General features: G+C 48.4%; 2 protein-coding genes across 2 annotated transcripts in view; one reads left to right on the top strand and one right to left on the bottom strand.

Annotated features, from left to right (window-relative positions):
- Positions 1–33856: 33856 nt before the first annotated feature.
- Positions 33857–41523, top strand: Lzts1 (leucine zipper tumor suppressor 1). Its single transcript, XM_051169884.1, has 3 exons — positions 33857–34360; positions 36792–37595; positions 40846–41523. Exons 1-3 carry the CDS (start codon positions 34016–34018, stop codon positions 41509–41511), a joined length of 1815 nt encoding a protein of 604 aa, XP_051025841.1. The 5' UTR covers positions 33857–34015; the 3' UTR covers positions 41512–41523.
- Positions 41524–67396: 25873 nt separating this feature from the next.
- The window catches only part of Atp6v1b2 (ATPase H+ transporting V1 subunit B2), a 26785-nt gene continuing 23235 nt past the window's right edge, over positions 67397–70946 (bottom strand). Inside the window, exons 13-14 of the mRNA XM_051169496.1 lie at positions 70003–70132; positions 67397–67935 (exon numbers count right to left, since the gene is read on the bottom strand). Of these exons, the coding sequence (XP_051025453.1) occupies positions 67796–67935; positions 70003–70132 (270 nt within the window). The 3' untranslated portion in view covers positions 67397–67795. The remainder of the gene's footprint in view (positions 67936–70002; positions 70133–70946) is intronic.

Raw genomic sequence — 70946 nt, 5'->3', positions numbered from 1 at the left:
TCTGCCGACTCCCTTTCAAGTGACTCTGACATGGCCTTGAACCCTCAGTGGGAGTCTGCACTCGGTGGTGAGTGAGTGCTCATCAATAGCCCTTCCTCGTCTTGCCAGTGGCTTGGGTCACTGAGCTCTATAGATCTACCCAGTGCACTGTAGGGAGCGGTTGCCAGCCTTCCGGAGAGCACCTAGGGAGCACGGACTCAGTCAGGGCATTAACTAGTGACTAGCATTGCAGAACAAGCCTGGTCACCTGAAGTCTAGTCCATTATTATTCCTGTTCTGCCACCAGGGAAGACAGGATGATGGCGAGTGAGATGGTTTGGTGGGTAAAGCACTTGCCATGAGGACTGGTGACTTGAAGTTGGTCCTGGCAACCCACAGAAAAGTGGAAGGAGACGACATAAAACTGTCCTCTGACTTCTGCACATATGTTGTGGCTTGTGTATACCCACACCTACGCATTGCATGCAGACAGACAATAGCAATGCTTTTATTTCTTTATTTTTATTTTATTTTATTTTTGAGACAGGGCTTCTCTGTGTAGTCTCAGCTGACCTGGACTCACTTAAGAGAGGTTGGGGTGCAAGAGAGATGCTCAGTTGGTGAAGGGCTTGTCGTGCAAGCCTAAAGAACCTGTATTCAATCCCTAACACCTGTGTTTGTAAAAAAGAAAAAGCCTGTCATGGTGATATGTGCACATAATCCAGCACTGGGAGGTAGAGACAGGCGGATGCCAGAGCTTCAGTAACCACCTAGCCTGGCCTAATTGGTGAGATTCTGAAAGAAAAAAAAAAAAAAAAAAACATGTGAGCACACAAACACACACACACACACACACACACACACACACACACACACACACACACACGAGGTTGAGCCCCTCAGATCTCCTGTTCAGTTTACCCTCTCTATCTGCAGGCCCTACATCTGTGAATTTGACCAATACCTTGGATCAAAATCATATAGGGAAGAACAGTGGTGTCTTTACTGAGCCTGTAGGGACTTAAAGAAATAAGCATGATTCCCCATTCACTACAATGTAATGACTATTAACATAGCATTTGCATTGTGGTGAGTGTTACAATTAATGCAGAAATGATTTAAAACACAAGAGAGTTGTGAATAGGTCCCGAGCAAATATACTGCTTTATAGCATGGACTTAAAGCCTTCAGTGGTGGTATATGTCTGTAATCCCAACACTAGAGAGGCTGAGGCGGAAGGATTGTGAGTTCAAGACCAGCCTAGACTTCACAGCAAGTTATCAAAAAACAACAAAAACAAAAACCCCTGAGGATACAGTATAGTGAGTGGTAGAATTCTTGCCTTAAAGAGAAAAAGGAAGAAGAGGGGGAAAAAGGAGAGGGAGGAAGAAAAAAGGGAAAAGATTTGAGTATCCATAAAATTTGCTAGTCCATACAGAGGTCCAAGGATGCAAGTGTTCCGTTGGCTTTGTTCTGGGTGAAGCCGGTGCTGATCTAGAAGGTTCCCAGTGGTTCTAGCTCTTAAGGAAGTTCAACCTCCAGACTCAGTGTGCCCGATGCACACGCAGAGGAGGCCTGGCTCTGGGCAAGTGAGATGGCCACAGCCTCTGAGGCCAGAAGGTGTAATGGGCATTGAGGGCCGGCAGCCTCCCCTCTGTGGCCTGGGCTTGCAGCCTGTAGAGCCTAGATCTTTCCTCTCTTGCCCTAGCCATGCCAGGGACTCTCAGCATCTTCTCCACACTGTTCTTGTATGGACTCTATGTGCCCCCCAAGACAGCAAGGGAAAGAAAGAGAATTGAGACAGAAACAGATTGTCCACTTGAAAATGGCTCCTAGGTTGCTGCAGTCTCCAGGCCTCCAGCACTGTCTTACTTTGTTTGGGCTGCATTAAAAAAAAAAAAAAAAAAAAAAAAAAAAAAAAAAACTGGGCGGTGGTGCACACCTTTAATCCCAGCTCTCGGGAGGCAGAGGCAGGAGGATCTCTGTGAGTTTGAGGCCAGGCTGGTCTACAAAGTTAGTCCAGGACAGCCAAGGCTACACAAAGAAACCCTATCTCAAAAAAAAAAAAAAAAAAAAAAAAAAAAAAAAAAATATATATATATATATATATATATATATATATATATATATATATATATAATATATATATATATGTATGTTAGACTCTATGGCTTCTAAGCAGCAGATACATTTTCTCCCATTTCTAAGGGCTGAGAAGTTGAAGATGCAGGTACTCTCAGATTCTGGGTCTGGTGAGTATCCAATTTCTACTTGATGGAGTGTGCCTTCTTGCACAGTCTCTGTGTAGTGGGAGGGATGAGGCAGCCTCCTGGGGCCTCTTTGTATCGCGATACTAACCCAGTTCCTGAGGGCTCTACCCTTGGGACCTCACTGCTTGCTAAAGGCCCTCATCCCATTGGTGTTTAGGTTTCAGTATATGAGTGAGTTGCTCTAAACATGATCCCAGCTCCCTGGGGGACTGTAATAAAGGGATCACAAATTCAAGTACATGCTGAGCCGCACAGTGAGTCTGAGGTAGCCAACTTATTCAGACCCTCTCAAATAAAAGCCAACCAGTGAAAACGTACTGAGACTATAGCCAGTGCCTGCTTAGCTTGTACTAAATAAATATTAGGTCCAGCACCTCAAAAACCAAGGCAGCAATAACAAAATTCTGGGCCACAGCAAACTACATCCCCCCCCCCCTTTTTCCCTTCACACAGTTCCAAATGCACCGAACACCTGAAGATGTCCACTGTTTGCCACCCTGAGAGTAACGGAGCTACTAGTGATGTCACTTGGCTTGGATTCTCCCACCACCCTCCACCCCCACCCCCTGCCCCTAGGGCCTGTGACACTGGACTCTGGGGACTGTCTGTGGTGAGTGAGCCCAGAAGGGAATAGACTAACATGTGTAGATCATCCCGTGTGTACTGAGTTGCTGTATGAGATACCTACATGTGCTGTCATGTCTTTTGGAAGGGAAAAAAAAAACAAAACAAAAAAAAACCAAAAAACAAAAAACGAGGGCGGCTATATCAATGGTTTTCAACTGAGGAAGATTTTGCTCCCAAGGGATTTGTGGCAATGCCTAGAGACATTTTTAAATGTCACAACTGGGGGTGGGTGAGTACAAATGGCATTTGGGGATGTTTCAGACTTCTTATAGACACACTAGATCCTTCTACAAAGGATTATAGCCAGGTGGGCGTTGTCTGTCTATTAGCAGGGACGCACTCAGGACGTTGGTCTACAGGTGAGTGCAGCACAGAGTGTTTTATAGAAACCTAACGGTAAAGCAGTAAAGGTCAGCCATTCCATATGTCTTCTTGCAATCAGACATGTATATTGTTTACAGTGAACCTGTTTTTTTTCCCCTTCGAGACAGGGTTTCTCTGTGTAATAACCCTGGCTGCCCTAGAATTCTCTTTGTAGTCTAAGCTGCCCTCAAACTCACAGAGATCTGCCTGCCTCTGCTTTCGAGTGCTGGGATTAGTGTGCACCACCATGCCTGAACCATCTCTTTTTTTCTTTTCTCCTCCTCCTCCTCTTCTTCGTCTTCGGTTTTTCAAGACAGTGTTTCTTTGTGTAGCCTTGGCTGTCCTGGACGACTCGCTTTGTAGACCAGGCTGGCCTCGAACTCATAGGGATCCACTTGCCTCTGCTTCCTGAGTGCTGGGATTAAATGCATGTTGCCACCACGTCTGGCAAACTTCTTTTTTTCTTTTCTGTTTCTTTTTTTTTAAAAAGAGGATTTATTTATTTATTATGTATACAATGTTCTTCATGCATTCCAGAAGAGGGCACCAGATCTCATTACAGATGGTTGGGAGCCTCCATGTGGTTGCTGGGAATTGAACTCAGGACCTCTGGAAGAGCAGATGGTGCTCTTAACCTCTGAGCCATCATCTCTCCAGCCCAAATTTCTTTTTTTTTCTAAGAAGAAAACATAGACTCTAAAATGGTGATTAACGGTGTTGTATACAAGCTAGTGTGCTAGTTACTGCTGCCCTCGTGGAGGCACCCGAGGAAGGCATCCTAAGGGAGGACGGCTTTATACTGGCAGGAAAGGCATGGTATAGGAGTGGGGAAAGCTGGCCACAGGCATCAGCGGGCAGGAAACAGAGAGATGAATGCTAGTACTCAGCTAGCTCTCTCTCCTCCTTATTCAGTCTGAGACCCCAGCCCGCTGAGCGGTACCACCCACATTCAAGGTTCTATCTTCCCACCTCACAGATCCTAGGTAATTCTAAGCTTGTCACTCTATCAGTGAAGATGAACCACCATAACAAGTAAAGCAACCATTAGGCACTGTACATAATTGTGTGCGCATATACTTTCATGCACCAGTGTCACCAAAACCACACCAGTAATGTGCCGTACTGCGTCATTACAACATTTTCTAGGTGATAAGGCTTTTTCAGCTCTACTGTAATACTATAAGACTGTCATTGGACACGTGCTTCAGTACTGACCACACATTATTAATATGGAGCATGACGTTATCTAGTCTGCTTTGTCTGCATGCCAAGGCTAAAAAACATAAATGCAAAAGGCAATGTTTGGTTTAAAACAGGTCAGAGGCGTCCCCGAGGCCTCTTGTCAAGGCAAGTCTAGGTTTTTGTTTTTTTGTTTTTTTAAGATTTATTATTTATTATTGTGTATACAGGGCTCTGCCTGCATATACATCTGCAGGCCAGAGGAGGGTATCAGATGACGTTATAGATGGTTGTGAGCCACCATATGGTTGCTGGGAATTGAACTCATGACGTCTGGGTTCTTACCTCCTTCGGTGTGAGACTTTCAGAGACTGGAGTCCGTCTTCTTCTTGCCTAACATTTGAAATCTCTTGAGTCTGTGAAATGATGGCTTTGGCAGTGTTGGTAGGGTATTCCTAAGAAGCCCATTGGTTTCTGGGCCCATGGGTCCCAGTGGCAATCAGGGAACACTCCCCAGTGAAGGTCCCAATTAGAATAGGCCAAGGAGAGTGAAGGCTTGTTCAGGGGACTGGGGGTGGCCAGCAGGCGTCCTCCAGTGGTCAAGCAGCAGATGGTCAGTAACATGGTCCTTCTTTGATTACTTTTCTCTTATTTTCTAATTCATGGCCTTAGCTTTGTTCTGTTTCCTATAGTCCTAATAATCATCTCCAAAAGCGTTACAAAGAGCTGGGGACCCAGCCTGGTGGCAGAGCATTTGTCTGGCATCCACGAGACCCCGAGGTGCAGCACCATCCCACGAAATAAAGAGTTTCAGAGAGCAGACCTGCTGGTTGAAGGAAGCAGGGATCGACGTAGAGAGAAAAGTGGAAGATGAGTCGAGAGAGAGAGAGAGAGGGGGGGGGGGGGGAGGTAGCGCTCGAGCGCGAGCCGTGCATGGCCACATTAAAGGTGGGAAAAGTGTCTCCAGAGTGGGCTGGTTGAGGACTGATGGGGAGCCTGCTGCAATATTTGGGCCCAAGTCCCTAACAGTGTCTTAAAGGAGGTGGCTGCCAGGATTGATCTGCCCCTCCTCTCTCTCGCCTCTCAGCAGCCACTCATTCTCCTGCTGTTTCTTGTAATAACATGGGTACAGCAGACTCCCCATCCATTAGAGTTGGGGGGTGGGGGTGGGGAGCAGTTCCCCATTCAGGCCACACTGCCTTCTGTTTCAAGTATGCTCCCTGCTAATGGGGACGTGGGGTCTCGGACACATGTGCACACGTCCCTGTGCATGTGGCTGCTGGGGGAATTGTCCCCCATGAACGGGAATGAACGGGCAGGGACAATGGACTGCAGTGAATGGGCAGTTGTAAGGGGGTCTTTCATGAGGCCTGAGTGACAAGCAAACTCCTAGGGAGGGAGCCAGCGGGCACGCCAACCACATCCAGAAAACCCGAGAGGACTTCTCTGCCTCACGGAAGCAGGCTGCCAGGGGAACTAGAGTCCCTCCAATTAGCAAGATGACTGAGCAGATGGAAGCAAGAAGAAGCCCACACCCCTATTATTATGGACTGCCCTGAGATCAGGGCCAGTTCTTCCAAAGAAAGAACTGAAAAATGGGAGGGAGGTGTGACCATGTCTTCTCTAGTGAAAGGTGGTGTTAGCTGAGGGGGACAGTGCCTAGGGGAACCAGTCTTTTCACCCCAGGAGAATGTTGTAAGGGCTCCTTCATCTCCCTTCTTAGTGATACTTTTGCTCCTCAGTAGCTAAGTGATGTGTGTGTGTGTGTGTGTGTGTGTGTGTGTATTATTCATTATATATAATATATTCATTATATATATATTTTAGTTTTTCTTAACAACCCACTAACATTGCCTAGACCAACCTCTTTGAGTCTCTCTGACATCTTTCCTGCCTTCCCTCCCTCCACATCCCCAACCCCCAAGTGTGCATAGACAGATTAGCTAGGTATAGGAAGAGAAATACATTAGGGTTAATCTAGAAAACGATCCCAAAGGCTTGTGAAGGGTGAAGGGTGACACGTGGATTTTTTTTTTTTTTAATCATTTTAGAAATAACTGTTTTAATGAGAAAAATCAAACCACGCAGCAAAGTAAATGTAGGAAGGTTTCCCGGGGCAACAGGGTGCTGGGGTGGGGGTGGGGGGTAGGGTGGGGTGGTGGTGGTGGTGGTGTTATTTGACATGGGCCTGGAAGACTAGGCCTTCTGTTGGATAGGGGTGCCGACCCTGAGCCAAGTTGCGGAAGGGACTCTAGGTGAGCCAACAGCTTTAGCCAGGCCGTGAAGGTGGTTTGTGCTGGTAGATGAAGAACTGAGCAAAACTGGAAAGTGTCGGGTGCTAAGATGATACTCTCCGACCAAATGACCTGACAGACCCACCACCTAAATGAAAATTATTTTGGTTTCAGAGGGAATGGTCCATCGTGGCTGGGAGGGCAGGACAGCTACGTGTTCCAAATTTAGTGCCAGCAGCTTGACGTGGCTGTCCCTTACTGTGACGGCTTAGGTGGAGTAGTGGAGTAGAGCTGGAGGCTGATCTAACCCACGGATTCGTGACTCTTCTTGCTGGACAATACGATACCTGCAGATGTAATAAAAACCACCCCTTTAGCAAGGAAACGAAGGCTTACATTGGCTCACAGTTCAGGGGGACAGTTTGCCATGGTGGCAGAGGCTTGATGCAGCCGGGAACCTCACGTCCTCAGTTAGAAGGAGAGGACCGAAACTTCCGGTGCTCAGCTAGCTTTCGCCTTTTTATTACAGTCCTGAATTCCAGTCGCTCAGGGAACTGTACCACCTATGTTCATGACCGATCTTTATTTCTGAGTTAAAAGTTCTCCTGAAAGGGGCTGGCTGGAGAGTTGGCTCAGTGGTTATGAGGACTTGTTGTAGTTGCGAAGGAACGGGGTTCAATTCCCAACACCCCCAGTGGGAGGCTCACCATCTCCTCAGTCACCAGCACATGTGGTGCAGGCACACATGAAGGCAAAACTTCATACACATAAAATAACAAAAATAAGTGTAAAGAGAAAAAAAATTTTTTTTGGAAATACCCTCCACAGACATGCCCGGAGGTTTATCTCCTGGGTGGTTCTAGGTCCTATCAACCAATATTAAACATCAGGACCCCCCAAAGGGCCGCTTGTAATGGCTGACGTCATCAGCCCGGCTTCACACCCCAAATCCCATTATTGCCTTAGAAAGCAGCACGAAGAGTTAGGGAATTGAGTGTTCAAATTCCTGAGCATGGGGCAGCGTAGATTTCAGACCCAAAGCATAACTTCGGTTGTGGAAGGGCCATGGCTGAGTGCTAATTTCTGAAAGGGAAATTAAGGCAGTGACGTCAGAGAAGTTGCCAGGGTTTCCAGCCGGAAGGGACTGGGATTGGCGGTTTACAAATGTTAACTTCTGCTTGCCACAGAGTGGAAGGTTCCATCCATTTGCTCAGTGAGCGGCTGTTGAGCTCCAGCCGTGTGCCAGGCGCCACACTCAATGGTATGGTTCTGAGCGTGGCAGTCGCCAGGACTTACAGTTGGCTACCCTTTCTGCTTTCATCGGTCTCTCTGCTTCCAGAGTTTCCAGACTGCATCAAGTCAGAGTTGGCAGTAGGCGTGGATGGCACCCTGGGATGGTGCCAGGATGCTGACAAACTGCTTCAGGCTCTGGCTCTGTGGTGGCACCAAAAGAAGAGGGTGCTTTGAGGACAGATTGCGCCCTGCGGTGGCTTTATGTTCACGTAGTCTTCATGGTCTTACGCTCAGCTTTGACATCCAGTATGTGAGACGTGTAAAGTAATTAAGCCGTTGCACCTTTTGTTGAGCCAAATAAGACAAATCGAACCTAAGAGTACATTACTTCTTTGTTTGTTTTGCCTTTCCACCGTGAAAGGATTCTCATTTATCAGCCTTAATTTTATTGCTTCATACAAAAGACCCTAACTCTGTGTCTGTCTCTGTCTCTCTCTCTCTGTGTGTGTGTGTGTGTGTGTGTGTAGTTGCTTCATGTCCCTGGTTTAAAAAAAAAAAAACTTTGATAGTACCAGGTGTCATGACAGCACTTGGAGGCAGATGCAGGTGAATCTCTCTGAGTTCACGATCAGCCTGTGTTCTAGGTCAGTCACGCCCAAAGAGTGAGACCCCATCAAAAAATGGTGAATATCATTGCCTTTTAAACCTTCTTTACAATTTTTAAAAAATTAGGCCCTGGTGTGACATGACTTTAATTCCAACAGTCAGAAGGCAGAGTCAGACCTTCTATGAGTGCAAAACTAGGGTGGCCTACCTAGTGGGTTCCAGTCAGAGGTACATAGTGAGGTCCTGATTCTAAAAAACTTTTAAAATTAGTTGCTCTCTTTTGTTTGTTTGTTTGCTTGCTTGTTTGGGTTTTTTTTTTTTTTTTTGATTGATTGTTTGGTTTTTTTTGAGACAGAGTTTCTCTGTGTAGCCTTGGCCGTCCTGAACTCACTTTGTAGACCAGGCTGGCCTCGAACTCACAGAGATCCTCCTGCCTCTGCCTCCCAAGTGCTGGGATTAAAGGCGTGCGCCACCACACCTGGCAAATTAATTATTCTTTAGTTAGTCTTCAAGATGTTTTTTTCCCTTTTATATATATATATATAGTACTTGTTCATAGTTTCCACCCCTTTTCTCTAAATAATTCCCTTAAACTTTAATGCCGTGCATACATTTATACATTTTTTCCAATGTCATATGTTATATCATACATACCTGATTCTAGATTCCACATAGAAGAGAACACATGTTTGTTTTTCAGTTAATATGATGATTTGAAGTTCCATCCCCTTTTCCTGAAAAGTGTCATTTCATTCCTTTTTTTATGGCCAAGTGAAAACGCCATTGTGCCTGTATGACACATTGGTTTATCCACTCCTCTGCAGTCTGGTCTGATGTCCTTGCCTATTGTGAATCCTGCAGCAAGTGTCTCTGTGGTGTGTTGACTCAGGGTCATTCAGAGTAGTATACTTGATGTGTTTTGTTGTTGTTGTTGTTTTATTTTCAAAACTTGTTTTCAGACAGGATCTTGTTGTGTCTCAGACTGGCTTTGAGCTCATAATGTTCCTGCCTTAGCCTTCTGAGTATTGCGAGCATGCACCAGCGGTCTGCGAGCATGCACCAGTGCTCTGCGAGCATGCACCAGCCCTCTGCGAGCATGCACCAGCCCTCTGCAAGCATGCACCAGCACTCTGCGAGCATGCACCAGCCCTCTGCGAGCATGCACCAGCACTCTGGGCTGTCTATTTCTTCCTTCCTCCTCCTCCTCCTCCTCCTCCTCCTGTTCTTCTTCTTCTTCTTCTTCTTCTTCTTCTTCTTCTTCTTCTTCTTCTTCTTCTTCTTCTTCTTCTTCTTCTTCTGGAGTTTTTTCGAGACAGGGTCTCCCTGTGTAGCCTTGCCTGTCCTGGACTCATTTTGTAGACCAGGCTGGCCTCGAACTCACAGCAATCTGCCTACCTCTGCCTCCCAAGTGCTGGGATTTGTCTATTTCTTGATAACTGGAAAGCCTCAAATATCTCTTTTCTTGTTCTTTGGAGGTGGTGGGAGTGGGAGAGAGGGTAGGTGGCCACTGACATTAGGATATACGTGGTGCTCCAGTCCCTGAAAGCTGCCTTCCTCTCGACAGTCTCCAGGACTGCTTCCACCCATCCTCCGAGGGCCTCAACACCACATCTCCTTGCCACCAAGCTTGACTCCTTTTATGAGTCACAGCTCATCCAGTATGTGTTATACACACAAACGAAATCCCATCTCAGTATCCAGCAGCTGTGGTACTAAGATGCAGCTCCCACATTGAGTTTATACCATCGCCCTTCATCATCACTTCATCTTCATCACAGTCAACTCCCTCTGCGGTGAGGGGGGAGGGGGTCCCTGGCTAACCCCTCCCTCTCCTGCTATTCATCTGGATCAGCTCTTTCATCTTCCACCTTTTCTCCGGCTCCTCTCTTCATCCCCTCTCTCCAGACTCCTTTCACCCTTCCCTCCCACATCTTCTTAGCCTTCGCCCTACTAAGAAGATTCCCTCCACTCCTCTGCCCCACCCTTGGACATCTGTAGGGAGGCTCCTGCCTGGGGCAGATGGGTGGGGATGCTGCTACCCCTTCAGGTGCTGTTAACTCTTCCTGCCCCCAGCCGCCTCCCTCCCCCCGTGGTTTAATGAATCATCTATCTTCTCCATTCGATAGTCTTTGCTGCCTACAAACAAGCCCAAGACCAAATCTTGAGAGGTATCTCAAATGCGACATACATGCAGCTACTGAATCTTCCTCATTTTTAAATCATCTTAACCCAGCAAGCTACGCGATGAGGGCCAAGGGTCAGGTCAGTGGGTCTTTGTTGACTACTTTTCTTTTCTGCAAACCCCAGCTTCCTACATGTGCAGGCATACATAGCCCCTTTTCCCAACGTTACTCTGGGTTTGTCATGACTTGTGACTGAAGTCTTACACCTCAGGAATTCCAAGGCCCCAGGCAGATTAGGACAGCAGGTGCTCAGTACATCCTAGACCCTTTTCCTGAAACACAGCTTGGAATTCACATAAACCCATGATCTCATGTCCACACCCACACCCACTGAGGTCGTAACTCCACAGCACAAAGGTCTAACATGAGTCTGTAGGCCGCAACACACCACAGACTGACTAGAGGTATAGGCTAGGGTGCTACCAAGGTCCAAGTGTCCAAACAGGCTCCTCAGGATACTTAATTGTTAAAGTATCTTACTCAACGATGCAATTGTTTTCTCGGAGGCTTAATCCTCCATCTGCTAACCTGGGTGTAGTCATAGAAACTTCTAGCATCCATACAATCTAACCCAGGCCTAGAATGTTTTCCACCTCTGAGACTTACTGCTGAGTAAGCTCAGTCTTTCTAGTTCTTTCTAAACTCCTGCTGGTTGGTTCAACTCACCTGTTCTGGCTCCAACTCCTCTCCAAGCTGACTGATTCAAACTGGCTTCTCCCAGTTTCTCACTGAGTTGCTCTGCTTGGCCTCAAACTAACTCTAGCAATCTGTTCTAATCTTTTGGCTCCTTCTCATTCTCTGGTTCGTTCTGTCTTTACCTGTGTCTAGCTTGTTCTCTCTTCAACCTGTCTCTGTCAAACTCTCTCAGTAAATTAACGCCTCTGAATTTCACCACTGAACTGCCACAAACTCAGCTCCCCTGCACTGTGCCTCTCAGCTCACTGACTCCCCCGAAATGCCTGAACAGCACTGGCTAGAACTCAGAGACCTGCGTGCTTTGTCTCCAGAATGCTGAGATTAAGGATGTGTACCACCATGTCTGGACCTAAGCTTTTTTTTTTTTTTTTCCTAACCTGAGACGTGTTCTATACCAAGCCGGCCTTGAACTCAGAGCTCCACTAGCCTCTGTCTCCTGGATTAAAGGCATGTCTGTATTCCAGCCAGATCACACAGACCAAGAAGGTCTTTGTGTGTGATCTTTTGCCAGAACAAGCCGTGTTCTAAGTTAAATTCCTCTACAGTTAATCTTCATTGTCAGCCTCATGGGGTTTCGGATGAGCCAGGAGATGTCAAGCACACCTTTTGTGTGTCTGTGGGAACATTTGCAGAAGGGATGAGTATACCATCAATGTAAATAGCATCACCTTCTGGACTGGGTTTGGGGAGAAAGCCAAGGAAATACTGGTATCTCCCTTCCTCTGCTACCCGGCATAAATACCTTCCCTGTCAGGATGGACTGAGCCCTCTAAAACTGAAAGCCACATTTGTCTTCCTTCTAAGGAGTTTTGTCAGCTATCACAGCAACATGAAAGTAACTGGTAAACTTATCTGGTGCCTGCTGAGGCTAGGTTTGTCATAGCTCTGAGGCCACTTAATACACTCCAAGGACAACCCCTAGGCTGTGGGTTAGGATGGAAATATTCCGTGTTTTGTTTTGTTTTGAGATGGGGTCTTTCTACATAGCCCTCACTGTCCTGGAACTCAGTATGTAGATCAGCCTGGCCTGGAACTCACAGAGATCTGCCTACCTCTACCTGAGTGCTGGGATTATTGGGCTTCTTTGTTTGTTTGTTGGTTTGTTTTTTAAGTGAAAACATTGTGAGCCAGGCATGGTGACTCATGTCTTTAATTCCAGGACTTGGGAGACAGAGAGGCAGGTGGATCTCTTGAGTTCCAAGGTCAGCTGAATCTACAAAGTAACTGCCAGGACACCTAGGGCTATTATACAGAGAAACCCTGGCTCATGGAGGAGTCCATGTGGCATAAATGTAAAATTCTATTTCTAAACACTAATACCAAGTCCTCAGCCAGGAACTGTGCTAGAGGTTGGGAATACAGTATTGGATGAAACTGTTTTATAGTCTGCCAGAGAAGATAGAAGGCAAGAAAAACTTCACTGTGGCCCAGGGATGCACTTATAAGAAGGAACAGAGAGCTGGACGTGCTGGTGCATGCCTTGTCATCCCAGCACCCAGGAGGCTGAGGCCAGAGGCTAGTCTTATCTCAAAAAAAAAAAAAAAAAAAAAAGAAAGAAAGAAAAGAAAAGCAGAGAGAGGGTCCGTGTCTTTCAAACACAAAGTCAGCTTCTCTGTGCTGCCTGAGCAGCAGCACCAGAGCTTAGGCATAGAGAGCAGAGCAGGGAAGTCTAGGAGGGTCAGATGAAGAAAAGGAAAGGTTTGCAGAGAATTCACAGGGGGATGGAGTGGGAAAAAAGGAAGAGGGAAGGCAGTGACATCATAGGACACAGGGTCTTATGGGGGGAGGGGCGGGCTCAGTGGCCACAAAAATTTCTCAACACTAAAGGTTTCTGCGCATGCAGTCAGAAATGACCCCAGATGCCCAGTGTCATCCAGATAGTGCCTGTGACTCTTAGGCCTAGTCAGTATAGCTTGGATTAACGGAGCTAGGAGGAAAGGATGGTCTTGCGTAGGGGCTTGAAGCCGAACAACCCTACCACTTCCTCATGTAACTTTTGTTATCTATAAAGGGGACCTCTGTGCTGCTCATTGCTATAGTGACAGGCCCCTGACGACACACTAGGTACTTAATAAATACATGGAATGCTGTGACAACGCACAGTGTTCCTGGCAGCTAATTCTTCCTAGGGTACATTTGTCTACCTGTCAAAGCTACTATGATACAGGTTCTAGAAGGGAGAACTCAGCAGAGCCTGCCCTACCAGCGACATCATGCCAGGCCCAGCCCTGTCCTTGCCTTGGCTGCCCCAGGAGGAGGCTGTGTTCTTGAAAAGTGAGCTGAGCCTTGGCAGCTGAGACAGAAATCCTGGGATCTAGAATCAGCTTTTTTAAGCTGAGGCCTCAAGAAACCCTGTCTCTCATGCTGTGAGTAATGCCTGCCCAAGGTCATTGTAGGGACAGATGACACATGCATAAGGGCGGAGCAGAGAGCATGTGAGTGGTTGATAAGCTGGCTGTGGCCCCTAACGTCCTGGTTGCCTCCCAAGTTCTTTCTTGTAGAGTTAGATGTTTGAGGCTGAGGATGCTGCTGGTCGAGAGCTTGCTCAGAATGCGTGAAGCCCTGGATTTGATCTCCAGGATTGCGTAACCCAGGCGTAGTGGCATATTTCTATGCTCCCCGCACCCGGGAGGTAGGAACAAAAGTACCGGAAGTTCAGGGGGCGTACACAGCCATACAGGAAGATCAAGGCCAGCCTATAATGCATAGTCCTTGTCTATTAAAAAAAAAAAAAAAAACAATGGTGGGGACTGGAGAGATGGCTCAGAGGTTAAGAACACTGTCTGCTCTTCCAGAGGGCCTGAGTTCAATTCCCAGCAACCACATGGTGGCTCACAACCATCTAGAATGAGATCTGGTGCCCTTTTCTGGCCCGCAGGTGTACATTATATACATAATAAATAAATCTTTTTTTTTTTTAAAAAATGGTGATGCCAAAGTTCCTCTGGCATTGGCACCCATGACTGGTCCTTATGGGGAGAAGAGCAGCTGACCCATGACCTACGTGATATGGTGGGCTGTGGACATGCCGGCTCTCCTGTCTGCTGTCTTGATGGAGTTAGCTAGCCAGATGAGATGTAAACGAGACATCCAATTCCAGTTCACACACTTACCTGATCTCCTGAGGGAAATGAGACAAGATGCCTCCTCCTAAGGAGCAGGTCAGGCTGTGACCAGTAAAGTGAAAGAGGTGTAAAGAAAATACCTGAACAGTGGGTCTGTATTGTGGGTGGGCATCAGAGGCCTGAGCTCTGAGCAGTCTTTTTTAAAAAATATTTTATTAATTTATTCATATTACATCTCAATTGTTATCCCATCCCTTATATCCTCCCATTCCTTTCTCCCTCCCGCTTTCCCCCTACTCCCCTCCTCTATGACTGTGACTGAGGGGGACCTCCTCCCCCTGTATATGCTCATAGGGTATCAAGCCTCTTCTTGGTAGCCTGCTATCCTTCCTCTGAGTGCCACCAGGCCTCCCCATCCAGAGGATGTGGCCCAATATGGGGCACCAGAGTTCGTGTGAAAGTCAGTCCCCACTCTCCACTCAACTGTGGAGAATGTCCGGTCCATTGGCTAGCTCTGAGCAGTCTTACAGTAGCCTCTGTGCCTCAGTCTACCCTTCCCAGCCCCCAGCCAATGGAGGCTTGTGATGTGGGATTTGATTTCACATAGGATTGGTGTTGCTTTTCTTCAGACACAAACCAAGCAAGGTGGCGGTGAGGGAAAGACACTTCTCCACATTCTCTGCACTTGCCTGAGCAGCCTCCATGGGTCAGAGAAGGCCATTCCCACAGACAGCATAGGAACTTGTGGAAAATTACTGAGACTCTGTGTAGGCATACTAGGAGAGCATGGGGCCGGAAGTGAGGTCCTGAGGAGTAGCTCTGATGACCTCATGTCCCTGATCTCCACAAGCTTCTTCAGAAGCTTCATAGGTGACAAGGGGACAGATGCTGAGACTGGGGTGGCAGCTGGGTGGCCACCTGCTGATGCCCCGGCCTTCTGAAGAGGTTTGTGGCTTCATTGTCCCACTGTGGAGCAGCTGGCTTTAAGGCCACATGCTCTGAGGGGTCTCAGGCCATGTGTTGTGTACGAGGCTGTGGTTCTGACAGTGGTGAGTTCTGGAAAAAGGGTGAGGGGGGAAGACACAGGTAACACAGAAGTCATGTACCCTGACCAGCTACATCAAATTTTTTTTTTTAATTGATTAATTTATTTTATTTGCATTGGTGTTTTGCCTGCATGTGTGCCTGTGAGAGGGTGTCGGATCCTCTGAAACCAGAGTTACAGGCAATTGTGAGCTGCCATGCGGTTGCCAGGAATTGAACTCAGGACCTCTGGAAGAGCAGCCAGTGCTCTTACCTACTGAGCCATCTCTCCAGCTCCGTAAGAGAGGTTTTTTTGACTCAAGACAGGTAGAGACATCAGGGACAGCCCTTGCTGTGGAGCAGTGGGTGTACCTGCTACTTAAAGGCACCTGCCTCATGGAACCAGACAAAATCTAACAAGTGTCAGAGCTAGGAGTGTGGGCTTTGCAGTGCAGTGCTTCCTACGCTTTCTAGTCTACCGTTTCATCCACCATTTTGTCGTCTCGCTTGTGTTCCTCGCTCCAGGACACCCACGCACTCCTGCCTGACACACCACAACATAAACATACCTGACAAACATACCACACAATTACCATACCCACTCACCACATATCCACAATGCTTGTGCACATCCCAACACACACACACACACACACACACAGTTGTGGGTATGAAGAAGGAGCCAGCCTAGGGTAGGGATGAGGGAGTGTCAAAGCAGGAAGAAAGAGGGTTTTACGGCATCTCTCTCATTGCTGCCTGCTTCATTGCTCTCATCCTTCTCCCATGCCTGCCCACCACTTGGATTTTCCTTCCTCCCTGTTTAAGGTAGAGCCTTCCTCAGGATCTTAAAAGTGGCAAAGGTATTTCTGCCTTTTCTGTTTCATCTCTTGTTTACAAGTTACAAATTTCTTCCTGGCCTTTACCGGGCTTCTTGACTGATGATGACATTGGAAGTCTCAGGTTGCTGGGGTGCAGGCTGAAGCCATGATCTCATCTTGAGTCTGATCTGAATATTTTTTAATGATTTATTATGTATATAGTGTTGTGTCTGCATGTACAACTGCGCACCAGAAGAAGAGGGCACCAGATCTCATAGATGGTTGTGAGCCACCATTTGGTTGCTGGGAATTGAACTCAGGACCATAGGAAGAACAGCCAGTGCTCTTAACCTCTGAGCCATCTCTCCAGCCCTGATCTGAATATATTTTTAATGGTACCTTTCGACATGGAATGCGCTATTTCTACCGCCACCTTTCTTAACACAGTTAAAGACAGACAGAAGCAGGAAGCAGGTTTAGGGTGCTATGCTTCTGCCTTGCCGATGGCCTCAGACCTGTCACAGACCTTGCTGTGGCTTCCTAGTGTGAGGTCCTGAAGGAATTATTTCCCTGCTTAAAAGTTCCCCCAGAGCTGGGGAGTGCATGTGTAGAATGCTGAACCCTGGGTCCAGTTCCTAGCACCTTATAAAGGAGATGTGATGGTCAGTGCCTATAATCCTAGCGCATGGGATTTAGGAGCAGGAGGACCAGACAGACACTGAAGGCCATCCTCAGCTATATAGAAATAAGCAATCTAGCGCCAAGTTATTTCTTTGCCAGACAACTCCCAAGGAAGGCTTCTTACCCTGTCTGCCTGATGGGCCTCAGGACCAGGATGGGGAGGGGTTGCCTCTGTGATGGCACAGGAGGGAGGGACCCCAAAAGCCTCTGTATTCAGGGATGACATTAGCCATGGGTTTCTTGCCTCTGGCTTTTGTGGTGGAATGGGATGAGTGAGTCAGTGGAAAGGATCTCCATATAGACCTGGAAGCAGTGACTGGAAAATTGAGAATTTTGTAGAGAGCCACAGATGCACTCCTCAGTGTTAAAGACCTTCAGGGATTCAGGGAGCTTGAGACATCTCCATCCAGGTAGAGACTCCGGGATATCTGATTGGCCAAATGCTGACCAAAGGCCAACTCTGGTGCCCAGAGCCAAGAATGTCATGGTGCTAACAGTATGTCAACACACCCTTTTCCTAAACCCATGGCTGTTTTGTCACCAGTTTTTCCAGACCCTTCCCAACCTGATCTTGGCCTCAGAGCCATTTATGTCTGCCGATATGAGCTGGCAAAGTATCTAACCAGCTGTCCAACCCTTCTTGGTGTTCTCATAAGTTCTGATGTATAAGATCAGATTCTGTGTTCTTTGGTCCATCTGTCCATCTGTCCATCTGTCCCATGCCAGTAGTGCCCATGCTGCCAGGCATTGTCGTCACCCAGAGCACCAAGAACCACGTCTGTGAAAGAATACTTTTGGCTTGCTTTTGTGGGAACAGCTACAGCAAGGGCAGCAGGGTAAAATTTGCATGAGCTTTGGGTGTACCTGGGGCTTGCTGCTTGAAGTGGGGAAGGTTGCCAATCATATTCCTGAGGCGAGATGTCAGTCAGCTGCTGCTGCGACACAAGCTGCTCACCGGTATGGAGGAAGGCTCAGCTGGCAGTAGAACGCTGCCTGCCGACCTGCACACAAAAGGCTGCCAGGCAGAGTGGCTTTTTGATTTCTGCAGAGCAGTGAGAGGCAGAATTGCTTCTGATTGTGCCGTGGAATGACTCAGCCTGCCGGTGATTACCCTTTCACTTTCTGCCTTGCCTCGGCATCCAAGTTCAGTTAATTGGGAGCTGTGTGGGCCCCAGTTCTCAACCCACCAGCAGCCTGCTCCCCTGTTAGCACTTAGGCGCCCTCAGCCTAGCCTCTCCCCTCCCACGCTCCCCGCCCCTTCCTCCTCCATTACTGCACCTCTTTTCATTCATTTATTCACTCCGAAAGTAGGCATTGGGCTCTGTCCATGGAACCCTCCAGGCGTCTGAAGCTTGCAAGCAAGCGGGGCTCACCTCTTCCCTAGCCTTGCTCCCCACCTCAACCCTACCCTGAAGCAAATGCGGACAGGGAGCTGAAACAGGCAGGGCGACAAGCTGGAGGGGAGGGATCATCGAAGGGTACACAGTTAACCCGGGGAACATGACCCGTAGCCCCTGAGAGACCTCTTTAGGAGAGCTGCCTGGAGGCCCACCCTGCCATCTGGTACAGCTGACAGATGCCTCAGACTAATTGTCATGGGTCTGCAAGATTGAGTTACCTTCCTACTAGAGGCAGGGGCATTTCTGCCCAGGAGGAGATGCTGCGAACTCATCCCTCATAGCAAGAGGGAAAATGTAGGGAGATCTTTTTTTGAAGGGTGGGTGCATGCATGCGTTCATGTGTGTGTGTGTGTGTGTGTGTGTGTGTGTGTGTGCACGCGCGCTTGCTTGCTTGCTTTTATGTGGCTTCTAGAGATTGAGACCCTGGCCCTCAGCCTTGCACAGCAAGAGCCTTATCCACTGGGCCATTTCCCCGGGGCCAGGACTCACTGTTCTAACTTGAAGACACATGAGTGTGGTAGTCCTTGCGTCTTTCCACACTCCCTTCTAGTTTCGTGTCAGATTGGCAGTCACTGGATTAGTTTCCTTTCCTTTATGGCAAAGTTACCTTGACAAAGGAAACCTCAGGAAGGAAGAAAGGGTTTATCTTGGCTCCCAGTGGGCAGGTTCAGTGAGGCATCACGAAGTAATCCACATTCTTTCTAGTTACTTACGGGATAGGGGCCCAACTGGGTTGCAAATCCAGATGGGGAAGAAGGGGAAGGGTGGCACGTACTGCTCTCCCCCGGGCTGTGTGTGAAGGGGGAGGTGTGAGGAGAGCGTGTGTGAAAGGGGAATCCTGGCAGCAGGAGCAGGAGCCAGCTGTGTCATATTGCCTCTGCAAGACAGGAGGAAGAGAAGGGCAACCCAAGTGCCTCGCTCACTTCCCCTTTTCATACAGTCAGGGCTCTAAGGCTGTGGAGTTGCAACACCCAGGCTAGAACTCTCTCAACACATCCCTCCAGGTCTTTCCCCTAGAGCCTGTCTGGTTCACAGTGCTAGCCATCACGGTCTGCCAACGGCTTTAGCTGCTTTAAACTTGGCCAACATATAGCTATATAATTTCCTTCGACGCTGGTGATGGCGGGGGGGGGGGGGGGCGGTTGCTGTCAGCTGTGGTTATCTGACACTCAGGGGAATGGAGATCCTTATTGATAAAGATTCTTATGCCATATGGAGGTGGGTCCACCTATATGTGTCCTTTGTTGAGAGCGGGTAAGGTGTGCGGTGACGTGGGGCCTGACAATGGAGCTGAATGGTTTCTTCCTATGCACTGATGGCCCTGCCAGCTGGAAACAACAGTGAACACAGTCCAGAAAGTCAACTGAGGGGGTCCAGAGGTGGAGTGAGGCAGAATTCGAATCAAGTAGCTTAGCAGCTATATATTGTGGCTCATCACAGAGAGCAGTGGTCCCTTACACTAGATGCAGAAGCAAAGGAAAGTGTTAAAGCACACGGCTAGAAACGGTGGCCTGGCCAGACAACCTGCCCTGCCAGGATGTCTGAGAGATGGGGCAGACAACTGCAGTCTGAACATTTACCTCCTACACAAAAATCATGTAAAAGCATTCCTATACTAGGGCCAGAGGGGCCCTGGCTCTAAGCAACTTGGCAAACTTGAGTATCTTGGCCTTTCAGCTAAATCTGTGTTGCTATTTAAATTTCCACTTGAGTCTCTGTACCTGGCATCTCTATTAGATCCTTGGAAACAGAAAGCCAGGCTTAACATTTCTTTGTCTTGGCCAAAGACTTTGACGAGACTACTTTGGGGTGGTAGAGGGGAAATTCACTTCTTTCCAGGGTGATCAGTTAACTCAGGCATCTGCTTGGAGCAGGAAGATGAGCAACAGGCCAAACCAGGCGGTGACTTCAGCTTCCCGTGCAGAGGAAATGGCTGAGAGCAGATCCTAGACTTCAGGAGAAGCCTGCTTTCTACCACACTTGCCAATGGTCCGCCCCTAGGAATGAGTTCGGTAGAGAGAGCATAATATAGGAAAAATAAGGATGTGATTCCAATAGCCAAGATTAGAACTTTTTCTTTCTTTCTTTTTTCTTTTTCTTTTTCTTTCTTTTTTTTTCTTTTTTTTTTTTTTGGTTTTTCGAGACAGGGTTTCTCTGTGTAGCCGTGGCTGTCCTGGACTCACTCTGTAGACCAGGCTGGCCTTGAACTCACAGTGATTCGCCTGCCTCTGCCTCCCTAGTGCTGGATAGAACTTTTTCTTAAAGGGAAGGGGGGAGGGGGAGGTATGTGGCAGAGTTCTTACCCTACCCGGAAGCTGCCAGCCAGCCATGCCTCGAAACAGAGTTCACAAAAACAACCACACAGATACCCCGCCCCCCACATACACTCGCTCCCCCCTCTCATAGTGAAACACACGCAGGCTGACATAATCGTGCTCTCACTCTCAAACTCATATATGCTCACACACACACACTTGCCCACCCACATAGTCGCACAGTCATGCTTGTACACCCACATGGTTACACCGGCACACATGCATAGACATGCACTTATATACAGAGTCACACACAGTGTTGCTCAGAATCACCTCCTTTCTCACAAAGACAAGTGTGTTCACACTTGTGCACATAGTCATAGTCACTTATATATGCTTTCATATACTTTATATTCTCACAGGCTCACACACACACACACACACACACACACACACACACACACACACACACACACACACACTCCTGTCCATATATTACCATATAGAACAGTTAGTGCTACTTGTTGCCTGGTCTCTTCTAAAAATGAAACCCAGCTGGCCTTGTCCCATTAGTATCTAAAAAGTGTGTTGTTGGCCTGGAACTTGAGGTACAGTCCTTTCCCACTTGAGCCTCAGTATACGTCTCTATATCAGGAAGGACTTAGGCATAGGATGTCCAGTGTCCTTCCGGCTCTCATGTTATGGAAGCATCCCTGGACAATGCTCTCTGTCCCTCCCGGCTGCTGCAGGGTTGCAGAAGTTCTTCTTACGAAAGCGTCTTCATCCCCCGGGCTCCTCCTACCCAGCCCACACTGATGGAGTAACCACAGGCCCTGCCCTTGCCTTCCTGTGACTGGGAAAAATGTGATTTTGGGGCTCTGTGTCTCATTTTCCTGCCTTCCTTTTTGGCTAATAAGGGGCTCAGGTGTCAGCTGTCCTGGAGGGATTCAACTAAAGACCGGGGCCTATAAAACCTGGATGGCTTTCAAGACCTCCATGGAATAAAACTTCAGAAAACCTCTCACGTGGGTGTCAAAGTTGTCATATATTAGAGAGTTTTTGCAGCACCATGGCAACAGGTGGTGCTAGCCTTACACAACAAAACATTTGTTTTCTGAAGTATTTTTTATGAATTTTTACATTTTTAATTTTATGTGCCTTGGAGTTTTGCCTGCATGTATGTCTATGTGAGAGTGTCAGATCTTGGGTTACAGGCAGCTGTGAGCTGCCATGTGGATGCTGGGATTTGAACCCAGGTCCTATGGAAGGGAAGTCAGTGCCCTTAACCACTGAGCCACCTCTCTAGTCCCGGTAACATAACATCTGTATGAGAATCACATAACATTCATACAGAATGTGTTGAAATGTTTTATGATCCAAAAAAGATCCCTGTCAGCAGGGATGACGAAGTGGCAGAGTGGTCAAGGCTGTGGGCTGCCAAAAATATTCTTGCCAGATTTCTAGCATTGGCTTCCCTTGAGGAGAGAGCTTGGGTAAGAGTTGGGGAAAGTGGGGCGTGGGGATTCACCTCTGCCATGTTTTATTTCTGAAGTCAGCACGTCAGCATCTTAACAATTGTCAAATACTTCAAGGAGTGCTTGAGTTAGTTATTTTTTTCCTAATGTTAAAATTAATTTTCTGAGCCAGGCAGTGGGGGGTGGCACACACCTATCCTCCCAGCACTCAGGAGGCAGGGGTGGATCTCGGAGTTCGAGGCCATCCTGGTCTACAGAGTGAGTTCCAGGACGGCCACAGCTACATAGAGAAAGAAATCCTGTCTCAAAAAACAAAACAAACAAACAACAACAACAAGATTGATTTCCGGTGAATTAATTTCCTGTGAATGACTGGTGCATGCCTCTGTGTGTGTGTGTGTGTGTATGTGTGTGTGTGTATCTGTGTGTGTGCATCTGTGTGTGTGTATCTGTGTATCTGTGTGTCTGTGTGTGTATGTGTGTGTCTGTGTGTGTGTGTATGTGTGTGTGTGTCTGTGTGTGTGTATGTGTGTGTGTCTGTGTGTGTGTGTGTGTGTGTGTGTGTGTACACATTCCTGGTACACTTAGGGGTCAGAGGAAGGTATTGGAAAACCTAAAACTGGAGTTACAGACTGCTGTGAACCACAGTGTGGGTTGTAGGAACTGAATCAGGTCCTTTGGGTTAATTTGGTGTTTCAACTTTTAAAAAACACTGTATTAAGATACGAATGATACACAAAAATGAAGGTGGAGTAGTGGGCTGCCAGGCAGCAGACTAGCCACGTTGAGACACAGTAGTACCCTGAGTGCTGTTGCCCTACCCAGGGGGCCTCCCAAATACCAAATACCTGGTGACCCCATTGCCTTTTCATTTTCTTGACACAAGGCCTTGCTGTGTAACCCAGGCGGGTCACAGCTAATTTTTCTTTTGCCTCAGTTTCCTACGGAGTACACCACCAAGCCTGGCCTGGGGATTCCTATGGAAGTCTGTCTCAACCATTTTCACATCTTAGGAACTAAGGCAGCTAGCTGGGCTTGTGAGTGATCTGAGGTCACAACACTTATTTTCTTTGCTTTCCCACCCTGTCCTTGCTCCCATCTCCCATCTTTCCGGTCCCCAGAGGGAAGCAGCAAAGCCAAGGTCACCCAAGGCCAAACTCTCTCCCCAAAGTTCATATTGGAACGGGATGAAGTCATGGTTTCTTTTTTGTTTGTTTGTTTGCTTTATTTTTGTTTTGTTGCTGTTGTTGTTTTGTTTTTGGTTTTTGAGACAGATTTCTTTGTTTAGTCTTGGCTATCCTGGAACTCTCTGTAGGCGAGGCTAGTCTCAGACTCACAGAGATCCACCTGCCTCTACCTCCTGAGTGCTGGAACTAAAAGTACCACCACTCAGTGATGTATTTATATTTTTAAACTAGGCCAATCAAGGGTCAGGCATTAGTGACCAAGGAACCCTCAGAAGTCTTAGCCAAGAGGTTGTAGGGTTCATTTTTTATGACAAGGGGGACAGTAATTCTTACTACATTCTCAAGAAATCTAAAAATATAAAAGTGAATTAAATTCAGCCTCATGTTGTGATTGGAAACTAAGCCCAGGGAAGACTAAAGGCCTGCACTGATGAAGGCGAGAATTCAGCCTTGTACTGTGATCCGTGCTTGCTTCAAGCCTGGATTGATTCAGGAGCATGGTAGCCCATGTGTGGGGTCTGTGTGGGACCCCACGTAGGGCCCACAGCATCTCTGGCAACTGTTCCTGAACACAGCAAGAGGGCCCGGGACATGGCTGTGAGTGCCAGAGCAGAGCCACTTTTGTCTTTACCTACCTTACCTTCTCCAGCCCAGCCCCCTCCCCAGAGAAGAAAGGGTAACAGAGGGAAGGTGGGCAGTGGAAGGGAGAGAAGCAAGTGGGCAGGCAGCCAGACCCTGCTCATCCTGAGCTTGGCCAGTGATTTGTCCAGCCGTGTTGGGGAGAGGAAAAGGACGCAAATGCCTGTATGTCTCGAACTTCCCCTAGGCCTGACGTCTATGTATGTTGTGGGCGACTCCAACTACTTTACTCCACGGGAAGGAAGACCATTGTTTTGGAGTTCAGACAGACTCCTTTCAACTCCACGCCTCTCTTTCCCCTTTCTGGAAGGGAGACACACAGGAATGTTAGCACCTCTGTGTCAGCCCTGATTGCCTTTGGAGAGGAGAGTACAGTACAGGAATGGAGAAGCTGCCGAGGCATCTCACCCCTGTTCCAGCCTAAGGGTCAGACTGAGGGCTTTGGTCATCTAGACCATTCTAGATGTGCAGGGCTGGGGCTGTGAGGCTCAGTGCAAGCTGAGGTTGGAGGAGGGGTGAATGCAGGTGATGCTGTGGAGGGGGAAGAGGGGCTCGTGCGTTCCCTCGGGGAGGGATTTGGAGATGTGGAGGCTGTTTTGGATCCCTCTTGCCTTTGGAGCTCTTCAGGCGTGATGTCTGCTGCTCAGAGGAACTCCTCTGTGAAATTCCTAAAAGCTCGTGCAGCCTCGGCTACAGTGCCACACTCTGAGTGGCTTCTTCTTCTTCTTTTCCCCTTCCTTCGTCTCTTTAGATCTCTGTGGCCCCTGCTTTTCCTCTTGGCCAGTGAAGACTTGTTTTAAAGGCATTGGAAGGTGCCCCTTTTGCCCCGTCCTTGCAGAGGAGACAGCAAGTCTGATGGGTGATGGGGATGGGGAGAATTAAGGCTGAATTAATTACAGCCAGGTTTGCTGGACAGCTCTCTGAGTCGATGGTAGAACATGTCTAGACACTAATGGAGTAATAAGCTTGGTTTCAAGTGGATCACAGAGTAATCTTGAACCTCACAGCTCCCTGCATGTTAAGTAAGACCTGAGGGCATGTGCAGAGTGTATGAGCTAAGTAAGGTAAGGGACAGTAAGAGCTGAGGACGTGTGCAGAGTGTATGGGCTAAGGGAAGGGACAGTGAGACCTGAGGGCGTGTGCAGAGTGTATGGATGGGCTAAGGGAAGGGACAGTGAGACCTGAGGGTGTGTGCAGAGTGTATGAGCTAAGTAAGGTAAGGGACAGTAAGAGCTGAGGACGTGTGCAGAGTGTATGGGCTAAGGGAAGGGACAGTGAGACCTGAGGGCGTGTGCAGAGTGTATGGGCTAAGGGAAGGGACAGTGAGACCTGAGGACGTGTGCACAGTGTATGGATGGCTAAGGGAAGGGACAGTGAGACCTGAGGGCGTGTGTACAGTGTATGGGCTAAGGGAAGGGACAGTGAGACCTGAGGGTGTGTGTACAGTGTATGGGCTAAGGGAAGGGGCAGTGAGACCTGAGGGCGTGTGCACAGTGTATGGGCTAAGGGAAGGGACAGTGAGACCTGAGGGCGTGTGTACAGTGTATGGATGGGCTAAGGGAAGGGACAGTGAGACCTGAGGGCGTGTGTACAGTGTATGGGCTAAGGGAAGGGACAATGAGAGCTGAGGGTGTGTGTACAGTGTATGGGCTAAGGGAAGGGACAGTGAGAGCTGAGGACGTGTGCAGAGTGTATGGGCTAAGGGAAGGTACAGTAAGACCTGAGGGCGTGTGTACAGTGTATGGGTGGGCTAAGGGAAGGGACAGTGAGACCTGAGGGCGTGTGTACAGTGTATGGATGGGCTAAGGGAAGGGACAGTGAGACCTGAGGGCGTGTGCAGAGTGTATGGGCTAAGGGAAGGGACAGTAAGACCTGAGGGCGTGTGTACAGTGTATGGATGGGCTAAGGGAAGGGACAGTGAGACCTGAGGGCGTGTGCAGAGTGTATGGGCTAAGGGAAGGGACAGTGAGACCTGAGGGCGTGTGCAGAGTGTATGGATGGGCTAAGGGAAGGGACAGTGAGACCTGAGGGTGTGTGCAGAGTGTATGAGCTAAGTAAGGTAAGGGACAGTAAGAGCTGAGGACGTGTGCAGAGTGTATGGGCTAAGGGAAGGGACAGTGAGACCTGAGGGCGTGTGCAGAGTGTATGGGCTAAGGGAAGGGACAGTGAGACCTGAGGACGTGTGCACAGTGTATGGATGGGCTAAGGGAAGGGACAGTGAGACCTGAGGGCGTGTGTACAGTGTATGGGCTAAGGGAAGGGACAGTGAGACCTGAGGGTGTGTGTACAGTGTATGGGCTAAGGGAAGGGGCAGTGAGACCTGAGGGCGTGTGCACAGTTGTATGGGTTAAGGGAAGGGACAGTGAGACCTGAGGGCGTGTGTACAGTGTATGGATGGGCTAAGGGAAGGGACAGTGAGACCTGAGGGCGTGTGTACAGTGTATGGGCTAAGGGAAGGGACAATGAGAGCTGAGGGTGTGTGTACAGTGTATGGGCTAAGGGAAGGGACAGTGAGAGCTGAGGACGTGTGCAGAGTGTATGGGCTAAGGAAGGTACAGTAAGACCTGAGGGCGTGTGTACAGTGTATGGGTGGGCTAAGGGAAGGGACAGTGAGACCTGAGGGCGTGTGTACAGTGTATGGATGGGCTAAGGGAAGGGACAGTGAGACCTGAGGGCGTGTGCAGAGTGTATGGGCTAAGGGAAGGGACAGTGAGACCTGAGGGCGTGTGCACAGTGTATGGATGGGCTAAGGGAAGGGACAGTGAGACCTGAGGGCGTGTGCAGAGTGTATGGGCTAAGGGAAGGGACAGTAAGACCTGAGGGCGTGTGTACAGTGTATGGATGGGCTAAGGGAAGGGACAGTGAGACCTGAGGGCGTGTGCAGAGTGTATGGGCTAAGGGAAGGTACAGTAAGACCTGAGGGCGTGTGTACAGTGTATGGATGGGCTAAGGGAAGGGACAGTGAGACCTGAGGGCGTGTGCAGAGTGTATGGGCTAAGGGAAGGGACAGTGAGACCTGAGGGCGTGTGTACAGTGTATGGATGGGCTAAGGGAAGGGACAGTGAGACCTGAGGGCGTGTGCAGAGTGTATGGGCTAAGGGAAGGGACAGTGAGACCTGAGGACGTGTGCACAGTGTATGGATGGGCTAAGGGAAGGGACAGTGAGACCTGAGGGCGTGTGCAGAGTGTATGGGCTAAGGGAAGGGACAGTGAGACCTGAGGGCGTGTGTACAGTGTATGGATGGGCTAAGGGAAGGGACAGTGAGACCTGAGGGCGTGTGCAGAGTGTATGGGCTAAGGGAAGGTACAGTAAGACCTGAGGGCGTGTGTACAGTGTATGGATGGGCTAAGGGAAGGGACAGTGAGACCTGAGGGTGTGTGCAGAGTGTATGGGCTAAGGGAAGGGACAGTGAGACCTGAGGGCGTGTGCACAGTGTATGGATGGGCTAAGGGAAGGGACAGTGAGACCTGAGGGTGTGTGCAGAGTGTATGGGCTAAGGGAAGGGACAGTGAGACCTGAGGGCGTGTGCACAGTGTATGGATGGGCTAAGGGAAGGGACAGTGAGACCTGAGGGCGTGTGCAGAGTGTATGGGCTAAGGGAAGGGACAGTGAGACCTGAGGGCGTGTGTACAGTGTATGGATGGGCTAAGGGAAGGGACAGTGAGACCTGAGGGCGTGTGCAGAGTGTATGGGCTAAGGGAAGGGACAGTGAGAGCTGAGGGTGTGTGTACAGTGTATGGGCTAAGGGAAGGGACAGTGAGACCTGAGGGCGTGTGTACAGTGTATGGGCTAAGGGAAGGGACAGTGAGACCTGAGGACGTGTGCACAGTGTATGGATGGGCTAAGGGAAGGGACAGTGAGACCTGAGGACGTGTGCAGAGTGTATGGGCTAAGGGAAGGGACAGTGAGACCTGAGGGCGTGTGCACAGTGTATGGATGGGCTAAGGGAAGGGACAGTGAGACCTGAGGGCGTGTGCAGAGTGTATGGGCTAAGGGAAGGGACAGTGAGACCTGAGGGTGTGTGTACAGTGTATGGATGGGCTAAGGGAAGGGACAGTGAGACCTGAGGGCGTGTGCAGAGTGTATGGGCTAAGGGAAGGGACAGTGAGAGCTGAGGGTGTGTGCAGAGTGTATGGGCTAAGGGAAGGGACAGTGAGACCTGAGGGTGTGTGTACAGTGTATGGATGGGCTAAGGGAAGGGACAGTGAGACCTGAGGGCGTGTGCAGAGTGTATGGGCTAAGGGAAGGGACAGTGAGACCTGAGGGCGTGTGTACAGTGTATGGGCTAAGGGAAGGGACAATGAGAGCTGAGGGTGTGTGTACAGTGTATGGGCTAAGGGAAGGGACAGTGAGACCTGAGGGCGTGTGTACAGTGTATGGGCTAAGGGAAGGGACAGTGAGAGCTGAGGGTGTGTGTACAGTGTATGGGCTAAGGGAAGGGACAGTGAGACCTGAGGGCGTGTGTACAGTGTATGGGCTAAGGGGCAGGGCTGCTCTGCTTGGGACCAGGGGTGGCCATCCTTTGCTCATTCCTCTCCTTTACTCCCGATGGTCTTTGTCTTCTCTCAGTTCTGACCACCCAGCACCAAACTTGGGTATGGTGAGTCACTCAGCTTGCAACTCAGAGGGCCTGGAGCCTTTCCGGTGTTTGTGCCTAAAGGAAATGCAGGTGTGTCTGGAGGCTCCAGCCTTGTCTTCTCCTTTTGCTTTCTCTCTCCACCCTAGAGACTCACCTTGCTCATTGGGACAGGAACCAAGCATGTCCAAGTCATGTTAGCCCATGGCAGCACGGCTGTGTGTGTATCTAATGGCCAGTAATAGTGCAGGTCTGAGTTCAATCCCTGCGTTGCTTAGGGGTGAGTTCCCTGGCCGAGGCCCCACAGCATTACAGCTCTCTGAGCTGCTACTGACTAATCTTCCTCAGTTTTGTTCTGTGAGCCACAGATACAAAGTGTTTGTTGCCCTAGATCTCAAATTCTGGCGGGGACATGTTCGATCGGAGTGTTATAGGCTAAAGGGAATATTAAATGGGAAGTAAGTGGGTCCGTTAGAGAAAGCCGAGGAGGAGCTGTGCTGAGAACGAAGGGTGAGCGTGACTTCCTTGGAGCTACAAGAAGGCTAGGCTAACCAACAGGAGGGGAGCACGCCTTAAGTGGACCAAGCCTCTTGTGCGCAGTGCATAGAGAGAACCGGCGTGGCTGATTCTGTGGATGTCAGTAAAGGATGCAGGATGCGGAAAGGCATCTTAAGCTTTACTGGAGGACTATGGGAAGCCCGGAAGGGTTTGCGTTGTAGATGCACAAGTGTTTGTGACGTGTGTAGCAAACAAACAGCGGAGAGGCGTTGGCCACCTCTCCATTGACTCGAGAGCTGGGTAAGAGGAGATGGCAGGCACAGCAGAGCCTTAAGCAGATTTGTTTAGTACATTTCTCTCCTTATTTGCAGCACTATATCTGACAGAAGCAACTTAAGAGAGGGAGGGAAGGCTGACTTCATCTCAGAGTTTGGGAGGGTCATAGCCCATCAAGCCGAAGAAAGCATGGTGGCTAGAGTGTGTTGCTGGGGTGCTCCACACGGCTGTGCACATGTGTGTGTGTGCTGTGCACTAAACAGTCAGAGAAGTTGGGTTTCATATTGAAACTTCTCTCAGCCAAAGCCAGTGAGTGGTCTGGCCTCACGACATTGCATGTATAATTCTCACAAATGTACACTTGGTGTGCAAGAGAGAAGGAGCTACCTGCTCAAGGGTAATGGGGTTCGCAAGATGGCTCACTGGGTCAAGGCAATTCACCCAAAATTCAGGAGAGCCTTTTGACCAAAGGTGGTCCCATATGTGGGCAGCAGTGGGTTGTATGCCTGCTGTGACTGGAGGGCTGAGCTGAGTTAAAGAGGAAAGAAGAAAAAAAATGACATTTGGCCAATGTCAACTCCAAGGTTAACAGAGGAACTCTTGAGCTCCTAGGAAGGGCAGTATAGGGCTATTGCATTTAAAGGAAAGAGAAATCATTTTAGAAAATGTGGTGTGGGCTAGGAAGATTGGAAAAAGATGAACACTGGCAAGGATCCCATGAAAATAAGAATAAAAGATGCCAGTGAAAATGCCCACCACTTACTGTTTGCCTGCGATCACTATGCACTCAGGAAATGTCACAGGCTCCTTGCTCATGGTGGTACTTTACAGATGGTGCCTTGTGGCCCCTCCAGGCTAGATTGACTGTTTCTTTGAGTATAAGAGGCCACCAATTTAACAGAACACTTTCTACAGGAAGTTACGTGCAGTAAACTTACACAACGAAGTCTGATCTCACTGCGCTTCCATGAGTGGAATTTGGAGTGTATTTGATCCAAGCGTAGCTTCTTCATACTTCAGGTGGCAGGACAAGTATGGATCCTAGCCATGGTAGTTGGCCTGAAGCTGCCTTCACCCATGCACATGCCGCTTCCCTGAGAGAACACAGGTCTCTCCTGCATCACCTGCCTTAGGGAGCTGGTAGTCACTGTCCCCTGGAGTCAGTCTTATGTCGTCCAACTGAGAAATGCATCGTCCCCCTATACAGTCTCCATACTGCCTTTTGGAAATGTGTGATTTTTACCTATTCCTGTGTGTGTGTGTGTGTGTGTGTGTCTCACTGCGTTTTGCTGTCCAGTTACTACTATTTGATGCATTGATTACAAAGAGAGATTCCTATTAATTTCAAAAATATTTTAAAACATTTTTTTAATTAGTGTGCAAAGCTTGGATGAGGTTGTTAAACAGTTTACTTCCCAAATCATGGCTACCAGTGGCATAACTGAAGATCCAAAAACCAAGTTGATCATGTCCTTTTCAGAGTTCGAGGCCACAATTACTCGTCTCTTTTCCTCCCTTGAACCATCTCTCACCAAACATTTATTCCCATCTCTCCATCAAAAGCACTCTTTTTTATTTGTTTGGTTTGGTTTGGTTTTTGTTGTTTTGTTGAAACAGGGTTTCTCTGTGAAACAGCCTTGCTGGTCCTAGAGCTTGCTTGATAGACCTGGCTGGCCTGGAACTCACAAAGATCTGCCAATCTCTGCCTCCCAAATGCTGGGATTAAAGGCGTGTGCCACTCCCCTAAGGCCCCCAACCCCCAGCTCAAAAGCACTCTTGTCTTTGACACCTGCACGTGAGCACATCTATTGACCAACTCTCACTTGCAGACTTACTAACAGCATCTGGGTGAATCCCTGCCCTTCCTCACTATGGGAGCTCTCTTGATTTCCTTCCTCTGTCTCTCTCCTTCCTGAGCTTGCTCCCTGAACCCATCCTTGGACTCATCCGTCTGCATCTGAATAGCTCCTTTATCAGCTGTCTCTACATGCTGTTACAATTCTGCTTCAGTCTGCCTACCTGTGATGTCATTGCCTACCCGCCATGGGGGTGTGGCCCTGCCCAGTATATAAAAGGACAGACCTACCTCGCCCCTCCCTCTCTTATCCCCTTACTCCCTCCCCCCCCCCCACCCCTTTCTCTCTTCCTGTCTCTGCTTCTGTCCTGTCTCTGTCTCTGTCTCTGCTTCTGTCTCTGTCTCTGTCTCTCTCTGGGGTACCCCTCCCCCCTTTCCTTCTCTCCCCGTGCTCATTTAATAAACCTCACATAATATCTGTTGCCTGGCATCTTATTATTTTATCATCTTATTTTTTAAATGATCACACTAACATCTTTGGCCTGTAAGCCTGCAGCTCCAGTGCCTCCCTCCTGGCCTGCAGCCTACCTCGTCAAGGCTGGATGCCCAACAGGTTTTACAAACGCACAGTCTTAACAGGCCCCTGTTCTTTGTGCTCTTTCCCTCAACTCACCTGCCGTGGCTGGGCTTCTGATCGGTCCTGTTTCAGTGAGTGACAAATCGCTGCTTCCGGTTGCTCCATAAAAAAAGTAACATTTTAAAAAGTTAATTTTCGATGTTATTGATTTGCTTTATTCTCTCTTTTTCTTTTTTATTTATTTTGTGTGTGTGTGTGTGCGCGCGCGCGCGCGCGCACACACACACACACACACACACACACACACTAGGGATAGAACCCGGGTCCTTGTGCACACAAGGCAACTGCCGTACTGTTAATGGAATTTTGAATAAAGCCTGGACTCTGGCCGTCCCAATAAGCTAGGCTCTGCCACCCATCTCCAGTATAGCAACTAAAGAGACAAGCACTAGTGAAAGCTCAAAGGAGATTTATTTAATGTGGTCATTGCTGGGAGGAGAAATAAATGCAGAGTGAGTGACACTCCTTTTCTAAGCCTGTCTTCAGAGTAGCTGATTGGAGGTTTGACTAGAAGGCTAGGGGATACACATAGTTAAGTAGTCCCCGTAAAGGTTGGTTTCTCTTTCTCTCATTCACTTTACCAAATCCTTTAGCAAATCCTCTCAGACCAGCCTTGAAAGTACATGTAAAACAGGTTCCCTGCTTCTTCAGCCCAACTGCACCCATCCCTCAAACAGCCCCTCAGTAACCTCTGGACCCAGCTGCCACGATGGCCTTCCTCAGCACAGGAGGTGCAGCTGTCCCTGGCTTACATCACTGGTACTCCTTCTTTCTGTCTTGGTCAAGCTAAAATCCCGGAGGTCGCCCAAGCTCCCTGCTCCATGGCACCTTCCGCCCGCCGTTCCTTCTGCAGCCTTCCCTGGCGACCCAGTGGCTCTCCCGTGAGGATGCTATCTAACCTGGTCCCAAGGAGCACACTCTGCCTTAAGCACTCAGGCCTTGGGTTCTTTTAACTTCTTGAAGCTTTGGCCTTCCCAGATCCCCATGGCCTGCGTCTCAGTTTCTGGAGCCCTCTTCTCATACAACTCCGAAATCACTGTGGCTGTCTCAGAAGGCCGGAAACAGGATAATTTATGAAGAATACAGGCCTGTTCAGGGCACAGTTTTGAAGCCTAAGAATTTCAAGGAGGGTAGAGTATTCGCAACTGGACAGGTCCTTCTTGTTGTAGAGAGGGGTGCTCTTCATGGTCCTCCCCTGAGGGAGGGAGGGGGTGTACAGGGCAGCAGGTTTCCAGATAGAGCAAGTATCCAGATGCATCTTTTTCCTGCTCCTGCTCCTCCTCCCCTTCCCCCATATTCCCCCTTTCTCCTTTTCTAAAAAAGACAAGTTCTTACTATGAAGCTTAGGCTTTTTCAGTCTTTTTTTTTTTAAGATATATTTATTTATTATTATGTATACAGTGCTCTAGCTGCACATACACCTGCAGGCCAGAAGAGGGCACCAGATCACATTATAGATGGTTATAAGCCAGCATAGTGGTTGCTGGGGATTGAACTCAGGACCTTTTGGAATAGCAGTCAGTGCTCTTAACCTCTGAGCCGTCTCTCCAGCCCAGCTTTTTCAGTCTTTAATTTGACATGCAGCCTAGCCCTGAACTCTCCATCCTCCTGTCTCTACCCTCCAAGTTTTCGGCTTATAGGCATGTGCTTACAGACACGTTGGATGTCCAGGACTCACTTTGTAGACCAGGTTGGCCTTGAACTCATGGAGATCCACCTGCCTCTGCCTCTTGGAGCACTGGGATTACAGGTGTGTGGCACCATACCTGACTGGAGATTGAATTTCTATATACAAATACTGAGGGGTCCACCTTAATCCCAGCACCCCCTGGGCATACAGAACTCTGTCCTTCCCCCTCAATCCCTCTACATAAGCATCCTGACTTCTTAGCATAATACATAGAATGGGTCCTGTAGATTGGGTATGGACTGTCTATCCATATGATACTGTGTATGGGTCCCACAATTATGTGCAGTGCCTCAGTTTCCAATGTATGCCCAATGCAAAGGACAACACCTCCCTCTAATATCAGAATGATAGACTCATAGACAAAGCAGAGCTAGAGTCTGATCTACACTTCTCTACCATCCAGGTTTCGTGGGAGGAATAACACTCCTGACATCATCATAATGACAGTGCTATGCCTGGATCTGTGACCTCTCTGCTTCTCTTCCCAGGTCCATGGCTCTTTCAGGCTCTGAGAAGACTTTGCTCTGACCACAATCCCCTGGCTGATCCAGGCAGGACTACATTTTGCTGCTACAGTCTCTCCAGATCCCTGGTCTATCCTGCAGGCCCTGGGCTACGCACGTGTCGCCATGGGCAGTGTCAGCAGCCTTATCTCAGGCCACAGTTTCCACAGCAAGCACTGCCGCGCTTCACAGTACAAGGCGCGCAAATCCTCCCACCTCAAGAAGCTCAATCGGTACTCGGATGGACTGCTGAGGTTTGGCTTCTCCCAGGACTCAGGGCGTGGCAAGTCCGGCTCCAAAATGGGAAAAAGCGAAGACTTCTTCTACATCAAGGTCAGCCAGAAGGCCCGTGGCTCCCACCGCCCAGACTACACAGCCCTGTCCAGTGGGGATATGGGGGGCCAGGCCGGGGTAGATTTTGACCCAGGCACCCCTCCTAAGCTCATGCCTTTCTCCAATCAGCTGGAAATGGTAAGTGGGGTTCTTTGACAAAGGCCTTTGGGTAGGAAGGGGGAGGAGATTTGGAACAGCATGACGAGTGGTAGGGATGGATGCCCAAGCCTTTAGATCTCCCAAGAAGCCACAGCAGCAGCGGTGAGAGTGGAAGTATTTGGCCTCACTGCAGAAATCAAGAGTCTATCCCCTAAACCAGAAATCTCAGGTTTGCCCTGCAACAAAAGGCAGAGGGGAAATTCAAACATTTCTGAACATCGCTGGGACATAACCTCCATGGTTCAGGTAGACCAGATGGCAGAAAGTTTACAGGCCAGGGAAGAAGAGAGGCTCTGTTGTCCCCTGGAAGAGTGGACGGATGAGGGTGCTCTCTGGGGGGGTGTTATGGAGGTGAGCGTTCTTCCTTGTGTCTCTGTCCTACCTGTGGCTGGAGAAAGGCCCTGGGGTCTTGTTCTTATCAGATGGGCAAGAATGCCCACAAAGAGCTCCGGGTGTTCAGAAATCGAGCTCCTCCAACAGTCAGGTCTCTTAAGCCTCGCTAGTGCACACTGGAAACAGTTCACCTGTCCAGTCTCCATCCCCCACTCTGTGGCAGAGTCAATGGCTTAAAAGCTCGGGTTAAAAACCACTTACCTGGGGCTGGAGAGATGGCTCAGCGGTTAAGAGCACTAACTGCTCTTCCAGAGGTCCTGAGTTCAATTCCCAGCAACCACATGGTGGCTCACAACCATCTATAATGTGATCTGATCATACTGTATACATAATAAATAAATCTTAAAAAAAAAAAAAAACCAATTACCTAGACTCTTGGGAGCAGGAATGTCAGTGATCTCAGTGTTGTTTTCTTTCAAATCATAAAATATCTGCACAGACACGATGAGATATCTAAGCATAACAGTCATTTGTGTTTTGTAGACACCACACACACACACAAATAATTTATGCACAAGGCAAGACCTCCTAATGTGTGGATTTTTTCATTCTGGGCATCTTGTCTGGATTCAAACCCTTGTAGATTCTGGAGCATTTCAGATCTGAGATTTGAGGACCTGGAATGTTCAAGCTAGAATAAGAAGGATGCCCATGTTTGTACGAAGCTTTCTAAACAAAGACTTTGTGAAAGGCAGGGTTGTCCGCTGAGGGAGACTTCAAGTTTCAAGAAGGATTGTTAATCCTAGTGGTCTTCCCACCTGGACTGGAAGTGGTTAGTGGTTTCCAGTGTTATGCTATATTTCAGTGGAAGAGTGAGGGGAAGGAGTGATGAGCCTGCTGTCCTTACTGCGCCATTCCTTGGTCCTCATCCAACCTCTGTAGAGGGCTGGGACCAGGTGCACAGTGCCTAGGCCATCGCTGAAGACATTCTTAGATACTGAGCTTCTGTCTCTCTGTGTCTCTCTGTCTGAGTCTCTCTGTGTCTGTCTCTCTGTCTGTCTGTCTCTGTCTGTCTGTCTCTCTGTGTGTGTGTGTGTGTGTGTGTGTGTGTGTGTGTATGTGTGTGATGGTTTTACTATGTAGCCCTGGCTTCCTGAAACTTACTAGGTAGCCCAGGGTGGCCTGGAACTCACAGAGGTCTGTTTGCCTCTGCCCCCCAAGGTAAGTGACTAGAGGAGTGTACCATCGTGTCCAGCCTTAGAATGTGTATATGTACCGCATGTGAGCCTGCTGCCCACAGAGGCTTGAAGAGTGGGTCAGACTCCGGGGAAATGGAGTTACACGATGGTTGTGAGCCACCGCCTGAGTATAGAAAATAGCATCCAGGTCATCTGGGTGAGCAGCCAGTGGCCATAACCTCTGAGCCATCTCTCCAGCCCGGCAGCCAGTGCTCTTAACTACTGCCTTCAGCTCCCTCAGCGGGTTTCTTAAGAGTCATGCACTGAGGTGGGTGAGATAGCTCAGCAGTTGAGGGCTTGCAACCAAGCCTGCCAACCTGACCCCTACATGGTGAAAGGAGAAGACTTAAGTAACTTGTCCTCTGATCTCCATATGCATGCTATGGTATGTGTGTGTAACACACACACAGACATACACACATACACACACATGCACACTCACACATATACACGTATACACGTGCACACACATGTACACACACATATACACACACACATGCGCACACACATATACCTACACATACATGCGCACACACATATACACACATACACACATATACATACACACATACACACACATACACACATACACGTATATACACACAAACACACATGTACACAAGAAAGCTCTTCTATACCCAGCCAGTCTAGAGCTAATGACAAGGCGTGCTGTGGCTGCCAACCAAGAAGGGTGTCCCGTGGGCTACAGGCTCAGGTGGGCTCATGAGGGTGGCACAGCGCCCCCTACAGTGAGAAAAGGTGAGATGCGTGTGGCTGGAACCCTCAAGTCTCCGGTTGTTTTTTTTTTTTTTTTTTTTTTTTTTTTTTGCTTCCCCCAGAATTCAGATAAGGGGGCAGTGAGGCCCACTGCCTTCAAGCCTGTGCTGCCGCGATCAGGGGCCATCCTTCACTCTTCGCCGGAGAATACCAGCCACCAGCTTCACCCCATGCCCCCGGATAAGCCCAAGGAACAGGAGCTGAAGCCAGGCCTGTGCTCAGGGGCACTGTCTGACTCAGGCCGGAACTCCATGTCCAGCCTGCCCACGCATAGCACCACCAGCAGCTACCAGCTGGATCCCCTGGTTACCCCCGTGGGGCCTACCAGCCGTTTTGGGGGTTCAGCCCACAACATCACACAAGGTATCATCCTTCAGGACAGCAACATGATGAGCCTGAAGGCTCTGTCGTTCTCTGACGGGGGCAGCAAGCTGGCTCACCCAGGCAAGGCGGACAAGGGCTCGTCCTGCGTGCGCTCCCCGCTCTCCACGGATGAGTGCACAGTCCACGAGCTGGAGCAGAAGCTGTTGCAGAGGGAGACCGCGCTGCAGAAGCTCCAGCGCAGCTTCGATGAGAAGGAGTTCGCTGCCTCCGGCCAGACCTTCGAGGAGCGGCCGCGGCGGATCAGGGATGAACTGGAGTGCCCCGAACCCAAGGGCAAGCTCAAGACGGCCTCCTCGCAGAAGAGCCAGCGCACGCAGCAGGTGCTCCAGCTGCAGGTGCTCCAGCTGCAGCAGGAGAAACGGCAGCTGCGGCAGGAGCTGGAGAGCGTGATGAAGGAGCAGGACCTGCTGGAGACCAAGCTGAGGTCCTATGAGCGGGAGAAGACCAGCTTCGCCCCCGCGCTGGAGGAGACCCAATGGGAGGTAAGACCCCCCCCCCCAATCCTGTCAGGGCTTTGCTGATAGCCGGCCACATCAGGCAGTAGCAACACTAAAGTGCTCAGGCCAGTGCTGCTAAAGAGACAGCTTTATGGCCAAGGAAGAGACTCCTGCATGAACTACCACCAGCATGGGGGCTGCTTGGTCAGCTCTATGTTTCTCGCCCTTCCCGTGGCCATGTCTTCCCTATGGCCCTCAGTCATTGAACTGACTACCTTAGTCTTTGATGGGAAAGCCAAAACCTAGACAAGGGAGGCTCTCTGCCAGGCTGCCTGAGGGCTGACCTCACTTACAGGACACTGGAAAGATGCATATTCACACGTGTGTTTATTGAGTCTTAGGGCCAGAGAGAAGGGATGGGTCTATTTGATGCTTTGGCGGAAGGAGCCCTCAGTTCCGCCATCAGTGATAGGTCTCAGCGATGAGATTGCCCCTGCTTGCTGAGGTGTAAGTGGAGACGCTACTTGATAAGCTGAGATTTAAACATAGGGCAGGGAGAAAAAGGACAAACATGGCATTGCACTTTGGAAGGAATCCTGTCAGCAGGACAGCAGCTTTTCCCTCTGAGCAACCCCACCGTGGGCCAGGCAGGCAGGTAGGGTATGTGCACATCAGTGCTGTCGTTCACTCCAGAGGAAAGTACGGAAGGAAGGATGGGCCGTTGTACTATTTGTATGGATTAGCATCAGGCCTGCATGGGGTGGCCCAGCAGCAGCAGCAGCAGCAGTAGCAGCATAGCACTGACTTCCGGGAGCTCCCCGCCCTCACCCTGTGAAGTGACAAGTAGTCACAGGAAGGGTGAGGAAAGGGACCTTTGGTGCATCTCAGAGATAAGCAGTGAGTGTTGGCCTTTGTCATCCACCCTTATGGTCCGGCCTGGAACTAAGCTGGACATAGCCATGGTCTTGTACCCACCTTGGTTAGTCAGCGTTCTTAGCAAAACAAACCAATAAAAACAGTTCTAAATAATGAAAGAAATATTGTTTGATAAACCCACTTAATTTACAGAGAATTTAGAATGTGCCATCTTCTTTCATCTAGTGCTTACAACAACCATACTGTAAAGGAGGCATGTTACAGTGTTTTGGTTTATAAGTAAGGGATCTGACACACAGATTTGCTATGGCAGCAAATGGCTGGTTAAGTGACTTGGTTAACATCTGCTATGTATAAAAAGATCAATGCTAGGATTTAACTCTAAGAATGTGGAGCAGAAATTCACATTTTTATTATTTATTAAGGGAAGGGAGTGGCACATATGTATGTTGTGGCCCAAATGTGGAAGTCAGAGGTCAACTTTCCAGAGCTGTTTGTTTGCTTGTCTGTTTTCTTTCCACCATGTGGGTCTCAGGGATGGAAGTCAGCTCATCAGGGTTGGAGACAAATGTGTTTATTACCCTGTGAGCCATTTTGCCCTCAGCATCCCCAGACTTCAAGTTTGTTAATTGCTTGTTGCCTCTTGGCTAATATGTGCCAGCTTCACCCGGTGCATAGTGACCCAATCCAGATGCAAAGCCTGCCGCTTTGATGCGACTGTGTCCTGGCTCCCTCTGTCACACTAATGTGGGCTTGGTGTGGGGGCTCAGGCTTTCTTTTTTCTTTGTCATGACAGCAAAATGCACAAGGCGCGCAATTTACAAAGAGGAAAAGGTTGTTTCGACTCACAGTGCTGGCGGTTTCGCTTCATAACTGGCTGACTAACACGCCCTGGTTGCTTTTGGCCGGTGATGAAACGGCTTGTCCTGGTGGGAGGGTGTGCGCATGCAACTGTCACCTCATGGGCGAGAAGCAAAGGAGAGAACAAAGAATGGTCCAGGATCCCCTTCAAGGGACCACTGACCTACCACATTCCACTAGGCCTCACTTATTAGAGGTTCCACAACCTCGCACTGGAAACCTTTTTTTTTTTTTTAATAGAATTTTATTATTTATTTTATTTTTTTGTATGTGGATTGGTGTTTTGCCTGTATGTATGTCTGTGTGAGGGTGTCAGATCTTGGAGTTACAGACAGTTGTGAGCTGCCATGTGGATGCTGGGAATTGAACCCGGGTCCTTTGGAAGAGCAGTCAGTGCTCTTAACCGCTGAGCCACTTCTCCAGCCCCCCCACACTGAAAACCTTTAAGGTGTGGGCTTTGGGAGATAGGCAAGATCTGGACCTGGCCATGTCAGGACATTCTGTGCTCTAGCTGTGCACGGAGGAGATGGAGGTGAGGCTCTGTGTTCTCCTCTGCATTGGTCAGTGTTGTACTGAGAGCAAAGAGGGAGCTTTACTGGAAGAGAAAAAGAGGAAATACAAGGGCATTGGCCTCTAGTTTGGTTCCAAGAGGCCATTCTATAGTGCCAAGGCCCTGGCCTTCATTTGCTAGTCTGATTTTTCTCCCTCGTCTTCTTACATTTTTTAATTTTAATTTTTTTAATTATTATTTTTGTTTTTTGGTTCATGCTAGGGATCAAATCCAGGGATTCATGGACTTTTTTTTTCTTACTTTTTCTTTTCCTTCATGCTTTCTTTCTCTTTTTTTAGTCAAAGGTGAGGAGAGGGATCTGAGACAGGCTTAACATGCATAGGCTGGTGCTGGTGTATACCACCACCCTAAACCACATTATGACCCCATGTAATATTTATCACCCCAAAGAGCCAAGACCCCAGAGACACAGTGATCTGATTTCATTGTGCTCTTGGCCCAACTTTGATGGCCAATGGGTGTCGAAGTGCTCGCAAAGCCAGGGAGGAAGGAAGACCACAGTTCATCGTTTGGCAGATGCGTATTGGATACTGCCATGAGCCAGGCTGTATGGCTAGCCTTTGGGGTGCATGCAGCAGGTCGCCATGAAATGGTCCTACCGCAGAGGTGAATGCAGGGGGTGGATGCATGCAGGGCTGAGGTATTTGGCCCCCTGAAGCCAGTATCCCTGGTGTTGGGGTGAGGTATTTGGCCCCCGAAGCCAGTATCCCTGGTGTTAAGGCAGATGATGGAGTGGGAACAGTAAGCAGAGTAAGCCATTGACTGTTTAAGTTGTACATAGCTTTGGGTTTGGGCATAGGCTGCGATCTGGAGCCGGAACTGGAGATGAGGTAGGTAGTTGGAAATCCACGCACGACAACTGCGCTCAAGGCAGCCTGTCGGAAGCAGCCTGAACCCTTTAGGAAGTTCACATACGACATCGTGCTGAGGATTATGCCAATGACCTCTGGCACTGACTCTCACCTGTTCTCACCCCGCCCTCGGCAGGTGTGCCAGAAGTCAGGCGAGATCTCCCTGCTAAAGCAGCAGCTCAAAGAGTCCCAACTGGAGGTGACCGCGAAGGCCAGCGAGATCCTCAGTCTGAAGGCACAGCTCAAGGACGCCCGGGCCAAGCTGGAGGGAATGGAGTTGAAGACGCAGGACTTGGAGAGCGCCCTACGCACCAAGGGGCTGGAGCTGGAAGTCTGCGAGAACGAACTACAGCGCAAGAAGAACGAGGCGGAGCTGCTGAGAGAGAAAGTGAACATCTTGGAGCAGGAGCTGCTGGAGCTACGGGCCCAGCAGGCTGCCGCGCATCGAGACGCTGTGTCCCTGGGGCCTCTGGGGGTTGGCCCCACTTTCTCAGAGGACATCCCCGCTCTGCAGCGGGAGCTGGAGAGTCTGCGCGCTGAGCTGAAGGAGGAGCGGCAAGGCCACGCCCAGATGTCCTCCGGCTTCCAGCACGAACGGTTGGTGTGGAAAGAGGAGAAGGAGAAAGTGATTCGGTACCAGAAACAGCTGCAGCAGAGCTACTTGGCCATGTACCAGCGCAACCAGCGCCTAGAGAAGGCCCTGCAGCAGCTGTCCCGAGGGGATGGTGCCGGGGAGCCCTTCGAAATTGACCTAGACGGAGCTGACATCCCCTATGAGGACATCATAGCCACTGAGATCTGAGGGGTTGCCCAGGGGACGGAGGGCTTGGGGACTGGACACACCAGAACGCAGAGAGGGCCTGAGCCATTCAAAGAGGCTTTTTTTTTTTTTGAGCCCCTCTTGACAGAAGCCACCTCTGGGGCCCAGATTCCCCAGTGGTAGGTCGGGGTGACCACACAGCCTTTCCTCCCCTCTTTCCTTTTTCAGCCTCACTTAACCTGCTGCTTATTAAACCTTGATCTCTGAACCCCAGGCTCTTCCGGAGATATGTTCAAGGAGTGTTACATGATATAGTTGAGGTTTCCCTCAACTTTGGTCTCATTCATAGTGAGAAAGGCACTCCATCAGGGAAGGGAGCACCTGCCATACAGGCCGAATGGCCATCCCAAACCAGAAGCATCTTCCCTGTCGTCATCCCCTGGGCATACTGGGATGCCTTGGGAATAGAAAGAAGCCATGAATAACCAGAAGCCTTGGGCACTGTCTTCACTGCGGCCTTTTCTTCTCTGCCTGTGGAGGTGGAGGGGTTGGGTTGCCACCCAGCTTAGCCAGCAAGTCGGGAGGAAGGCATGGATGGACAGTCCTGCATTACGGAACCTTCACAGGCCTCAAGAGGCGGTGGTGAAGGGAGAGAAGCAAGGCAGAACAGCAGAGGCAAGTCTAAAATGAGCCGCACAGCCCCTGTGACCTCAGTGGTCCCTCTTCTTAAAGCCATAGACATTGGGGTCCCAGGTCAGGCACAGGGTAATGACACGAGGCATAGATTCCCAGCTGTTCCAGGGGAGCCTCCTCATCTCTCCAGGCCTGGCCAAGGCAGGGGCTTCCCTAAATAGTTAGTTCAGTTGGACAGCAGCCAAAATGGAATGGTTTTTCTTCCTGAGCGTCAGGCTCTTGCTTGAGCCTGGACATCAGTCGTCTCCCTTGCCTATAGCCCACGTCAGCAGCGTCTCTTCCCCTGTAGCCTCTTCAGTGCTCTCTTCTGAGTGTCCATAGATTGGGAAGGGTCACCAGAGTGCTGCAGTCCAGGCGGGAGAGATACGGGGTGCCTACAGAGAGAGCCTTATGAATATCCCAGGCTACCTACTCTCTTCCCTTCTGTGTGGAGCCTCATGTTGTAAAGAATCCGTCTACAGAGCAGTGTGTGACCTGGTGAGAGCCTGGACTTGTCTCTTGGAGATAGTGCAGAGCTAGGGGCCAGAGGGAAGTACAGTTACTTCGTTCAAGGAATTCTCTTCCCTTGCCTCCCCCCTTCCCTTCTGTATTTTCCAAAGCAAGGCAGATCAAGCAGGCAGCCAGGCTGCTCCATATTCTATTTTTGGTTCTTACCACAGCTGTTGTTGGTAGGACACCCAGCCCTTGCTGAATTCCTGAGCCATGTGCTTGCCTGGTGGGCGGGATCCAGGGTATGGGAGATGTAAGGGAGGCTCTGGGTATTTGGCAGTCCAGGAACCAAGCCGAGTTCTACCTCCCTACTGCTGGCCCTTGGAGTCCCTGGGTGGACCCCTGCTCCAGTAACCTTGTCTTCCCTGTGTCTGCAGGCTCGGTATCTCCCCTGTAGGTGACAGTGCTTTCTGTCCCTGGGCTTATCCTGGGCCTCTCCTACTACTGACTTTGAATGACTCCCGCTGTTTTCTGCTGTACCATTGCCAGTGGTCACATGCTTGATTTAAACCTGGAATCTACAGGCCAAAGATGACAACCCCCATTGGCAGGGTCATACCCTCCACCGAGGACAGGTCACAGCCCAGTTACAAAAGTCCCATGGCCTTCAGTCCTTTTGTTTTCCTACCAGTCTGTGCCTTGTTTGAGTTCTTCTTCCCGTTGAAACTGTCCAACAGAGGGAGAGCAAGATGGGGGTTAGTGTCCCCCTCCCTAGATTGGAGGACGCCATCCTTTGAAAGAACAGCCGGTAAGCCCAGTGCTGTGCCATGGAGTCCTTGCCTAGGAAGAAGCAGGCGCCTGTGCCTGGGGACTGTGGCAGTTAAGCACAAAGCTTGCACTCTGTTATCTGTATGGGTGCCTTCTGCTCACAGGGGGTTTTGCTCAAGTCACTGCCTGGTGGCCCTGCCCCAGGTTATCTTTGAGACCTGTGCCTGGGACTTGTCCAACAATTAAAGAGGGCAGACCACCTTCCAAGACTGCTATCATCCCAAGATCCCAAGGTAGCTCCAAGATGCAACTGTGCTGTCACCTAGTAACCTTGCCTTGCTGTGGGCTTTCCTTCCTTCTCTGCCCTAAGGCACTCTCACTACTTGTGGTCCATGCCTATGTCGGAAGGCTCAGGATGAAGAGTGACGGAGCAGGGACTCCAGTGTGGCAAGCGGCCTACTGTGCTTTGTCTCCCAGATCTCTACTGTTCCCCAGAGGTGCCGGGTCTGGGAATGCTGCTGCTTTCTGAAGAAAGAACACTGGCTAGCATCGCCTCAACCAGAAGGGCCTGCCTCCCGTCCTGTAGTGCCCAGAACCCCGTGGGGCACCTCCTTGCTTCCTTCTGTCTTGCTCAGTCCTCTAGGTGCACAGGGCAACATTTGTGGGGCTTGGCATCTCTGCTCTGAGAGATACTTGCTGATTCTGTTGTCCCTGGCTCCAGCCTGGGCTGTGTCTCAGGTGAGAATGTTCAAAGGAAAGCCTGGCTGGATTAGAGGGTATCCTAGGACCAGAACTCTCCTCAGATGCCACATAACAGGCCGCAGAACCCCTCCATGGAGCCTGGTGTCCGCTTTTGACCACTCTGGAGCCCTTGGCAGAGGATGGCTTCAGATGGACTGGCATTTGGAAGACTGTGTACATAGCTATTTTTCTCTTCCTTGTTTCTGGTTTGCTATGCTCTTGATGGCTTCATTTTGTTTTATTTTTGATGTTCTTTGTTGGCTCTGTAAACTATTTCTGGTAATTTTATGATTTTTATTTATGAATAAAGAATGCCATTTCTCATGTCTTCACTTTTCCTTTTGTCTCTTAAGCTAATCTCTGCTCTTCTGCTGTGATGTGGCAGGCGACTCCTGGTGGCCTCTTCCTGTGGAAACAGAAAGGCAATGTCCTTTTGTGCCAGTTGTGGTCCTTACTTAGAGGCCGTGAGGAAGGCAGTTCTGGGGTGTGGAGAACCCTGCTCTTGTCAGTCTAGTGTTCTTACTTGTGACATGGGTCTTGGGCTCACCATGAGGAAGGAGGGAGGGGGACCAGGGACCAGTGACTTCAAAAGCATGCCTCTTCCCAACACCAGCCTCTCAGCACCCCCTCTACCAGCTGCTTGCCCCATAGCCAGTCTTTGGCGGATTGCATGTGGCTTTTTGGCAAGGGACTAGAGTAACTATTGCTGTCACTCCTCCAGGCCCCTAGGTGGGAATGCTGTCACCACAGCTACCATCTGTCCTGTCTGCCTGGTACTAACTATTCTACCTGGTTCACCTTGATGGACCTTTCTTGTTTTGGGTTCAGATCTTAAGCCTCAAAGATAGCTACTATGGTAACAGGTGACAGAGAGACACACAGAGAGAATTAAAGGCCTATGGATAAAACAATGCCTCTGGTAAAGGAAGGTCAGTAGAGACTGATGCTGGGGAAGGCGGTCAGGTCCTCTTCCTAGCCCCAGCTAGACGTGTGCTATTCATAATAGCCTACCCAAACAAACATGACATGCTGCATGACTGGCCCCTCCCCTTCACTGGGGGTAGATCGAAGAGAATTAGGCAGAAGAGCCATGCTGCCAACTTGAGCATAAGCTCAGAAGTCTTGGCAGCTTCCACTTTAACATTCTTGGAAGCCCTGGGCTGCCACGTCTGAAGCCTCTCATTCTGCCAGTGCAAAAAGATCACTTATCCCAGCATCCCAGCATCCCACCTAGGACCACCCAGGACCCAGCCAAAGGCACATATAGTAAGGATTTCTTCAGGGACCCTACTAGCTTCATAAGTCCCAGAACCATGACACTTAAAAATTTTTAAAAGATGTGTTTATTTTTACATACACAGGAAGAGCTCTGCCAAGGCTGCCCCACTGAAGAGAGGCATTAAAGTGGGGAGCATTTTGTCTCCCAGTACCACCTCCCCATTCCATGCTGATCCAAACAAGGAGGGGCAGGGAGAGAGAGAGAGAGAGGCACAGCAGCAAGCAACTCAGCCTCCACCAGGCTGCACAGACAGCACACAGTTGCAGCCGATATTTTTATCCAACTGTCTTAAAGTCTGTGCATACCATGTGTGAGGAGGGAGGAAGGCCAGTCTGTGATGTGATCCTCCCTGAGCACCCTCCGTGGCACGTCCTTACTCAGTTAGTTCTGGAAGGCCATGCTGTCCCCAAGTTCCTCCCCGACCCGGGTGTTGCTTGCCTCTCCTTCCTGAGTGCTGAGATGAAAGATAAGTGCCACCACTCCCAGTACTCCGGAAGCAGAGGCAGATGGAGTTCAAGGTCAGCCTGGTCTACGTAGTGAGGACTTTATAGAGAGACCATGTCTCAGAAAACCAACCAAGTGAAAGAATCCTTTCTTCTTAGAGTGTTGACATTCTCCAAGCAAACAGCTTTTTACAAGGGTCATGGCACGGTGGCACATGCTGGCTGTGTAGACGGTGATGTGTGTCAGAAGATGTGACAAGGGGAATCTCAGCTTGGATCTCAGATCCTTTCTCTTGAGACTCCCTTGTCTCAGAGCCTTGGTAAACATCTGTCTACTGAGGGGACCTCCAGGCTCTCCTCTATGTTATCATTAAGAAAGATATCCCAGGGCTGGAGAGATGGCTCAGTGGTTAAGAGCACTGTCTGCTCTCCCAGAGGCCCTGAGTTCAATTCCCAGCACCCACACGGCAGTTCAGAACTGTCCGTAACTCCAGTTCCAGAGGATCCGACACCCTCTCACAGACATGCATGCAAGCAAAACACCAATGTAAATAAAATAAATATATGCCACCACTCAACACGTATGTATAAGAGTTATTATAGAAGGGAGAAAGAAAAGGGGACGTTAAGGGGCCACCCTTTAGGGAGACAGACATCAAGAGGGAAGCTGAGGAAGTGACAGAGAGAGCACACGCAGTGACAGGTTGGTCCTTTTATATCTGTTGCACAGCTGAATCATGTCTGGCAGCAGCAGGTGATGACATCAGAGGTTGCTAAGCAACCTAGAGGCAGGCTAGTGGGGCTACTAGATGTTAACACTCTGACTGCTGTGCCCCAAGCTACTATCCCACCCCCAGTCTCCACCTGGGTAACCTATAACCTCAGCTGCTTTCCGTCTAAAACAAGGCCCACCACCTCCCGATGGCCTTTGGGAAGCATCAGGCGTTACGTGTGTTCTTCCAAGCATGGAAGCGGAGGCTTTGTAAAGTGCTGTGATCCTTGCAGGGTTGCTGGCATCACACTGCTTCTTGGCTTCTTTCTAGGTAAGTAAATTTTTAAAAATTAAAAAAAGAAAAGAAATCAGTGCTGGGGATGAAACCCAGGGCCGTGCACACACTAGGCAAGAGCCCTAGCACTGAGATTGCACCCAGCCTTCGATGGCTAATTTGACAAGGAAATGCTGACCTTCGAGAACTTTATCTATACATAGAGAAACAAGGCCCAGATAGTGTGGCTGGTTTCAAGGTCAAAGAGTCTGGTTCACTGTAGACCTGGTCACCTTTGACCCCATGACTGACCTCACTTGTTCTCTGCCCCCATTCTAGGCCCATTAATCCACGACAGCTAACAGGTGAGCGCTCCCCAATCTTCTCCCATCAGGCAGCAGCCTTTTCTCTTCTCAAAACCTTCAGTGACTAGCACTGATCTAGAAAGGTCAAAAGGTCAGCCCTCTTAGCAGTCTCTAAGATCTCACCAGGTTTCTGGATCTCACATGTCTCGCAGTAAACAGCCATGCGATTCAGAGGTTCCCCAAAAGAAACATAATCGGGGGCTGGAGAGATGGCTCAGCGGTTAAGAGCACTGACTGCTCTTCCGAAGGACCCGGGTTCAATTCCCAGCACCCACATGGCAGCTCACAACTGTCTGTAACTCCAAGATCTGACACTCTCACACAGACATACGTGCAGGCAAAACACCAATGCACATAAAATAAAAATAAAATAAATTAAAAAAAAAAAAAAAAGAAAGAAAGAAACGTAATCAACCCTGAGGGATTTCTCTTAATCCCTAACCGAAGGGGCCCAGTCTGCCCTTCAGTCCTGGACTCCCAGACCTACACAGCATGGTGCAGCATCTGGGTTGGCTAAGTTCACCCCCAGACTCCCCTGGCACTGAGCAGTGTGACATGAGTGACTTAACCTCTCTGTGACTCCCAGGGTGGCTGGGTCATTAAACGTGATAAATGTTCTCCAACTATCAGTGTTATTGCTATTACGTTGCAGTTAAATGTTGCTGGCTATCAGCTTTACGTCACTGCTTCAGGCCCTGATGAAATCATGCTGCACTGGTGCACTCTGTGGTGCAGAATCGCTGCCCTGTGAGAACAGCTATTCTTATCTCCTGTCCTGCTGTCTTGGCGAGCTCTCTCCCTCTCCCTCTCCCTCTCTCTGTGCTCTCAATTCTAGAAGACTGGCTTGCTGGGGGCAAAGCTCTGAGTGAGAGGGCGCAGGTGGAAGAAGAAAGGAACAAAGAGGTATTTGGGGTGTGTGTGTGTGTGTGTGTGTGTGTGTGTTGGGGGCCGGTGAGCGTTAGTGGAGCATCCTGTGACCCTGTGTACCAAAAAGGAGACAGTCCAAACCCTCACTCCCCAGCACCTTGAGCACAGCTCCTACCTGCTCTGATCTTTTAGCTCCATCACACAGATAGTTTAATTTTACAATCAAGTTTAGTTGGTTAGGGGATAATATCTTTTTAGATCAAGATAAAGGATTTAAGTTAATGGAGATGAGATATGATGGATATTGAATTTCATTCAGAAATTTTGACCCAACAAGATAGGAAAGATGTTTATTTCAAGTTTGACAAATACAAATAGCCAAATCCCGATGAATGTAACTCCTGGTTGTCACATGGTTCTCCCTGCTGTATGTAGTTTGTTTTATTCATGTGTAATAAAATAAATATATGTATATATTTTTTTAAAAGTCCAAGGTGTTGCTCATTCATATACTCACTGGAGCATGGTCAAACTCCCTGTGGCAAGCCCCTTAAAGAAAACTGTCCTTCCCCACCCTTGCCCCAATGAGAAGCCATCAGTGTGGAGAGCTATATACTTCAGCCTCCTTGTTACATTTTTTTAGAGTTTTCTTTGGTGGCTATGTGTCTAGGCTGTTGCTATTTAAGGGGGGGGGGGGGGCTGGGTAGGATGACTTTTTTTTTTTTTTTTTTTTTTTTGAGACAGGGTTTCTTTGTGTAGCTCTGGCTGTCCTGGACTCACTTTGTAGACCAGGCTGGCCTCAAATTCATAGAGATCTGCCTGCTTCTGCCTCCCAAGTGCTGGAATGAAAGGCATGTGCCACCATGCCTAGCATCATGACAGAATTTATAATCAGCAGCAAGCGAGACAAGTCAACTTCCTCATTCCAAAAACAACAAGGCAATGTGCCTGCACGGCTTGTCACGCCGATGGCACCTTCTTGGGCTACGGGGGTCACACAAAGTGGGATACACAGCCAGGAATTGCAAATCTAAGTATCCCTTTGCTTCAGGTTGGGGGCCACTGCTAACATTCACTCAAAGAGATGATAAATGTTGCCTGGCTGAGGCTGGGGGGGGGGGGCACTGGCCCAAGCTTCTCCCTTTTGGGCCCTCTGTCTATTTTCCATGTAAAGAGAGGTCTGGTGACCTTGTTGATCTAGTCCTGTGGCTGAGCCACAGCTGCAGGTCTGCTGCCTTGCTGGCCAGGAGAGTCGGGTGTGTGCACAGTGAGGGCAGGAAGCACAGTGTAAGGCAATGCCCAGCAATGTTCAAGGTCACTTAGTCTTTCCTCCGCGGGGGCGGGGGAGGGGGCACCTCATACTCATCAGACTGGTCTGAATTGTTCCTGAGTCATGATCTTCTGAGTGCTTAAAAACCACCATACTGGGGCTGGGGTCTTGACCTGTTCTGTATGGCTTTTATTGCCACCATCCTGGAGGAGGCACAAGCTACCAGAAGAAGGAACCCCTCCAACGATACCTGTCTAAGCCCCTACTCTGTAGCCAGTGAAGGCCAGGCTCATTGTGCAAGGAGCACCTCACACATTAGCAACCTCAACAGCGTCGTCAGACAGGGCCCAGCCCTACTCTGTGGAGGCAAATGCTTTCCAGGGAAATGTTGGCTCGGGTGCCCTCCCACCTGGCTGGGCCCCAAAGACCAACTTAGCAAGCAGAAGGGGCCCACATCCACGCCAACTGGCCAGCTCTGAATGGAAGCTGGCATCACAGAGAGACACACAAGCTATAGAGAAAACCAAGTCAGGTCCCCAAGCCCATGCCCTGCTTCTGTCCTCTACCATCTGGTCACCAAGAAAGTGGAGTCTTGGGCACGGTTCCACAAGACAGCTTTGATGTGTCCTAGCTTGGCAAGGGTTTTCCTTCTGATAGGATGCCAAGGGCAGAGCAACATAAGGGAAAGAGAAAGCCTGTTTTCACATCACTCCTTGCGCACTGATAACATACACACGTATGTACACACATGATGAAAGTAAAGAGGGTTCATTCTAGGTGTCTTAAGTTAATGTTGGAAGTTGGAGTAGAAAAGGAGGTAGTGCATACTTTAATGTGTGTAGAGTGTGTATGTGTTGAGTGTGGGTACATGGATGTGGGTTTGTGGCTATGTGTATTAGTTACTTTTCTGTTGGCTGTGATAAAACTCCATGACCTCAGCGACTTATGAGAAAGTTTATTTGGACTTAGGGTTGCAGAGGGTTAAAGTCTTTGATAGCAGGAGTAGCATCGGAGCCCGTGGTAGCCATGGTGTCTGGAGAAGCAAGCTGAGAGCTCCCGTTCTGACCCATAAATACAAAGCAGAGAGCCAGAAGTGGCACAAGTCTTTAAACTCTCACATCCAATCCCCAGTGATAAGCTTCCTTCAGCAAAGCTGCCCCACCTCCTCAGCTGCCCCAAACAGCTCCACCAACTGGCAACTAAATGCACATATCCTTCAAACCACCACAGTATGTATGTGTACAGATGTAGCTAGGAATGCGCGTGGGAATGGGTATGGCTATAGCTATTGTGTGTGGCTGTTTATTTATATGCTCATGTTCACGTATGAAAGCCTAGCAATGTGTTAATGAACATATGCATATATGCATGCGGCTATAGATATGGATAAGTGGGAATACATATATGTGTACATCTGTATGTGTATATATTCATGTGGATATACATACGTTCGTGGAGGAATATTATGTATGTATGTATATATGTATATATGTATATATGTGGGTGTGGATGTGTGATTTTACGTGTGTATATACATGTGGATGTACATGTGTCGCGCGGGTCTTTTTGAGGATGCTCTGAAGAGTACAATAGCTTAGAAACAGATCCTTCCTCTGCCTTCTTTGGCAAGAGCTTTCCAGATCACTGTGACCCGCTATATAAGGAACTGGGCCCTTAATTGTCACAGGGTTCTGTCAAAGACTTTTGAGAGGGCTGATAATAGAGCCCCATGGGCAGCCTGGCTTCTGTTTCCTAGCACATTCTGTCTGAGTGCAGAGATCCTAGTGGCCATGGTGGAGCACATGTTAGGTTAGCGGCATCACCACATGGTGGAGCACACTGAAGTCCTCTTGAGTGCAGGTGTGTCACATGTGGAAATACCCTCCAGACCTCTGTGTCTACACTCCTACAGGTATACATCTGCACCCACACACGCACATAACAACATGCATATATACACGTCCAGACTACACACATGTACGCATCCACACCAACCTCCTAGCCAGGTGGGCCTGGCTGGGTAAGAAAGCTGGGTGTGTGTGAGCCAGTGAGCTAGTAAGCTAGTAAGCAACTTTTCTTGTGGTTCCTGCTTCTGGCCCTGCCTTGAGTTCCTGCCCTAACTTCCCCCAGTGATGGATTAGGAGCTGGAAGTACAAGCTTAAATAAACCCTGCCTTTCCCACGTTGCTTTTAGTTGTGGTACTTATCAGAGCAATAGAGAAGAAACTGATACAGGTGGCAAGCAGGGCAGGAAGATGGGGAAGATGAGGATTCGGGACAGAAAAAAAAAAAAACCCAGAATCTAGCTAAAGCCTCCTGACAGCTGAGAAACAATTCAAACAGAATCAGCATTTGCTTAAGACCTTGTTCCGGCCCCCTCTGTGAACCTGCGGTTTTCTAGGCTGCATCAGAAACCCCCTTTACTGAGACAGGACATGCTCAGACTCCTTTGTGCAAGCCCCATGGCTCCTAGTTTCATCAGGTTATAGTTCAATCCTGGACATCCTGGGAATCACCTTGCACATAATCTCAAGTGTGAGAAGGAAGAATAAAAGAAGGAAGGCTCACTCGGGAGCCCAGAGAACAGCGACATCTCAGAAGCTTCCAAAACCCTGTGTCCTGTCATCACTAGGATCCTTACAGTGGCCTCTTCTCTGAGAAACCCACACGCTTGTGTCGATCTTATTCTTTTTTTTTTTTTTTTTTTTTTGAGACAGGGTTTCTCTGTGTAGCCTTGGCTGTCCTGGACCCGCTTTGTAGACCAGGCTGGCCTCGAACTCACAGAGATCCACCTGCCTCTGCCTCCCGAGTGCTGGGATTAAAGGCGGGCGCCACCACGCCCAGCTGATTGTAGTCTTTACTCCAGCACTCTGTTTCTATACACCCCTGTACTTCCACTGTATGGTAAAATGCACTCGATCAACTTGAAACTAGCTTCACACTGGTCCATCCTGACGTTCTACGGCAAAGCCAAGAGACACTCTCGTCTAAGTGGAGTGTCTGAAAAGGACCTCCTTGGGCTGCTGACTGAGGACTTGGTCACCCTGGCCAAGTGTCCTTAATTATGCATACGTCTTGCGTTTTATTTCTTTTTTTAAAAATTTATTTATTTATTATTTTATGTGCATCAGTGTTTTGCCTGTGTGTATGTCTATGTGAGGATTTCAGTTGAAACTGAAAGTTTCAGACAGGTGTGAGCTGCCATGTGGGTGCTGGGAATTGAACCTGGGTCCTCTGGAAGAGCAGCCAGTGCTCCCAACTGCTAAGCCATTTCTCTAGCCCTTGCATTTTATTTCAATCTGAACTTCACAGTGTAAACCAAAAGGCAGACTTGGAGGTCACTGACCCCCTTAGTTTGTTCTTCCCAGTATGACCCCATTGAATAAATTTCCTTTCCTTTTTCTTTTTAAAAAAAAATTATTATTTATTATTTATACAGTGGCCTACATGTATATCTGCAGGCCAAAAGAGGGCATCAAGTTACATAACAGATGGTTGTGAGCCACCACGTGGTTGCTGAAAATTGAACTCAGGCCCTCTGGAAGAGCAGTCAGAGTCCTTAACCTCTGAGTCATCTCTCCAGCCCCTCTCCTTTCCTTTTTAATATTGCTTTTCTCTTCCCTTGGCATGCCAGGGATCAGGATTGTGCCTTAAACCCTCCTCAGGTACAGCACCAGGCATGTTGCCAGAGGCTCGGGTCAGGATTTAGGACGATCCAAAATTTGTGTTTGGTCCTTGCAAGGACCAGCATCTGTGAAAGGGTGAGTCTTAGGAAGTTGGAAGAGCTGAGGGCCTGGAGGGGAGCTGGGGATATTACCCTACCCTTGGGTCCCCAAAAGCCTTCATACATTATAAGATCTCCCCAGTGGAGGCACAGGGATAAGGGGAACCTATGTGAAAGAAGTCTGGAAAAAGTGTTATGTTCTCTGAAGTGGAGACCAAACTGGCAGCAGGCTCTGTGCCTATGGGCCAGGTGCCTGCTGTTGGAAGAACACAGCTCTCCTGCCTGCAGGCTGTATGTAGCTAATTTCTTTTGTGCTGATTCCTTTTGAATTTCCAAACACTAAGCCAAAACAAGAGGCTCCCAAATTAAATTGGTATTTGCTGAGGTGAGGCAGGGGTATGAGTTCCGGGATTCTGTACTGGGAGTTTGCTGCCTGGCTAAAGAGACACAAATACGTGTAATTATTAACACCTCCCGCCCCTCACTCCCCTGGGCTCTGACAGAAGGCGGGAGGGAAGCTCCAGGAGGAGAGTGGAGGAGGGGAGCTAGCCCCAGCACCTTCCCATTTCATTACATGGCTTCGGGGGGCCCTGGTCAACCTTAATTACTATAAGCTTCATGGTGCCTGTGGAGGGGGTGGGGCAGATGGAGGGGACCGCCGATGACCAGGGCTGGTCATTCCAACTGAAAAAAAGACAGCACCCTGGTAGGGTCTTTATATTTATTTATAGTGAGGTAAGAGAAATTGCCTAGAAATGTGGTATGTGAGTCAAGCCCTAGCTCTCTGAGGGCCGGGGGTCCATGCAGCCCCACCCTCATCCTCCTCTCCGATGAAATAAGTCGAGTACTTCCTTACTTTTCAGGGATCTATTTTTCCCCCCAGGCCACCGTACATACCACAAACTTGCCAGGTGTCTCTTGCCTTGTGGCTACAAACTCTTCAAACTCTGCCCTGGTTTCATGTAGCTGTGGTCTCACGAAGAGACCAGTCCCATCCAAAATGACCATATTGGCAAATAAGGTCACATCAGCATGTCTTGTGGAGACACACACAGAGTCCAGAGCCCAACAAAGGATGTTGAAAGGACGGAGGCAGGCTAGTGGTTCTCACCTTTGATCATAGCACTTGAGAGGTGGATACAGATGGATCTGTGATTGCCAGGAAAGCCTGGGCTACATAGCGAGAATGATTTTTACAAAGAAAACTGACTGGCAGCGTTAAAAAGAGCTCCGTTTGCTGTGGCCCTGAGGGTGTCCAGATGGAAACAGACTGTAAAGAGGAGAGCTGCTAGACAGGGGAGGGTCCCTGGGGATGCCTAGCCAGTGGGCATTAACTTCTAGAGGTTGTTTAAACCCGCCCCCCTGTTAGCAAGGGGGTGGGTGACTCACTCAAAGCAACTTGATTTTCCCCAGAATAAGGCTGGGTCCCCAGAGTGGGGCACTGGGGCCAGACCCCTTTGAAGTGCAAATGCAGGTCTCTAGTGCAGCCCGCCCTCAGAATAATCAGTGCTTCGCATCTGCTGCCCCGCTAGGTCCTCGCCGGAAGTGCGCCCTGCCAGCTGCTGTGTTCTCTGAGTGCCCCACTGGCTAAAGTCAGGTGGTTGGAAGGATGGCGGCCCCAGGCAGAGCTGGGTAATCAGCACTTAGCTGGAAGAGGGAATTAGAAAACAGAGTGTGCTAGTGTGCTCAGTGGCAGCTGCGGGCCCATTTTTGCATCTGCTTAGAAACCTGCTGTCCCGGCTGCGGTCCCTGCTGCTTTGCCTGGGCTTTGGGAGAGCGCTTGGCCCTTTGTTTAATTGTAGCCTTCTGACAAGAGCCCTGGGGCATCTGGGCAGGTCACAGAAAGGGGTGGGGGGTGAGGGGGCAGATGGGATTCATCGAGAGTGACTTGGTGATGAGAAAGTGCAGGCTTGGCTCACAACATCATCTTATCCAAGCTGGCTACTCTAGCTCACCTTAAGTCCCACCTCAAAATCCAGGGGTTTTATCCTCCTCCTCCTCCTTATCATCATTATTTTTGTTATTATTATTGTTGTTATTATTACCTTTTTAAATGAGAAGGCTCATACTGGAGAGCTCTCCTCCAAAAGCTTGGGAATAAGACAGGCTTCCAAAGTTTTCAGATTACTCATTTTTCCATCTATAAAATAGTAATTGTCTGCTGAATAGTTTACCCTATGAAAACACTTAGTATTTATATATAATACATATCTGATTATATATGATTATCTGTCTCTATATAATTATCTAATCATTTGGTAATGCATTGGCTCTATTTCCTTGCTATAGTGAACAGAGAAGCAATAAACAAAAGGGGGGGTGTGCAAATATCACTGTGATGGGGTATGGAGTCCTCTGGGTATATGCCTGGGAGTGAAATCGCTCTATGGTAGGTAGTTCTGGTTTTATTCTTTTGAGAAATCTCCAAACTGTTTTTGTTTTTGTTTGGTTAGGTCTTTTTTCTTTTCTTTCTTTCTTTTTCTTTTCATTTCTTTTTTTAGAGACAGGGTTTCTCTGTATGACACTGGCTGTCCTTGACTCAAGATGTAGACCAGGCTGGGCTCAAACTCAGAGATCCGTCTGCCTCTGCCTCCCTAGTGCTGGGATTAAAGATGTGCACCATTACGCCCAGCGAAATCTCTGAACAACAGTGTCCCACAATGTCTGTATTTATTTGCTTCCCCGGATTAACAGTTCTTTTTTTTTTTTGGTTTTTCGAGACAAGGTTCCTCTGTGTAGCCTTGGCCATCCTGGACTCACTTTGTAGACCAGGCTGGCCTCGAACTCACAGCGATCCACCTGCCTCTGCCTCCCGAGTGCTGGGATTAAAGGCGTGTGCCACCACGCCCGGCTGAGTAACAGTTCTTTTCTCTCCACATTCCTCCCCAATATCTGCTGTCATATTTGTGTATGATAGCCGCTGTGACTGAGGTAAGGTGATATCCCACTTTTAATTTGCATTTTCCTGATGCCTAGGGAGACCGAATATTGCTTGAAACAGTTATTTCTAAAGTAATTGGCCACTTGGATATTGAACATTTGGGATATACATAAAATGGAATACTACTCAGCCTCAAAACAAAAACAAAACCCAACAACAAAACAAATGGACTTAGAATGTATATTGACAGAAAGAAAACAGCCACAGGTTCATTTTCATATGTGGAATCCAGACAATAATATATTTTCACATGTGAACAAGAATGCATGTAGGTACAGAATAATGAGATATAAAGAATGAGAATCAGAAATATCAATGCCAAAATATACATTCCCCAAATACAAGGGGACGAGGAAGAACTGATTGCAGCTGATGGACACAGTTGTGAAAGAGGATGCAAAGCTAGCTATTTTTTTAGTTCTAATTCTGTTATGAGTTTATTTTTTAATTTTTGGTCCTGGTTGTAGAAAAGTGTGCAAAATATATTTAATACTGAAAGTGTAACATTCTAGGGCCTCCAGGAGGAATACCAGAGGCCCTCTGCTGGTCAAAAAATTCAACTGCTCTTCTGCACACTCTGTTGACACCTTGTGGCGAAACGGAAACGAAGAACGCGTTACACTTTTTAAAGCCGATTGTTGAGAAGCCCTGTCTCGGAAAAACAAAAGCAAAAAAACTAATTGTACTCATAATGGGGGTTAAAAGTACTGACACGTAGCGGGGCGTGGTGCTGCACGCCTTTAATCCGAGCACTCGAGAGGCAGAGGCAGAGGCAGAGGCAGGCAGATCGCTGTGAGGTTGAGGCCAGCCTGGTCTACAAAGTGAGTCCAGGACAGCCAGGGCTACACAGAGAAACCCTGTCTCAAAAGACAAACTAAACAAAACAAAAAATACGGACACACCTGAGAACTTATTGGCAATTAATGGCTTCTGTGAAAGGGGACTCAGTTTTCTTCAGATCTGGCTAGCTTGGGAGGCGACCCATTGTCCCACATCCACGCACACACAGGTAGCATCAAAGGGGAAGAGAAAGCATGAGAGCATAGAGGAAGTGCTACTGGAAAGGAGAGCATTAGACGTGGGTTTGATCAAAACATACTATATGAAAGTATGCATGTTTCAAATACTTAAAAAACACCGGCACCCCAGTCACCAGTCCATCCTGAGGGTCCCCAAACATCCTGCTAATGACATACTTCATGCTTTCAAGGACTTCAAGCTGCTTAACTGCTATGAGACCTCTTCTCCCTGCACAGGGCCAGGTGAGCAACAGAGCAGGCTCCAGCAATGACAGGAGCAAGAAGACTCCATGAACCAAGCAGTACTCGCAGAGATGCTATGACATGTCAGTCACCTATCTAGAAATTGGGAATCAATCCCTACTCACTCGCCCACTGTTGAGAATACTTCCAAGTTCAGGACCAGTGTGGTGATGAATCGCCTCGACGTCACCTGTGACCACACTTTTTAGTAACGACTAGACCTTGGGGTCTGAACATACGAGCAGAGCTTAAGAGACTGGCTCCTCTCTTGGGCATGCCCACCTGATACCTGGTGCTATGGCTGGGAAGCTATGGGCTTTTCTTGGAAAGGGGACCCTTTCTCAGAGGAGACACTGCAATGGGGCCCACAAAGAAAGGCTTCCCAAGGCTGGGAGTGGCTCCTTGTGCTGTTTTGTGCCCCAGGAGCCACAGAATCCTATTTTTCCCCCGAGGCTACAAGAGCCCCCTAGTCATGACTACCACATACCCTCAAGATCAGTCCCTCGGTGGGCATCAAGTAGGAGAAAGGAAAGGTCCTCTTGTGGGTGCACTGTACCTCCCCGGGCCATGACGACCACCCTTGCCCCGGCTCTGCTGCTCTCTTCTGACCTGGCTGGAGCCATGGCAGCAAGCCTTGAAAAGTAGCTCACACAAACTCACGACAGTTTGCCATTGTAGTTTGTTCTTAGGAAATGTCAGTCTTGAGCCGGTGTTGCCCAGTATTGTTGAAGAAAACAAGTCTGGAAGGCTTGAGATTAGCCACCCCATGGGTGACATTTGCAGTTTAGACATGTCTTTGAGAAGCTCAAGGTCCTGGTCATCTAAGAACCCATGGTCTCTGGGAGTAAATGCAATCAAGCTACTACCGCCTGGCTTCAGTGCCAGCATTAGCAAAATACAAGCCTCTCATCAGGCACAAAGACGCAGTGGCTGTGGGGCACCTTGGAGCCTGGGGTCTTCTGAGTTAATTTCATCTGCCTTAGATTTCTGTAAACCTGACAGTGTGGGCCTGATCCTTGCTCAGGGTGTCTTTCAGGACAAAGAGGGAAGGTTACCAACCTTGGTCACAGATGTGGGGGTTGATTTCCCAATAGCTATGAATCCATTTCACCGTTGTGAAGAAAAAGCTTTTCATTCAAAGCTGTTGAAATAAAAAGTCTATGACTACATAACATTCCTCATGGTGGGTGAGAAAGTGGAGCAGACACCCTCCTGGGTGTTTCACAGTTAAACCTATAGAGTTGTACTGACTTATGTAAGCAGAATCACTTAAGACTGAAACCAGGGCTGGAGAGATGGCTCGGTGGTTAAGAGCACTGGATGCTCCTCCAGAGGTCCTGAGTTCAATTCCCAGCACCCACATGGCGGCTCACACCCATCTGTATTATGATCCGATACCTTCTTCTGGTGTGCATGAAGACAGCCTACTCATATACATAATAAATATCTTTAAAAAAAGAGACTAAAATCAGATCCCACCTTGGATCTGCTGTTCTCAAAGCCTGTGACTTTCTGAATGGGGCTGTCACAGTCAGGGAGCTTGTACCCTTAGCAGGGACACAAAACGAGAGAAAGGGCATTGGAATCAACTTACCACCAAATCTGAGTCAGTCAGTCAGTCACTCAACCTCCCTGAGCCTCGGGCAGAGGATGGTGACGGTCACTCTGCCCTACCTCAGGGTGGTTGTGAAGAGCAGAATATGTCCTGGGTTGAGGTGAACTTACCAGTTAGTGCTGAGAACACCAACGCTCTCAGAGTCTCCCACAGGATCCTACAGAAAAACCCTGCCCATTTTCACACAACGGCCAGAGAACGAAATGCCTGCCCCAAGAGCCAAAAAGGCAAGATCAGGACCCTTGATCCAAGAGGGAGCGAGTTGGGGGACCATCTAGGGTCTCTTCTGAGATTGCTTTCCCAGAGTTGAGCACTTCTTTCTAGCTAGGCTGTGGTAGAGAGGGCACTCACCACCACACAACAGTCAGGAGTCGGAGCTCTGGGTCTAGTGATGCTCCTGCTTTGGGTTAGCACTGTGGCGGCCGTATAGCGTCTCGGCATAGCGCCCTCTCAAGCCAGGTCTGACCACGTACTGCGGACAGGAACAAGTTGGTAACAGATCTCTTATTGGTTTCCAAAGAAGGGATACCGGACACAAGGATGGTATAACTAACCAGACCTGAACTGAAATCCTGGGATTAAAAAAAAATCACGTGGGCTTCAGCGTTCTCCAACTCAACTGGGGACACCAGAATAAACAGACATATCTTTGCAAAGCACATGCCTCAAGCACAAATAACTGAAAACTAAGGGAGCCCGAAGTGAGTTGGTTTACTGTGATTTAAGACTTTAATTAAAAAAAAAAAAAATTCTGTGAGTGTGGGTACCACAGCATGCAGGTGGCAGTCAGAGACAATTTTTGGGAGTTGCTTCTCTTCTTTTGCCTGGGTTTTGGTCATTTTTCTGTATGACTTTTGATGTCAGGGGTACTAGGTGCCCTGAGGAAGCAGGATGGTGTGCCACATGGTGGGCGGAGTGGGGAGTTCTGAAATGCCCGAAGTATCTTGTTTACTGTGCAATGTCTGATAGAGGGATTTACTGTGAAAATTCACCAAGCTATCTTATCAACAGTCTCCTGTTTGTGAGCAGCTTTCTTTTCTTTTCTTTTTTTTGAGACAGGGTTTCTGTGTGTAGCCTTGAAGACCAGGCTGTCCTCGAACTCACAGCGATCCGCCTGCCTCTGCTTCCTGAGTGCACCATGCCTGGCTACTTTTTTTTTTTTTTTTTTTTTAAAGGCAGGGTTTCTTTGTGTAACAGCCGTAGCTGTCCTGTACTAGCTTTGTAAACCAGGCTGGCCTCGAACTCTTAGAGATGCACCTGCCTCTGCCTCCCAAGAGCTGGGATTAAAGACGTGCACCATCACTACCCGGCTGCTGCTACACATGTAATATAATTTTTTTTCTTAAAATTGAAATGCCCCCTTTTGTTTTTCAAACTAGAGTTTCTTTGTGTAGCCCTGGCTGTCCTAGAACTTGCTCTATTGACCAGGTTAGCCTTCAACTGCCTGCCACTGCCTCTCAAGTGCTGTGATTAAGGGCATGTGCCACCACACCCGGCTTAAAATTGAAGTTTTCTTTCTTTCTTTCTTTCTAACATGGTATAAAATCGATTGTGGAAGCATGGGAAAAGAAGGAAGGGAGGAAGGTGGCCCGGGGGACAGAGAGAGAGAGACAGAGTTAAGAGTGACAGGCAGGTTTGTCTTTTTTATCCTGTGTCCCTGGTGGCCACGGCAGGTAATGACATCAGAAGTCACTAAGCAAACTAGGGGTAGGCTGTTTCTATGCCAGCATTCCTCTCTTTTCCTGTAGTTAAAAAAAATCGGATGCTGGATTGCTTTTCATGTAAGATAAGCTAAAGTATATAAATGCATGTTCATTGGAGGCAGCTGTTGGCTGCCATGTAAGAGGGAAGAGAGAAAAAGAAAGAAAGCAAGAGCAACAGAATGTCCGGATTATATGGTGAAGAGAAGGAAAAGCTCTGTCCTGGGAATTCAAGGCAGAGGGCAGGGTATGGCAGCCATGTTCATGTCTAGCACCCACATGGTGGTTCACAGCATCTGTAATTTGAGTTCCGTCAGCAGATCTGATGCCCTCTTCTGACCTCCTTGGGCATTGGGCATGCATGTGGTGAACAGACATACATGCAGGCAAAAAAGCACCCACACATAATCTTAAAAATTCTTTTAGCCAGGCAGTGGTGGCACACGCCTTTAATCCCAGCAGCTACCCACATGTGCTCCAGTCTAACCTCACAGATCGTGCCAGCTGGGCCTGCATTGTCCCTCCTGGCCACAGATGTTCTCGGACCCTGGACAGCAACTCCAGCAGTCAGGAAACAGCTAAAGACAATTGATTTCTTCCCCCCTTATCTATTTGTCAACGAAAGGCCGGAACGATGTGCTTCAGGCCCAGACAAGCAGCTTTAGGTTCTTGCAGCACTGCTTGGTCTCTAGCTGCTAGTTTTTGTTTGTTTGTTTGTTTCTTTAAATGACATTAAGCCCATCTTTAGCTCTGTAAGTTTGAGGACAACCTGGTCTACAAAGCAAGTCCAGGGCAGCCAGGGCTACTGAGAAAACCTGTCTTGAAAAACAAAAACGAAAACAAAACAAAAAAACAAAACACCCCCCCAAAACCCAAACAAACAAAACCATAAAACAAAACAAGAAAAAACAACCACCCAAAACCAAAACAAAACAAAAAAACAAAACAGGGCATGGTAGTGCACACCTTTAATCCCAGCACTTGGGAGGCTGAGGCAGGCAGACTGCTGTGAGTTCAAGGCCAGCCTGGCCTACAAATTGAGTTGGCAAGGACAGCAAATGCCAAACAGAGAAGCCCTGTCTCAAAAAACAAAAAACAACAAACAAATACCAGAAAAAGGCCCAGAAATTACTGGTTTCCCAAACATAACATATTCTTTGGCATTAAAGTAGCAAACATTCAAAGGAGTGTAATCAGAGGAACTTGTCCTAGGATTCCTAGTCACGGTCCCTGACCTGCCACACTGGATTAATTCTTAAGGGGGGTGGGGGGAGTAAATTCTGTTCTTGACATTAGCTGTAGTATATGCCCAAGGCGAATGAAACACATCCACACAAAAGCTCACCTATGCAAACCTTATTCACGGTGATCCCAATGTGTAAACAACCCAAATGCCCGCCAATCAATGGCTAGACATATACACCATCATTTATCTATGTAACGGGTATTACTCAGAAATAAAAATAAATGAAGTGAGTCTTAGTGGACTAAGGCAGTCACAAAAAAACAACATACTACGATTACAAAAGTAGATAGAATAGGCAAATCCACGCAGGAAGGTCGGTGGCCGTTGCCTGGGACAGGCAGTGGTGGTGGGACACGGAATGGCTTGTACTGCATGGGGAGTATGGACCAGGCGGACTGTACAGTGGAGTTCACCCCCTGCGCCTTCTTCTGTGGTTCAGGACACAATCTGTACCACAAGTCTTCCAGTAAGTACACAAGGCTGCACCTTAATTAAATCATTCACACCTTAAAACATTCATTTCACAGTTCTGAACTCACAACAAAATGAACTGGTAACTCTGGTATCTTTCACAAGGTGCTGAGGCACTTAAAATTTAAATGGCCCATAGGGACAACCTCTAACGGGGAGAAAACGGAGGGTGGAAAGGGCTTCCCAGGGTCATACCTGCTTTGAGTGTAGTAACGCTAGGTAAAGGAGGACCCAGGGCTTGGAGAGATGGCTCAGTGGTTTAAGAGCACTGACTGCTCTTGCAGAGGTCCTGAGTTCAATTCCCAGTAAGCACATGGTGGCTCACAACCATCTATAGTGTGACCGGATGCATACTGTATACATAATAAATAAAGTTTAAACAAAACAACAACACACCATCTCTAGGCCTACCCTCCGCATGCAAATGCTATCCTGGACCCAAACCTCTTACTGAAGTGGTCAGGGCTGAGGAATGAGTTGCTTCTACATGAACTCAGGACACTGCCGCTCAAGGCTGGCCACTGCGAGATGGAAGCCAGTACTTTGACGAAAGGGACCTGAAGGGGAACTGCTGGCGAGCGCCTTCTATGTCTTCAGCCTCACTGCAGGAGCTGCACCTCACACCTAGTCCCTTTGGGTCCAGACGTTGCTTTTCTCATGCTATTCCCATCCTCCCATCAGATTCTGTCACTTCCGGCAAGTGCCTAAGATGGGACAAGGACTGAAAGGGCGGAGAACACATTTGAAGAACGGTGTTTGCTGAACCTACCGAGGTTTGAATGAACCAAAAAGGGAGGCGGAGAAGTAGATCCACAGGAGGCGGCGATGACAGTTAGTCTATCTAGGGTGCGGGACGAGTGGCACCACTATTATGGGTAGGGACCTTGTTTTCTCCTACCCCCCTTTCTTCTCCTCTATGCGGCTTTAAGCCTCCTGGGTGCTAGAAAAACAGATGTTTAGAACATGCTCAGCTCGCAATTGTTTATGAACTTAAAAACAAAAGAACCTTTTCTTTGCTGTGGCTTTGACGTTGGATCCTGTCTCAGGCATACCAACTAGGCAAGTTCTCTAGCACTGACACGTTTCCTTAGCCACAAGAACTGTTTTAGAGATGTTCAGTTTGATTAGATAAGCTGTTGCCTAATTATGCCACTGTCTGAACCACAGGACACTGATTTCTAAGTATGTGCATTTATCACAAGCCCTAGCCCTCCAAGAACTAGCTATACAGACCAGGCTGGCCTGGAACTCACAGATCTGCCTCTCAAGTGCTCAGATTAAAGCCATGTGCCACCACACTGGGGAATCTCTTTTGGATATGACTCCATGAGAGGAAGGAGCTGCAGAAATGAATGCTGCTGGCTTTAGCTTACCACGACGGAAAGCAGTCACGGTTGCTAAGCTACCCTATATGATAAAGTGCAGTTTCCACTGAGTTATAGAGAGAATTCTTTGTGCTTACTTGGACTTTTCAAGTTCTGTCTGCACAATGTGTATGTGATAAGTAAACCATTAATGAAATTAGTCTAGTGCTCGGGCTATGCCTGAGTGCTGCTAAGAGTAGGTCCTGGGAAAAGCACAACAGAAGTAGGGAACAGTATGTCCTAGCTCAAAGCACAGTGAGGTTTCCAGTCGTTTCAACGTGGATCACTGGCTCAGTCCCAAGGCTATGTCCAGTAAGCACTTGTGCTACTTCTGGCCACACACACAGGCAAGGCTTGGATGCTCAGGGGCTGAGTCTCTGCATGGCCCTTGCTTTCCAGAGAATGCACAAGTAGAACAGATCCCTATGAAAGGAAAGATCTGGGTTCACACTCAGCTCAGTGATGAAAGAGGCGAAAGATTCCGCCAGGACACACACGTACCAGAAGCACACTCTTAGCAGTTGCTCTTTTCTGCTACTTTGTGGGTCTGGGGCTTGAACTCAGGTCTTCAGGCCTATGCACAGGACCTACCCACTGAACCATCTTCCAATCCTGCCTGGCTTTAAAAAACATTTTTGTTTTTTAAAGTTATGGAATATATTCCTTAGAGCCTTCAGTTGACTTGGAGCTCCACAGAAGGAACCATCTGGTCCTGTGAGCCACTGACCACCTAGCCAAGGACAGTCCGAGCTGGGCCTGGCCTCTTCCGAGCTTAGCGTGTAGCCTGGGTTACCCTGTGGTGAACATAGCTGTGAGCAAGGATATGCATTTTGAGGTTCTTTCTTTTTCTTTAACATTTATTTACTTATTGTTATATATACAGCTCTCTATTTGCCATGTATGCTCAGATAACAGAAGAGGGCACCAGATCCTATTAGAGATGGTTGGGAGCCACCATGTGGGTGCTGGGAATTGAACTTTAGAAAAGCAGGCGATGCTCTTACCCACTGAGCCACCTCTCCAGCCCCCAGTTTGAGGTTCTTATCTATACACCCTTGAACGCTTATTTCACCTGACAAGCAGACTCTGATGTGATCATCCATGCTGGTGATTCTAGACTACTCGTGACCTTGGTGCATACTCACACCACCTTTATGGCTCTTGCTCAAGTTCTGGGACTTCAGAAATAAAAGCTCCAGGCTCTAGGGTGCTGGGAACCCAAAGGTACTTAAGGAGGGGATGTGGAGTGAGACAAAGAACTACAGGAAGAACCGTGGATTAAGTTTAAAGGCTAGCCTCCAGCAGCTGTTCTGCAATTCTCTGTATGACAATGAGTCTAAAGAAAAAGCAAATTTGTTGGTGTGGAACAAGACCATTACTACTTGAAACCCAACAGATTTACTCAAAAATTTAAAATGCTCTTTTTGGCAGTTGGAAGATAAAATCTTTTTGGAAAAAAGGTGGTGTGACATATATGTTACTTATTATGACTCACTGAACCCAGAGGCATGCATGTTCCAACCCATGCTGGTGACCCTCAGACTCCTTCAGGCCAGCCAGCCCCAGTCTTGATCACCTGGGCCTGCGGACTTAGTGGTAGTTGGTCAGATGTTTGCTTTCTCCGAAACAGGAAGCATGGCTGACTGATCAGGAGGACTCAACAATTCCTGGTACGGACAGACCTGTGATGAGTGACTGCCTGGAAGAGATTTCTCATTCTTCCTGAACTGAGTCACAAGGGTACTCGCTGCCATGGAAGAGGCACAGTGGCTCCCTGATCATGAGACAGATGTTCAAGCCTGAATTGGAAAACGGTTTGGTATAAAACCCCTTTGGCTACAAAATGGGATGCCATTTTTATTTTAAAGAAATGAAAAAGAAAAACATAAGCAAATAAGACCATTTCTTTATACTTCTTTCCCATAAAAAAATTTCCCAAGCAGTATCTTTTCCTTTTTTTTGAGACAGTATAGCCTCTACATTAGTCTTGAACTCATGTATTTGAATATGACCGTGGATTCCTGATTCTCCTTGCCTGCCAGGACTTCAGGCACGGTCTACCAGAAACCACCTCTTCTTTTTTTTTTTTTTTTTTTTTTTGGGTTTTCAAGACAGGGTTTCCCTGTGTAGCCTTGGCTGTCCTGGACTCACTTTGTAGACCAGGCTGGTCTCGAACTCACAACGATCCACCTGCCTCTGCCTCCCGAGTGCTGGGATTAAAGGTGTGCACCACCTCGCATGGTTCCTTGATCATCTTCTTATTGGACCCTAGTGGGCTGAGCCCAGCTCACCTGCCCTCAATCCAGCCACAGAAGACTTCAAAAGCAGACTGCTCTGAGAACCTGACACTTTGGCCCACCCATCATCTCACAGGAAAGCAGAGCATTAGAGAGGTACTGGTCACAATAATCTACAAATGGTCTTTCATTCTCAGGAAAATCTCCACTGTTTGAAGATATTTGTCATTTAAGTTTTCTTTTAATAGAAGGGTTCCTAAGCAAATGGTTTCACTAAACACTTAAGTAACAGACGAACAGAGAGTGCTACTTGACTAGCCCTGACTCCTGCAGAAAAGTCCATCGGTCTTTTTTTTTTTTTTTAAAGATGTATTTATTCATGTATTTTATGTACATGAGTGCACTGTCTTCATGCACAACAGAAGAGGGAGTCAAGATCCATTCAGGTAGTTGTGAGCCACCATGTGGTTGCTGGGAATTAAACTCAGGACCTCTGGAAGAGCAGCCAGTGCTTTTAACTTCTGAGCTATCTCTCCAGCACCGGGCCAATCTGTCTTGATAAAGGTTAACAAATGCAGCCTGGGTGCTGCTGTGAACCAGACTCTACAGTTAAACACACAGATGCCTCTTCAAGCCCTCAGGAATATGAAGGATACTCACATTTCTTACACACCAACACAGGCCACACTCAGGAAGATCACAATCATGAAGACTCAAGTTAACCACTTGCTTGCTGCTGTTCCTCTTCTGATGAGAAGACACAGAGTCATTTCAGGTAACTTCCATTTAATTTAACATTTATTTTCATTTATAACGAGATGTCACATTTTCTACATTAAAATATAATCATGCTGATTCCCCCATCCCCCCAGAGAAAAACAACTGGAAGATGGAATGCATAGAGTGGGGAAGTTACTGCTGCACACCTGAGAATACATAGCACAGAGACCCAACAGCAGACATGGCAGAGGCGCACAGAATATAGCTAAGGGCTCAAGCCAGGAAGAAGCAGGAATGAAAGAACATTGCCACATGTGCCACAAGATCACCCGGGGAAGGCAGAGCTGGGTCAGAGAGTTTGGGGATTGAACGGAGTTTAAAACATCCACAAACCTAAGGCAAGTCATCTTCACACCCCACCTCAGGATCTGGGGGGCAATGTAGAAACCTAAACCACCATAGCACATCAGGATGAGGATGGAATGTAGGGTTTTTCCTTAATTGTACCCCAGCTTTTCCCAAGTCAAGTCTTCAATGGCTGAAGCCTCGTGGGTATCACCAGCACAAGACATGTCACCACTGCCAGGAGAATGCCAGCTGTGCAATGTTGCATGATTCTGTGTGAGCCTCTGAGAGAGAGATGCCACATGGGAATTCCCAACTCTCAGCACTGGCATCAATAAACTCATTTCCCAAGAAAGGCGCACACGGACCGTAGAGCGGAGGACAGGCCCACAGGCACGGCGGCCCGTCAGAAGAAAGGCTCGGCCAGGAGCCTCCTGGTCCCCTCTGAAAGGAGAATTCCTGCCGTCTCCATCTTGCCCCTAAATCTGAGACTGAAGCATTTTTAACTTCAAAACAGTGATGCTTTTAAGGGAGGTGAGAGGTAGGCTTGGGAGACCCAAACACGACATTATTAGCAACTAGCTCTCCACTATGTACAAACACAGACATTACTAAGCCAACCTCACCCCACCCGCAGCTGCTTTTAGAAAGCACTGAAGGCGAGGTCTTCCAGGCAGAGATCTTTCCCTCTGTTAGCAGTGTAAACGCTGCAACAGTGGCACAACAGTTACCTAGCCGTTGTTTTTAATTACAGGGTAACAGGTAAGCTCCCACACACAGGTGGGGATGGAGGAGTGCAAAAGGAACCAGGAAACAGAACCAGTACTTCACAAGAGGGTCACGCCACACGAGCAGCAGCAGCTAGTGCTTCGCAGAGTCTCGAGGGTAAAATTCGCTCAGGGTGCTCTGAGGGATTCTCTTCAGCATTTCTTTGGGGAAGATTCGAAGCAACTGCCATCCAATGTCCAAAGTCTCATAGACAGTTCGGTTTTCATAGGGACCTAAAATGTTAATACTGAATTAACATCAAAGAGCTTCTAATTGGCCTGTGTTGCTCAGTATTGTGTCTGTGGACCAGCAAGTAGGGCAAGTTTTAAATACAAGAATGAAAGAAAATATGAGTTAGGACTTGAGACTGAATGTAGAATGAGGGCACAAGTGCCACAGAGGTCAGAGGACAGAGGTCAGAGGTGAGGGGAGGCCCACTGGGGGGTGTGCGTGTTGGTGTAAGGGCTGACTGAGATGGGCAGAGAGACAAGAGCTTTAAACAACACACACTAGGCCCAGCGTTTTGTTCAAAGGGCAGCAAAAAGCAGACTTAAGACTGGGCACAGGGGAAAAAGCTAGGCTTGCAGGAATCTACAGAGACACTGAGAAAGCCTTAAAGGCCAGAGAGCAGAGTATATTACAGGCCAGCGGTTTTAAAAACTTAGTTGATTTTGAGACAGGGTCTCATTGAAGTGGCCCAGGCTAGCCTCAAACTCTACCTCTTAATTGCTGAAATTACAGGCCAACCAAACTGTTATATTTAATACAGCAGAATTAACTCCTTCCTCCCCCCAAACCCTTACACCAAAAGATGAGGAGCGCTTAGATGAGGAGCTCCTTTCCCTACACAAATCCACCAAAGTTTCTAGCTTTTGCATTAAAAACAGACAGACAGACAGACAGACAGACAGACAGACAGAGGAGTATCTAAATCCAACCAGCTCAATGGTGAAGTTTAATGGTGAGGAGCTTGCCGAGCATGTGTCGTTTCCACCCATAACCCTCAAACAATTAAGCCATTTTGTGGCTGAGGTACTTTCAAATGAATAACGAATGCAAGTAAGCGCAAGTCAAAGAGTGGAAGAGCCGTGTGCATCGCCTGAGTGTCATTCCAACGCTGCACGCACCGCTGCTGTAGCTGCCACTGCAGGCAAGGACAGAGTATTTCTAGGAGTGAGCAAAGCAGCCTGAGACACGTGCCATGCAAGGAAAAGTACTGGAGGCTTCTTAGAAGAGAGACAACCAGTACAGTTACTAATAGCTACCCCTGAGACGTGAGAGTGAAAACTGGCCCCAGTGGCCTCGGATGAGGGCCTTCAACCGCACACCTGGTTACAAATCTGAGATTTGCTGTCACCTAGGAAACCCCAGTCACTAGTGCCACCCTTATAATATTAAGTCAGAACCAGCAGCATGTTCAAGATGCTTGGCTCATTCAAGAGCAAATCAAAGTTTGAGAACTGCTGGACAAAAATGTTGTAGTGAAAATACAACAGTAATAGAGTAAGAACACTACAGCCAGGCGTGGTGGTGCATGCTAATCCCAGCGCTCGGGAGGCAGAGGCAGGCGGATCGCTGTGAGTTCGAGGCCAGCCTGGTCTGTAGAGTGAGTTCCAGGACAGCCAAGGCTACACAGAGAAACCTTGCCTCGAAAAACTAAAAAAAGAAAAGAAAAAAAAGAAAAAGAACACCACAAATGAGTACCTGTCTGATCACTAGAGAATAAGGAAGGTTAAAAATGCTGCCCCAGTCAAAGGGACTATTGAGCTACCTCTCCGTGTCTCTCTCTCTCACACACACATACATATATACAGTGGGTCAGGTTAAGGAGTTGGAGAACTGAGGTAGTAGGTATGTACAGTCTTATTTTATTGTATACATGCATGAGATTCTCAGAAAAATTAAAATAAAATTTAAACAAAACAAAAACCCAAACGCTGTCCAGCAACTGAGATAGGTTGGCTGGAAAAATGACCCCACCAGACACAGAGAGCACACAGACCAGAATATTGGCGGGCAGAAAGGTACTCAGCTGGGAAGAGTCTCATTCTGGTCACTGGGTCCTTAGAAATAGTAGCATACAGAGGCAGGCTTATAATAGTACCATACAGAGGCAGGCCTATAATAGGCAGAGATGGGGCAGGCTTGGGAGACAGTGCTCAGAAGGCACAGGGAAGGGAGTCAGATGTAACGACAGACAGCAGAGCTTGGAGAGTGATGCATTAGAAGAGAGAATGCACAGAGACTGACTTGAGTCCTCAGCTTTGTAAGGAGGGCGTGGTTGAAGGGAACCATCTTACCCTGAGTAATGAAGTTGCGCTCAAACTTCTGCAGAAATTCCAAGTAAAGAAGGTCATCTGAGGTCAGGGCTTCTTCTCCCACCACAGCTTTCATGGCTTGCACATCCTTCCCGATAGCATAGCATGCATACTGAAGGAGAGAGAGGGACATGTCAACAGCCTGGAACAGCTATGTCCTCCTGCAGCTGTCTGCACCGCCAGACTGCAACTACGGAAAGCTCCCAGGAAAGTATGCATTTATTACAGTCTCCCCCAGAAAGAGGCCTTTGGGCATGCAATGCACAGACATTATGAACACTGCAAAAATATACTTCCTCAGTGTGCCAATGAGTTTATGATGGGTAGAAAACAAGATACAAAAGCCAAAGAGAAATCTCTGCAGGTGTCACTCAAATGCTTGTGATTTCTCAGGCTTGACATTTCTACTGTAGGGTCAGATATTTTTCTTTATGTCTGATGTACAATCTATAAACATTAAGGACTTCATAGAATATATACAAGTGTAACCTCAGCGTTCTGCTGGCTGTTTAACATGTTAAGTAACAAATATGTGACGGCATTCCTGCAGAAATATTCTAGCATTTAAAAGAATACATTGCTTTTTGCTTTTATTTTTCATGCTTAAAATTTTATTACACTTATGTATTTAGTGTACACAGGAATGCACACTAAATACTTTTTATCTGTGGGCACGCATGTGCCATGGTATGTGTGTTAAGAATCAGAGGACAATTTGGAGGAGTTGTTCTCTTCTTCCACTATGAGGTTCCCTGGGATTTAACTGTTAGACTTGGTGTTGGTGGCAAGTGCCTTTACCCACTGAGCCCTGTTGCCACCTTTTTTTTTTTTTTTCCTTTTTAGTTTAAAAATTCTGGACTGGAAAGATGGCTCAGTGGTTAAGAACACTGTTCTTCTAGAGGACTCGGGTTCCAGGTTTGATTCCT

Source organism: Acomys russatus, chromosome 27 (genome assembly GCF_903995435.1).
Source record: "Acomys russatus chromosome 27, mAcoRus1.1, whole genome shotgun sequence".
In the NCBI taxonomy this organism is placed as follows: domain Eukaryota; kingdom Metazoa; phylum Chordata; class Mammalia; order Rodentia; family Muridae; genus Acomys; species Acomys russatus.
This window is presented reverse-complemented; position numbering and strand designations above follow the sequence as displayed.

What these genes read in the sequence shown, in the direction of transcription:
- Lzts1 (XM_051169884.1), top strand. Translation starts at nt 34,016, where the DNA reads ATGGGCAGTGTCAGCAGCCTTATCTCAGGCCACAGTTTCCACAGCAAG. An exon ending in TCTCCAATCAGCTGGAAATG is followed by an intron (nt 34,361 to 36,791) that starts GTAAGTGGGGTT and finishes TGCTTCCCCCAG; the next exon opens with AATTCAGATAAGGGGGCAGT. An exon ending in TGGAGGAGACCCAATGGGAG is followed by an intron (nt 37,596 to 40,845) that starts GTAAGACCCCCC and finishes CGCCCTCGGCAG; the next exon opens with GTGTGCCAGAAGTCAGGCGA.